The 66,210-nt window shown below is 35.3% G+C and overlaps 2 protein-coding genes across 2 annotated transcripts in view; both read left to right on the top strand.

Annotated features, from left to right (window-relative positions):
* Nucleotides 1–24,847: 24,847 nt before the first annotated feature.
* LOC145668149 (uncharacterized) lies at nt 24,848–39,730 on the top strand. The gene is made up of 3 exons (XM_081735736.1): nt 24,848–25,139; nt 28,141–28,468; nt 39,361–39,730. Exons 1-2 carry the CDS (start codon nt 24,857–24,859, stop codon nt 28,407–28,409), a joined length of 552 nt encoding a protein of 183 aa, XP_081591862.1. The 5' UTR covers nt 24,848–24,856; the 3' UTR covers nt 28,410–28,468; nt 39,361–39,730.
* Nucleotides 39,731–63,564: 23,834 nt separating this feature from the next.
* The window catches only part of LOC145681750 (uncharacterized), a 25,270-nt gene continuing 22,624 nt past the window's right edge, over nt 63,565–66,210 (top strand). The window contains exon 1 of the mRNA XM_081753362.1: nt 63,565–63,886. Coding sequence (XP_081609488.1) covers nt 63,565–63,886 — 322 coding nt within the window. The remainder of the gene's footprint in view (nt 63,887–66,210) is intronic.

Here is a 66,210-nt window from a genome sequence, read left to right as displayed (position 1 = left end):
CTTTTTCTCTCTTCTTCTCCTTCTTTTTCTTTCCTTCTTCATTTTCTTTTCTTTCTATTTTGCACTGAGAGAAAGCGAGAGAGTGAGAGACAGAGAGAGAGAGAGAGAGAGAGAGAGAGAGAGAAGAAATAAAAGAAAAAGTAAAGAATAATCACTACAGAGTAAAAACGGTAACAGACAGCGAGAAGCGGTTTTCCTTAATCTATTAAGCGTCGCAAAAATACATTCCATCTCTATGTTTTACTCTCTACTGAAACCGGAATTGATAGAGATCCTGTACAACTTCCGGTTTCAATTTTGATATAGTGGAAAAATGATAATAGATAGCGAGAAGTAGTGATAATTGAATAGATTTAGTGTTCCAAGATGAGGTGGTGGCCTACTAGCTTCTTTCTTAGCCCTTTTATTCAAACTGAAAAAAAAAAAAATGCAGAAATCAACCACTTTTCGGTTTTAACGTTGATCCTGTTAGGGTAAAGACAGTAATAAATAGAGAAAGCAAATTTCTGACATCAAATAAGTGTCCCAAGAATATATTTAATCTCCACTCTAACCTCTCAATTAAAATCGGAGGTGGTACAATCTATAAACACTTTCAGTTTATGTAAATTAAAAACACATCACGCCATACAAACCAAACTTCTTCATGTGATGAACACATGGTATTTCTTCTTGTTTATCTGTGTATGTGTGTCTAGCAGTTTGATTTATGATTTTATCCAGCTGTCAACGTCGATTCCTATAATACAACTCTAGTATATATACTCTATAATTAATAAAAATATTTTATAGCAAATACATAATTTATACGGTTTACCAAACATTATTAGGGTCGTCAAGTCTAGGAGGCTTAGGTGGGCAGGTCATGTAGCTAGGATGGAAGAAAGTAGAAACGCTTTCAAAGTCTTGACTGGTAGACCAATCTGAAAACGACCATTAGGAAGACCTAGGCGCAGATGGGAGGACAATATTAAGATGGATCTCGCAGAGATAGGAATACAAAGTAGAAACTGGATCCAATTGGCTAAGGACAGAAGTCAGTGGAGAGCTTTCGTGAACGCGGCATTGAACCTTCGGGTTCCATAGGCCATAGAATTAGTTAGTTATTTTATAGCGAAGCTGGCGTGGCATAGTATATACGGCATATATGTAGCAGCTAGACAGGCCTGGTTTGATTCTGGTGGAGTTGAATTTATGCTCTGCTGCTCAGGGGGTTTACCCTGCCTCTATCACATATGTAGGCCCTACTTGGGATAACGAGGATTTAAAGACGACAGAGCCTAGCGCTGTCTATATCTGTTATAAGTCGTCATGGAAACGCGCAACACATTACCTTTGCATCATTTTTGAGTCAAATGGGCTACTATAGCAAAATATTTAACTACACTGAGAAAATTAAATCAGCATTTGGACAATTTTTAGAATCGACTATTGCCTATTGGTTTACATGTCCAAAAGTGGCCTGAAATGTTAGATTGGAAAAATTGTCAGTAATGGATTCTAACAATGGTTAATGGAAATTGCCCTAATAGTGCGCAAAATGTACCTGCACTTCTGATATGTCCAGTGAGTATACGACAAGAAACAACTTGTAAATATGTAAAGAGTCCTAAAACTGTTAAAAATCGTTTCTGTACCCTTATACTCATTGGGCACATCATAAGTTCATTACAGTATATTTTGATTACTCTTAGGGAGTGACTTTATCACTATTAGGAGACATTCTAGACTTTTTTTGACTGGTAGAACAATTCAGGACATTATTGAACCTGTTAAACTATGACAAAGTAAAGTGGGTTCTGAAATTGTCTCAACATTGATCTATTTTCTCATAGTGTGTCAACCACATCAAGTTTGCTATTTTCACTTTCGAAATGCTTTGGTAGCTAAACGTCTTTTGTTTGGAGTATAACTAATTTGGGCGTTGATTTGCCCATTTGCTATTCAGATTTTTACTTAAATTTATTCTCTCATAAATATTAGTTGTTTTGGATTAAGTTATAGAAGAGTTACAGGAAGTTATTCCAGTGAACAGAAAAAAGCATTAATACTACATTGTGCAATACAATTGTTTAAAAAAATAGTATTATTCACAATACTAATAAGAAGGGAATATTGTTATTTGATAACGGAATGAGTAAGTTGAAAAACACAATATTGCCATCTAATTTCCGGAAGATGTAAGATCTTGCACAAATAAAAAGAAATAACCGAGCATATTTTAGTGGGGTATCAAGGAAGAAATTGTGAGTGAGGTAGGATGATTTGATCATAAAAAAAATGGTTTAGCTGCTGTTTCGCTTTCTGCCATGCTCTAAAAATAAAACAATGCTTAAAAACATTTTAAGAATAGATTTCGAGGAGAAAATGGGTCAAACAGTGTTCAAAATGTCATCTGTGAACACTCTGAAAATAGAAGTTGTGTTAATTTTTGGAGACATATCTGAGAAATAGAAAATACAGAATGATAACTACATTGAGGACTCTAGCTATATAGCAATACGCAAATGAGTTTGCCGTTGGTAATGTACTGTTCCGGAGATGTACAGTCAGAAACAATTATTAAGTATAGGTTGGAGCTATCATTTCTTATACCTCCAACCAGTAGCGGCGATTCGACGTTAAAAGTGGGGGGGGGGGGCAAGACATGATCGGAATATTTGTATATCAATGTTAATATACAAATTTTCCTGGTTGAAACTATATACATTAATAGGTCATTTCAGAAAAGTGGGGGGCAACTGCCCCCCTTTGCCCCCCTAATCGCCGCCCATGCCTCCAACCTATACTTAATATTGTGTCTGACTGTACAAGCACGCGACACAGGCTCTCGGGCGTAATTATTGAGCTTGAGCATGTATGTGAGCATCAGTGCTAGAAGTCGATAAGGAGCCAAAAAAGTCCGAGCAAACTTTAGCCCCAATAAGAATAGTGAGTAGTCCCGGGTTCGATTCCCGGCGGGAGCTCATGTGGTTCGGATTCCACGTTAATCAGTAGGTCCACGTCTCATATAGCTACGCTGCTGAACGGGACGTTCAACAAATCAACTCAAGAATAGTGAGCGCCAATGCGATCCTCGTTAATAGCGTGCCCGAGCTCTTGGCGAACGCGGGAGCCATGAGGTGAGTGGGTGATATACCGGGCTGTTGTAAGCTTTATTGAGGATACTGAGCCCGAGCTCAGGCGAGTATGAACTATCTTGAGCCTCATTCAGGTTAGAATACAAAACTGTAAGGTCGACGTATCAGTGAGCAAAAACTTGAAGAGGCTTTAGTCAGTGATCGCAATTGATATTTCTTTGAACCAACTTTCTATTTTAGTAGTCAACGGTGTGCTGACTTTTGTTCTTGTTTGATAGTGTCAGTTGTTGACCCATATATCGCCTAATTCGATGAAATACTAATCAAACTCACCTTTGACAAGTCTATATAATTTTGATTCGTCCCATTGCTCTACACAGAGAAAAATCCGTTCTCCGGACACCGGTATAATGTGCAAATATACGGTATCCTCTTGCTTTCTATAGAAATCAGTACGGAGCACACGTTATCCGTATGCTACATGGGCACTGCCCTTATATGTTACATCATGCCGTTGCAGGATGTCTGACATTTAACAGTTTTCCGTATATCACACGTATATACTTATGTTACCTTCGTCAACTACATGTTATATACGTCCATTTGTATGTGAGATCTTGACCGCCTACATTGTTTCATACGGAAAGTACGTATAGATGGAACACTTATACAGAAAGTATTATAAAACATGCGTTTTCAGTTATACGTCTGCTGTACGTTAAGTCCAAATCTACAGAAATTACGCATGCAACCTATCTTTTTAAGTACGTCACCTACAATTTTTTTTTTTTTATCAATGTACAGACTCAGAAATGACTCAAGAACAAGTTACACCTTCACATAAATCAACCTCCTGGGACTCAAGTAAGTACTGAAGACTATTGTAAATATCTGAAATTTTCTAGCGCTTGTGTTTTTGATAAATTTCTACTTGATACGCCTCACGAAATCCCCTTTATTCATAGTGACGACAAAGAAAATTTTATGAGATTACAAAATGCCAATCACAATATCACTCGTATATGTGTAATTGATATTCCCATCGAGCTGTCTTAATTAAGTATGATGCAGTGAAAAGCATAGACAATGAAATAAGTTTCGAGTTTCATTAGGAAACGATATTCATGTAATACATATCAAAGAGAAAAAATTATTTTACACATTACTGAAAAGCACATAGTTTCAGAGTTGCAGGAAATTCAACTATGATAACGCCAGATTTCGAACGCTGTAATCATTAACAAACAAATTGAGTGAAAACGTTCTTTACATAGAAACACGAGGAAATCTTATTTTGCACTTTGCTGTTAGAAATACACAAATTTTTCTTGTTTCGATTTAAGAGACACATTTATTGTGGTTGTTTGCACAGTCACAGTATAGTCAGTTTGTCGTTATTATCACAAAATGCCCTAAAACTGCGTGTACCTACTACACTAGGCATTTTTCAGCAAAATGTAAAATAAGATTTCTCTTGCTTTGACGATAGAAACATGTGTGCGACGTTTGTCGGTTTCTTTCCGGACCGGATGTTCAAGAATTATTGTCCCTTACATAGAAGATGGGTTATTTTTCCAAATAGTCCCTCTCACTATAATTCACTTCTCCCACATATGTTCTAGAGCACGAATACTAATTTTAAAAAAATCACGGCTGTGCTAGAAACCATTGTTTCACAGCCTTCATAATGTGCTCACCGTTGGTAAAGTTTGTCCGTCGCATGTGCTGCTTAAGCTTGATAAACAAGTGGAAGACACTTAGAGCGAGATGCGGAGAGTAGGGAGAGTGTTCAAGTTTTTCAAACCCGACTTCAGCAATAGCGGCAGCAATAACGTGACTTTTGTGAGTAAGAGCATTGTTCTGCAGCAGCAGCACTTTCCTGTGTAGCATCTCTCTGCGTTTTTCCTTGATTGCCTCCCTAACTTTTACGATCAATTCTGGATAATTGTCACCTGTAATTTTCTTTTGGTCTTGGAAATAATCAAGAAATAGTACATCCTTACTATTCCAAAAGCTTGTCAGCTGAATTTCGTGGGGCCGGGGAATCATGTTGCCACTGCATACTCTGTTGCTTGGACTCTGGATCATAATATTGTACTAAGTTTCATCTAAGGTCACACATCTAGCAAGGTAGTTACCCTGTTATTTCTTTATAAAGACCATATTTGTCTCTGAACAACGGAGTCGTTCAACCGTTATCAAATCTTGGACCACGTTAATACTTTCTGGTGTGCAATCTATTATGGGCGAACCTGCATCTGATGCATGTTACAAATCTCCCTACCACACTGGAAGAAGTTTTTGATGATTTGATATACATGGGTGCCATCACCTAATACATTCACCATGTCTATATGAATCTCCTTGGGTGTTAATCCCTTCTTCTGGAGGTATGAAGAATAACTTTTCTTTGTTCAGCTTTGTCCATTTTTCTCAATCGTCGCTGACCTTGACCTGAAAAACAAAGCAGAACATTAACATTATACACCCGAGATGCCTAAAACTTTGTCCCTTAATTTCAGGATACATTATGTTGCATATACAACTTCTTACATATCTACGTTTTGTCTTATCTTGGTGCCAGGATTCACCTCCCAAACGTTGTCGGTGTTGTTTTGAAACACCCTATATATATATATATATATATATATATATATATATATATATATATATATATATATATATATATATATATATAAGTATAAGGGGAACATAACGAGCCCTCCGGGGCTTCTAACCCGTTCTTAGTACTGCTACTACTTATCTGCACAAAAGCAAGTAAATAACTTTTTTGAGTATTATTTTCATATTATTTTAATTTAAAGTGTTATAAAAATGTAAAAAAAAAAATATATATATAAAAACTTTCCTCTGGCGGGTTTGAACTCACGCCAAAAGAGATTATTGTTACCAGCATATAGCGCTAGTCCACTCGGTCAGGAAGATCGACAGCAACAATCATTTGATTTCTGGTATTTGATGGCAACGTGGCAACAAATGGATAACGCCAGCCAATCAGAACTGTATTTTTCGTTCCTACTTCCGGAATCATTACTCTCCTGAGCTAGTCCTTGAATTTGTGCTGTGCACACTGGGAGCCCAGGCTGCGACTTTTGAAAACGCAGTAGACTTTCCTTTTGGTGATTAAGTTTAGCCAATCAGGATATGGAATGGAAATATCATCAAGCTAGTATGAGAAATTTAGGCAGCAGAAAGTCTCGCGGCTACTAACATTGAATGTCTATAAAATAAAATTGTAGATGGTAGTTTTAGAGTTGTTGTGTATTCATAGAAGTTATTTCAGAAAATAACCAGACTTCTTTCATTTAACACTCGCCTATCATTTTCCAAGAATTTGATTTTCTGAGCTTTTTACATTATAAACATTTGATTATTGCTCCATCATGAATTAACATTAAACAGGGTAATAGTACTTGCTGATCTTGAAGTGTTTATTTTGTTACTGCTACAAGCCAGTTCCTACATAGTTCGTATTGATAGCACTGTTGTTTATATTCATTTCGTCTTCAACTGGTAGCTGTAGTGTAGGTTCAGCAATATTGGTTATGATGAAGAGAATGGGGGTTGAAAATGAATTGTTTGTGTATGACCATGTGGGTTTGGCATGATAGACTCGGATTCGATTCCTGGCGGGAGCTCATATGATCCGGATTTCACGCTAATCAGTAGGTCCCGTCTCATATAGCCTCGCTGCTGAAAGGGACGTTACACTCATCGACTCAACTCAACTCGAAGTCATTTTAAAAGGTGTTTAAATTAGGTTTGTTCATGATAAAAAATTTAGGATAATTTAACAATTAAAAGGAAACATAAAATATCAATAATACAGAAAACTTGTTTAAGCAAGTTTTTAAAGCAAAAATATTTCTTCAATTGTAAATTAAATCTTTCAATTTTAATCCACGATTATATACCCTGTAAGTTAAAGGGAATGGGTGATTAATGAAGTATATGATAATGAAAGATATTTATGGAATGAGAATGCGGGCGAAAATATGCAAACTCAGATTAAAACTACGAGCACGATGTTGTACACCACAAACTCATATGGTTTGGAATTGGACCAGGGACACCTGGCATCATAAATAATTGTTTTAACCCTAAGCCCCCGAGCACCCATTCTACCATTATAATTAATATCTTCTTGCATGGTAAGCCGATACTCGACTTAACTTATGCAATACTTCCAGCCAGAGTACTTCATGGGCTTTTGTGATACGAAGTTTAGTATTTTATTTTGTACATAGAATTGAGGCGAATTGCAGGTGAGATATAAAAAATAAATGAAGTTCTTTTTCAACTTTCTTTAGTTACACAGTATTATGAAATACTGATATAATTTATTAGGAGGTAATAAATTAAACCTTCTGATGCTACATCCATGAAAGACTCTGTCCAACCAGATGGCTCACATCCAATTGGGAGATGAGTTTCAGTGCATCGGTTCCCAAGTGCCATTAGTTCTGGTTTTCTGGACCGGAGTTTGCTACTTCTTAATTCAAGTAGCTCCCAAACGGCCTCATGACGTTGGTTCAATACGATAAAAATTTAATGCTCCTGCCAAGAATATAACCAGAAACCATACACACTGAGGTCACGCACGCTAACAATTCGCTTAAACCGGAGCTAAATAACAATAGTAATAAAATTTAAACGTCTACTTTCTTCTGTTAATGCTTTCTATTTGCACCCGGCCGCAGATGATAAATTATGATGGCTATGGTAACGAAAGAGTTGAAAAAGATTAAGAATACATAACTATAAGAATATAGTATGTAAAGCTAAAATCTTTTGTACGTTTAGGAATAGAAGTTAGAGGTTATAGGAAGTAAGATTCTCTTTAAACATGTCTGTGTAACGATTGTTTTCCGTGACTAATTAGAGTGGTAACATGCATATATTAAATAGACCATAGTGTACACAAGCAGAGTTCATTTCGGGATCACTGTAGTAAAGAGGGGAGAACTTGGGCAGAGTCAGCCCTGCCTACGCCATTGATGCTGGTTAATCATCAATTTCATTCTCATTTATCTAATTGTGAATGTACACATTAACTATTTATTAGCCTACTATATTATTGCGCAACCGTCTGAGAATGATTTTAATTTTTCTTTGATTTTTTCCATTTTACTTTCATGTGACGATAGGAGAGAAGAAAGTGTGTGACAGTGAAAAAAAATTGAATTCAAGAACTCAGTTGATTCACACATTTCGTGGCCACTACATGTAAAAAAAAAAAAAAAAAAAAAAAAAAAAAAAAAAACCCTGATTATTATATGTCTGTTCGTTCGCCTAGATGTCACAACGTTTAACGTATCAAGAGAAAATTTAGAACTTAAAAGTTCTTATAAGATTGTCTATGGGCATTACTACAAAAAAATCTTTCTATACTTAAAAATAAGGGTAGTTTGTTAGAGGACGAAAATTAAAATTTGTTATTTTCTCCAAAACGGCTCTAACAATCCCGTTCATATTTAATAAACCAAATTTCCAGTCTTTTTCTAGGAAAAATCCAGAAGGGGATCATTTATTTTTAGGGGTGAGTTTTCGGCATTATTTCCTTAAAAACGACACAAGTGATTTTGCTTATATTTCATAAATAAATGTTAATAGCATGACAATATGACATAACTCATTTGTCACGAAACAATTTACAAGGGGCAATTATTGCAAAGGTTGAATTATTCCTGAGGCGATATTTGGGGCACTCGCCCTATTGTCTACGGCACTAAGTTTTATTATTTTTTTTTTTTTTACTTAATTTTATCTCGGATATTGCCGGCATGGTGGTTTCCGATTGCCTTCCATAGGATAATGACGTCCTAAGAACGGGACCTACAATTTAACGTGGGACTAATTGTGTCCACACTGAGAATCGAAGCCAGGATACCTTAAGTACAGTAAAATATAATGTATATTGCAGTAATGACTACCTCCCAATAAAGTATGTTATTAGCTTTGCCTTCAATGTTTTACTAAGTTCATCAAATGTGAATCTCGAATTGTAAGGATATCTATAAAGAAACTTACAAAATAACTACCTTGTTTATTATATAATATGGTAAACCATGTTTACAAGTCTTCCAGAAATTGGTCTACCTGGTATAATATTTCCAACTACCTTTAAAAATTGTTACTTGACATTGTACTAACGTACATTACTACTGTTTCACAATATGTGAAATATACCATACACATTTAAACAATGAATATAATCTTAATCCTGATGATGACCGTAATTGAATTTAAAACTATTTCTGAATGTATAAAGACTAGGTGGACCTAGTGACTGTTCTTTTTTTTATTTGCTAAGTGAGCAAATTGGACGAAAATGTAAACAGCAAGAGCTGACTTGTTCCTTACTAGTGGTTGCGAAGCCGGAGAAAGGGCTTTTTCTGGATTCCAAAAATATGGGTGCATTCTCATGGTAAAGAGATTGTTAAGAGAGGGGCGATTATAGGATCTGCAAAGCGAGTGGTACCCACTAAAGTCAGGTAGTATGGAAACCCCGCTCTGATAATTTGTTTGCTCACCCTGTATGCTCAAAAATTTTGTCTATTGTAAAGCAGTGTGTAAACTAAAGGACAATTTATAGAGAGAATAAAATATACATCCGAGAAAATTAACATGGGGAAAACTGTATGGGAGGCATCCAGTTCTACGGAGGAAAATTTTCCCAATTGCACACCGTTCTAAATCATTGTTAGTATTCAGCCTTTAATAAATGGGGTTACCTAGTTTCCACGATTGATTACAAGGTCTATATATATTACTTATGCACCGCTGTATTTTAATATTAAGCCTAAACATCCATTTGACATCTACATCATATGAACTGGGGACCATTTACCAAGTAGATGTGTCTTGTACTTATTGTAGAAATTCGAGAGTTCCGTAGGAGATAGAGAAAGTTTGCTTCCGACCCTGCTTAAGATAATTAATCTCATTTTTTATTTTAGCACATATCCCTTTACGTCACAGTATCATTGTAGACGGCAAAAGAATCAATATATGGAACAACTATTGCTGTATATAAGTACATGCAACATTTTCAGAAAATTATTGTCTTATTTGATAATAAAGATAAAACAAAGTAATAACACGAAATGTTGAAGACATAAATTAAGTTTTGCAACAAAGTCTTCAAAACAGACAATACATGTCACAGGGGCATTTGTACAATGTACCGATAAACTTCTTATCAAGGTCGACAATTAAAGCTTGTTCAGTTATAAAATTGGAAGACGTTGGTAAGTTTTTATTTTATGCCGAGCAATAATAGCTACACAGCTACCTCAACATATATGTCTTAAGTACAAGGGACATAATGTTACTAAATATCATTTCTCGTATCATAAATTTAATTTACTATTTTTGCTCCTTGTACATAAGAAAAATAGGTTGAGGTATGTCTACCTGTTACTATTCATTACAAAGTAAAATCTTGTCAACCCTTGTGCTTCCATCTTGTTTTAATGGAAGAATGTGCTTCCATCTTCTCTTAGCCCTTCTACGGGTAAAAGGGACAGGTTTATTTGTTTTCAAAGTGGCAACACACATAAATAATGTTGAAAATAAATTAAGATTTTAAGTCGAAAATCTTCAAGACATAGAAGTCATAAGTCCATTTGTATTATATATCTGGTGAACAAAAAATCAACACATATTGACAAGGAAATACTGTAATTAGCACAAATAGTACAAGAGAGTATTAACAGAAACGTTCCGATTATAATTCACTCGTGTACTATATATATATATATATATATATATATATATATATATATATATATATATATATGCTTTTTCACTCTCTTTTCGGCCAGAATGCACGTTTACATTTTCTGCGCAGAACTAGTACTTGATTTTTATCAGCTTTTATCAATGATTACCATATCATTCTAACTTTTACAACACTCATTTCTGCCTCAAAACAATACGTGTCAAAAGGATATTTTTAATTGTTTTATCATTCTCGAAGCTAAATTTTGTTGGTTTGGGTTAAGAATTCCCACCCCGCACTTTATTTACGGTCTAGAGTAAATGACAATTTTTGATGCATAAATTTCTCATACTAGCTTGATGATATCTCTATACCAGATTCTGATTGCCTAAACTCAGTCCTCATAAGGAAAGTCTACTACGTTTTCAAAACTCGCGCCTAGGCGCTCACACCATTATTAAGCGCTTAATTTTCTACATTTTTGAACACAATTTATTATTCGAATTCAAATAATTTACATGCTACTGTTCATGTTCCATATAGTAAATAATTGACTGAAGTCAACGTAGTGGGCAGAAAGTACTCTGGAAATCCGATACAAACCAACTCTGTAAAAGAAAAGAAAAATAATATATAATATAATGGTGTTTGTTTCCAAAAAAAGAAACTAATTAAGTTTGATGTTTTGCACATATCATAATTAAGGATAAATTGTAATTGCTGGGAGCCAGGATTTTCCCCTACAAATTCCCACTATTGTTGGCAACTATAGCCTAATTTTGGTTAGATTAGTCATTTTAGATTACGTTCGACTTACCTTGATGGCTTATAGAGATCGGCAATGTAAACTGCATTCTCTTGTTTCACTGTTGATCTGAAAATGAATTCAGCTAAATACTCTTCCATGTGTTGTATCCTTTTTCCGAATACAGGTATAAAGTAACAACAACTTATTTCTCCTGTAAACTTTCTTTCTTTTTTTTTAAACCTATTTCTAGCCCTAATTAACCCTAAAGTAAATTTGTTGATTTTGAGTTTAACATCCCGTTCAGCAGCAAGGCTATTATGAGACGTGGACCTACGGATTAATGTCGAATCCGAACCACATGAGCTACCGCCGGGAACCGAATCCGGGTCTCCCACGCCAAAGGCGCGTACGCAACCTTCTATCACACGTATGGAAGGCGCTGTACTCCATCAGCAGTTTCTTCTCTGGTGATGTTTCGCAGCAACCGCACTACGGCGTTGACAATGGCTTGTCTGGTGTTGAATCGTTGTCCTCGAAGTGATTTTTCATCTTGGCAATAAGATTGTAATAGCAGGGAGACGTATCCGACATCGTACGGATACTGATGATCCAGAATTTCCCATTGCCAGGCACGTAAAAGATTCGTCACAACGTTGGCTGTGTGACTACATGCATTGTCATGCAATATGATGGGTGTCCGTACCAAAAGATAAGGGCGCTTTTTCCGAAGTGCGGGACGCAGATGGGGTTGCAAGAAACTGCAGTAATATGGAGCATACACAGTCTGCCCTTCTGGTACAGCATAGTGTAGCATGGCATCCAGAACGTTGGCGGCCTTCCACGCTCTCCCTGCCTTCACGAAACACTTTAACCCATCGCGCTACGGTGCGGTATGGCAACACTGCATCACCACAGATTTCGCAACAGTCCCTGATAACATTCTCGTGCACTACGACTACGTGCCACTTCAATTTCGATCCACGAGCGCTGTTCCTGTTCAGTGAACATCGTTTAGAGCGCGTCCACTCGCGATACCAACTTGACGCCAGTGCCCACGTTGACTGACTTGACACTACAGCATTCCCACTCATCTCAGTTCCACTGACATTCCCTTCGCAGGCGTTGCCATCTTGCGGTTCTCAGTCACTTAGATGGCGCGTGCCGGCAGGGTTGCCAGTACTTTTTATTAATCCTATTTAAGGAAATCTAGATATTAGTAAGAGAAGAAACTATCAGTTATATTCAGGAAAAAACAGATTTTTGGTATCATTTTGTAATGCAATGGAATATGATGGAGCTTCACTGAGGTTTAAATATCATAGGTTGCTTCTGTTTGAAGTTTTGGATGTCTTGGTGAATATAGTTGGTACTGGGAATGTAATGAAAGCGATTTAATTGTTAAAGTGTCATAATATGATGAACTACGACTTTATATTACATAATTTATTATGATTAGTCCACTTCTGTACCAAAGTTTAATATTTAATTCACATACCATTGCTAACCTAGCGTTAGCGAGTGAAGGTGAGTTAGAGCCCCGCAGGGCACGTTGTTTTCTGTCTTTATTACAACTAAATGAGAAGGGGGATCTGTGTTCTAGAACTTTGCCGCCATGTTGGTTATGTTACCGTTACATTGAAAAGTATAACTTTCTCCACGTTTCTTTACAGTTATTTGCTTAGCATATTTTTTACACTTTATTTTCAGATTTGTTAACTGTATGTGATATGGGCTATAGATAGCCATTATTCAAGTCACCGTTTGCTTCTAATAGTTAACAGATTGATTCTATTACAGCCGAGATAATTGCTCTAGCTATCTATTGCAAGAAAGCAGAATTTAAAAAAATGCATCCGTTCAAAAGTTATCGTGTGAATAATGGACTAGCAATTGGACATACTATTAAGATAATTTTATAAGGATCGCTGCGAGATTATAATAAACTGTGCTAAAGACAGCAAAAACGATCGCATGAGACTTAAATGTATCGGATATAGGATGTTACAAAAATGTGTCACAAGATTTTGACAACTCACTCCTCACACTAAACTAAGAAATAAAGTTTTTATGCACATGTGCTCAAAAGTGGATAGTTTCGGAGTTATAGGGTGCCGAAAACATGAAATAAGTGAACTTTAAAACTATGGGACTTACAGTAGTCTGGTCAAGACATCACTGGGGAACTGGTATGTGAACTATCCAAATATCCATATTTAAGAATGCTCCAGTAGTTGCACATCAATTTTTAGAGAGATGGGGAGTGATCAAGTACTACCAAGTAACCTTTCTAAAAATGGTTGTGCAAGTACGGGAGGTTCTGAAACATGGATATTTGGATATTTCAATATAAGCTCCTGAACGACATCTTGACCGGACTACGATCAGTCCTATAATAGTGGAACTAGGGACCTTTAAAGTGCATTTTTTTTCACGTTTTCGGTACTCTATAACCACGAAGCTATGTACTTCCGATCACAGGTCTATATGAAGTTTTATTTTGATGTTAGTAATCTATTCCCAAATTATTGTGAGCAAGTTTTGTAAGGCTCTGTAGATAGCCACCGTTAGCCGTTAAGTTCTTAACGGATTGACATCTTTAAAGAACTCTGGAAGCGGTGGCTCAGTGGTAGAGCATTCACCTATGATGCATGGTGTCCCGGGTTCAACCCTTGCTACCACCAACTGAACTTTGTGGTGGACGAACACCGTGTCGGTGGATTTCCTCGGGGTTCTTCCGTTTCCTCCCACTTTCTTCACTCCACCATTTCATTCATTTCTCATAATCACCGTCACGTTTAGCCTAGCCGGCATAACCATGGAACGTAAAACTCAAAGACTTAATTTGATTTCATTAAAAAAAAAAAAAAAAAAAAAAAAAAGCTCGCCCAAGATAATCACTCTAGTAATAGGGTACAGCGGGGTAATTCGAATAATTTTAGACTTTTCCTCATATATCTCAAAAACTGTAATTGGTATTCAGACGAAAAATTGCAAACAAAAACTTTGAACCTTACTATTACTTCATAATTTTTCTTAACATAGTATATTGGATACATCATTGTGAAATTTGGGTATTCAATTTCCCCTTCGACATGTCCAAAATCGTAAATGCGAGGGGCAATTTGAATAACGAGTGGGGAAATATGAATAACCAACAAAATAAGCAAATGTTAAAGAAGGAAAATTAACAGTTAGATTGCAAATTCTATGGTAGTTGAGATATGTTAATTTTAAATGAAAAGAAGTACATTGTAAATTGTAAATTTGCTTCAACTGAAGCTATCTTTTTGAATGTACACTAAAAAATTGTTGTTAGAAACACTAAAGCAAAGAGCGGGCCGTAATATGTTAATTCATTTTCCATCGTTCGTGCTTAACAACAATGACCACAAATAAATTTGTTTTCGATCTTCTGCACCGACACATACCTCGTGGAACCATGTATTACAACGCTGGCAATGAATCCAGTCTCCCTTTCTAGCAGAATGTTCTGAATAGTGATTAAGAAGGAAAAAACCGCAATTTCATGTTTGATCTTTAGTGCCTGCAGCCATCTTTAGACTTAGGCCTACGTCTTCGTCACTGGAAGAGATAGAGGATATCAGTTTCCTTCGATCTTTCATTTGATTTTTCTTGGTAGGTTTTATACTAGCACTCTTCTTTCTTGTAGTATTCTTGGATTTTGTTGCACCCGATGCTTGCGTCTTTCCTTGGAGTTGTCTCATTGCCTGAATATTTACAAGTAAAGTTGAGCGGCATGATTTTCCTGTGACACGACGTCTGTTCTGCACACAACTTTTCTGGGCTGGGAAGCACTTGTATTGGTTCATCTATAGGCTGCGCTTTGACAACATTTTGACAGGCGTGACCGTAAGAAGAAGGCGCGTTGTTAAGATCCTCTTCCCGTGAAGACTGCTCCTCAGAATGTGTAAGAAGACCATAGGTTTCCGAAGGGGTGAATCCAAACTCCTCAATAGTTTGTAGTCTAAAGGGTTAAATATCGGTTCATGAAAACTCATTAATTGCCAGTCCAACAGAAGCTGTCCACTTCCAAGCTTCAGTGAACAAAATACAGAACTGAGATTTACTAATCATTTAGCTCTGGTTTTGGTGAATCCAGCTAGTTGCCTCTTGGTGGTAATTGGCGTTAAGGGCATTGAAAGCAGAACGATCGAGTGGTTGTAATACGTGTGTAGTGTGTAGAGGTAGGCAAAGCATTTCAATGTCATAACTGGCAGAACTCTAAGGACGAAAGTTGTGAGTGAGATTTATGGAAATCCAAAATCAACAGAACCCGGCCCGGAATTCAATGTTCGTTAAAGGGATTGACAAACCATAAAAAAAATCTTCACTAGTGTATCCATTATCACTCATGTAGACAAGTGATCCATGCGGGAGATGGGTTTGAAAGTCTGGATTTTGGCGGACACATTTGAATATTACTACAGGAGGTATAAAAGACCCTTCAGCATTTCAGCTTGCTGTCACCGTTACATTTTCCCCTTGCTCTACAGGTGTTAAGCTGATCACCTCTTTTTTTCCTACCCTTTTCTGCTAGAATTTTAGGGGGTCTGTTATTTAGAGGAAGTTAACTTTTGTTTATATTGTAAATACGGGTAGGGTGGTTATTCTATGGAGATCATACTTGTTCATTAATTTTCCCAGTAAATCAAAATAAGAATTCACAGTTTCCTTGTTACCACCAAAAGTTCTCGCTTTTGACAAATCTTCACATTTCCTCAAACTAAGATAATTTCGTTTACAAATCGTTTGGCACGAATCCTTCTCTGCTATTTTAGTTTCAGTCCAGGATTGAGGAATGTCAAGTTTACATGTAGACACATATAAATATGCCGCTACACGCATTTCCTTCGGAATAATTCCAACCCCATGGATTCTAGATATTTTACCCTATCCGCTAGTTTTTTTCTCTAGATTACTTCAAAACACGCTTGGCCTCCCAATATCACCGAACGATATTGTAGACGTGTTGCCTACAACAGGAACAACAATTAGTACCCTTTTTTGACATTTAACTCGTCTGTATAAGCTTGTGAAATGGACATTAAATAACTCTGATTCTCTCAGTATCGACAGATCACCATTTACAACTGAAATGAAATGAAATCTTTGAGTTTTACGTCCCACGGTTATGCCGGCTAGGCTAAAGGAGACGGTCATTTACAACTGGTCTAACTGCTTATTAAATACAATCTTTGTTCCATTTTAATCGTTTATATTTCTTATAATTTCTGATCATCTGAAACGAGAAGACACTAGGAATGCTTGATCATAACCAAGCCATAAACATATATAAAATAGTAGGCATGTAGTTATAATTGCACTGGTATTCAAATTGCCCCGTTTTGAATTATCCAAATTGCCCCGCAGTCGACGAATATTCCATTCAGGACATTTTATGAAAACTGATGCCAGCGTACAGAATATCAACGCACAACATGCTACTTATACGAATATAATCCAGGGCGGTTTCATTTTATCTAGTTAGTGATAAGGAGAGCTTAAGGAAACAACGTTGAAAATTATAACGACCTAAAAATAGACATATTCGCATTTACGTTGTAGCAAGCTAAAAATCGTTTACGCCTTCAGATCCGCAGGAATGGTTTATATTTCTGAGAGCGACTTATGCAAACCACCACCTACAAATCCACCGCTGGTTCACTAACGTGGCGAGCCGCGTTTCCACTCCAGTTAGCAAAATGCTTAACATTATTCAAATTTTCCGCCTATTCGAATTACCCCGCTGTACCCTATATTGGCAAAAATAAAATAAAAAAAATCGCTTTCCCTTAAGAGTTACCATATAGAGTAAATTATGCATGGACCTACGTATTTACATTACAATATTATAAGACCCAATTTTATAAGCAAAAAATTGAAGAAGCGAAGAGAGCTGATCATTCAGCAAGAAAAAATGAAACATTTCTGTTGACGCAGTAGATTTTGTAATTCCAAAGAATTGCTCGTAGAGCTATTACAGTTGTGGTCAACAACAAAACTGTTGAAACTTTAATATTACAAGCGACAACTTTTGAAAATGTTATACATTTCAGTGATCAAAATTACCATTTACATTTTATGCATTAACTAAGACTTCAGTTACTAATACGTTTCATGAGTTTAAGACGCATATTTTATACAAACATTCATAGAACAAGCGCGTAATGAAATATTACTATAATGTTAAATAAACGTTACGGCAAATTGGCCATTTCTAGCTTTAAAACTGAAATATCTGAAGCTCACAATAAAATACAAGTATTTTCCAAACCAACAACGATACGGTGGTGAAATTTTATAACCAAATCAAGAATAATTTTTAAATTCAGTAGTACTTTTTTTCTTGCCTCTCAGCTCAGTACTAGAGCGTTCACCTCTGGTGCATGGGGTACTTGGTTCGATTCCAAGTCGTGCCAAGTGAAGTTTGTGGTGGACAAACACCGTGTGCGTGAGTTTCCTTGAGATTCTCCCGTTTCCTCCCACTTTCTTCATCCCATCATTTCATTCATTTCTCATAATCACCATCTTCTTTAGAATAGCTGGCATAAAGGCTGGCCGTGGGACGTAAAACTTACAGAGCATAAAACTTATTGAATTTAGGCAACCCTTAAAACACATAAGAAATGTAGTATAACTTTCTAACACTTGAAAAGGTGCTTATGTGACCATAACGGCAACTATGATATATAGGGTTGCATAAATTTTACTTGCTGGTAACCAATACAATACCAGTCTAGAAACCTAGGATTAGGATTAGGAATTAGATTTCTGGGTTTTCGGCTTCTATGGTCATGTTACCCCATCACGTATGAAGGATCACGTCCCTCGGCGGTCACACTATTCGAGAAAAGGGAAGGAAATAAGTTTCCAGTGACTTGTATGTTAGATACCATCCCGGCATTTGCCTGGTGTGAACTAGAAACATACCAAGATAGCCAATATAAGACTGAACGTAAGACTCACAAGTATTGAATGTTGCAAAGGTCACTCTTAATCTTAGAGATCACTACAGAAAAGCAAATCTGGTAAGGAAATCATATACAGGCAAGAAGCAAAAATTTCTATCAAAATCCTCAAAAGAAAATTCCGTAAGGTCTTACTGCACCTTTATTTTTGTCCTTGTTTCGATTATTTTGTGTTCTTACTGATTTTGTTTCTAGTGAACTCTTGCTTGTCAGGTTCATCGCATGCTCTCGGAAAATTAAAGTGCTCTACGGCAAATTAACTCTTCAATCTGATTATATCCTCTGCCTTTTTTTTTTTTCAAACGACAATTACTTATTTCGAAAAAAATGGTATTTTATTGTTCTTTGGCCGAACCACTAATTGACACTTAACAAATCGTAATATCAAGAACAGTAATATATAGAGCAAAGAACAAATAATGACTCCTTATACAAACTAATATGGATACCATACAAACATGAGATAAATCCTAATCAAAGGGAACAAAAATAGGTAATAATCTCCAAATGTTGAGTATGAGGCAATTTTATATCCATGAAAGGGAACGACACCAGCCAAATTTACTGGTACATATTAAAGCCATAAGGACCATTTACGACTTTTTTTTTTTTGTTTTAGAATTTCTAAATTTAAGGGAAGGTTCTATGCACTCCATTATAAATTTTGATAGAAAACATTATTTTACTCATGTCTTATAAAAGAAAATCGACACCTATACTCACCCACATAATTATATAACGCAGCGGTGTATACTGGTTTGACGGCATGGGCCACCACTGACCTTGTATATTTTTTGCAGTAATAATAATAATAATAATAATAATAATAATAATAATAATAATAATAATAATAATAATAATAATAATAATAATAAAATACAAAATAACCATACGAATGCACAATAGTGGTTGGTGTGTTTTGGTTGAAGTTTTCTTTTCAGACCATTAATACTTGCTACCAGTCTTCGCAATATATATATATATATATATATATATATATATATATATATATATATATATATATATATATATATCTGAGTACAACAACACAGCACAAACATACACTGTGTTTATAATTGTTATGTCGATTGTCGCAACCTAAGGTAAATAATGCAATAAGTATTTATAACTACAATAACAACAATCGCAAAGTAAAACACAAATTTTGCATTCTGTTGAAGCAAAGCGCTGCAAAATGATACCCCAAAATTCTCAGATAGCCCGAAAATGGCTGCTATATCATTGCTCTAAGTTCCATTTAATTGCTCCGATACACAGAAAGGCAACCTGCCTGGTTGCAAGCCCGTAGCTAGCTAGCTCATTGTTACGGCGGAAGCTAGGTGGGCACGCAAGCATTTACACGTCTCTTTCTGTTGGCAGTAGAGACTGGTATATCCAATCAGTCTCTAAGACATCAGCAGTCTCTAAGAAAGCGAGAGGCATTGTGTTCTAAGCTTTAACGGGTGTCTGAGTACGTATTCATGTTTACGTAAAACATAGAGAAACTAGTACCATGAAAAGAAGATAATAAACTGTAAACGTATTATTTAATTTTACAGTATTATATTAACTTTCTTTATGAATATTGCATAGGTAATACAGGTAGCCTCGGTTGCCCATAAAATACGCCACTGATAAAACGTAATAAATCCTCACGAAGAGGATAAATTCTTGCAAAACCCGCCAAATTTTCACTTCTTGGCAATTTTGTACCTTTGAAAGTGAACAAGACTGATCACCCAAACTTGCAGTGGTATACGAGTATATTAGAGTTCTAGAGATGTTCTTCTTCTTCTTCTTCTTCTTATTATTATTATTTGTCAATTCCCGAATTTAAGGGCCAACAATGTACCCATGTTTTATGAAAGGGAATGGTAGCTTTTTTTACACTCATATAATCATATAAGGTAATAAAGTCTTATCAAAGAGGACAGTATAGGTCAAAACCCGTTCAAATTTACATTTTCGGAAATTTGTTACTCATGAAAGGGAACAAGATAAAACTCCAAAACTTACATAGGTATATATCCCACACAGAGAAAAGTCCGTCCTCCGTACAGTGGTATAATGTACAAATATACGGTATCCTCTTGCTTACTATAGAAATCAGTACGGAGCATACGTTATCCGTATGCTACATAGGCACTGCCCTTAGATGTTACATCATGCCGTTGCAGGATGTCTGACATCTAACAGTTTTCCGTATATCACATGCATATACTTATGTTATATACGTCCATTTGTATGTGAGATCCTGACCACCTACATTGTTTCATATGGAAAGTACGTACAGATGGAACACTTATACAGAATGTATTATAAAACATACGTTTTCAGTTAAACGTCTTCTGTACGTTGTCCAAAAACGACAGGAATTACTCATGTCACTTATCTTTTTAAGTATGCCACCTACATTTTTTTTTCACAGTGCAGTCCTATGCTATCATACCTATTTTTAAATTTGGCAATTTCCAAAATATAATGAGGTTAGTCCTAAGTATCCTTCAGAAAATTTAGGAGATGGGCCAAGGTATACTTGCTAAAATCAAGAGGGAGTGGTTCTAGGTACCCATAGATCATTCACCCAGGGCCATACCTCTAAGTTACTGACCCTGGTCCAGCCAAAAAATTTTGTTGACTCGACTAGATATACGCCTCTCAGTACTATTCCAGTTCATAAAAAGAGTTTCCATGCATCTTGTCACATTAAATACTGTATTAGCATCTTTCCGACCTTTTCGTTCGAATCAACATAGACTCACTTAAACAACTTCGCTCACACGCCACATAATGAAAACCTGTACCATTATCGCCTGTACCGTAATGCCTGTACTGTATAGCCTGTACCGTAGGCTTTATCGCCTGATCGTGATTACATAAGTACCTGTATTTATGATGTAATTAGTATCAGGAATATTTTGATTGACTTTGAATCGTCAAAAGCAAATTCTATCAATGGTATCTTGCATACCTTCTGTTCTAGGCATGTGTTATACCGGATAGCACAGTTGCTGTCAGTTTCTTTCACTAGCAAACGTTATTATCTGTGTTGCTCTCCGTTGCCTGTCATCAGTTACCTGTTGGTATGTATGAATACAACAAAAAAAGGGAAAGATGGCTTTAGATTTAACACGAATAAAACTCCCCTCACACACAGGTACGTTTATTCGTTGTACGTATTTCAGTCTTTAAGCAATAGAAGTAAAAATAACGTACTTTTTTGTTTCAGCATCAATGACCAGGCCAGCCCAAGTAGAGGGAAAGAGTGGGTAAAGGAGTCGAGAGGAATTAATAAGAAGGTACTACCCTGGTATGCAGTTGATGTGCTAAAGAAAGATCTAGAAAAATTCTGGCGAGGCGGCCGGCCGCGAGGTTTATTAAGCAATCGTCATAATACAAAGTCAAGGTTCTACTACTCACTATATCGTCGCTCTGTCACGGTGATATATAATTTATTTCACATCTTAAAGTTCGATCATTTTGAATGAAAATTATGCAACCACACACAACACGACAGACAATCATAAATATGGCGGATTGTAATTCAAAATATCGAGTTAGTTCAAACAAATTGATGCTTGTTGCGTTGTTGTGATCTTCTTTAATACAATCTAATTTCGATCTACCTCTAGCTGAGAAAATAACCGGGAATTTTTCTTTCCTTTGGAGAATCCCTTTATTTCACATTGCTTAATTTTGTAATGCCCATTTTTAGAAAGAGCAGTTATGATTTCTTTTTAAATTTAATTGATCGCCAGCAGTGTGCTTGTTGACATTCGAATTAAATGGCTCTAAATTTCATTTTTTTCATATTTTCAGAATCAAGTAGATCCGAAACTACGCCGACACGAGAAAAGTTGCCGAGAGGACTTGTTTTGACCTCAGGTTCATTTTTGTACACATTAATCGTTTACACTGTATATGGCGATTTACACGACATCGTGTAAGTTTAGTATCGCTATAGAATTTTCGAAAGCGAAAGAAAGCAAAAGTAATTATTTTATTACTTATTTATTTACTGCCGCCAATTACCTGCTTCTCTGGGTTAAAATAAAAACAATTAGTAATATGTTTCGTTAGTCAGTCACTTTTTGCTACTACTGATGCTCTCTCTGGCAGACGAAGTTTTTTGTCTTGCTGGTAATTTTCGATCATTTTTTATATATATACCCCTCCCTCTCCCCAAATTGCTGGGGCCAATTTGGATTTAAATGGCATCGAAGGGGCATTGCACAGGATACTGCATATGTACATCAAATTATAATTTTTAAAATGTCACGTAAGGAGACAATTTGTATAGGTATTGCATAGCATGAATGAAAGTGTGGAAGGTGAGGGAACATATTTTTGGGGGAATATTTAAACATACAGGATCAATGCAGTGACAGTTTCTAAAGGTTAAACAAAGTTTATCTTGTTGATATATTAACGTTTTTAAAAGACATACATACTATACTTTGAAAAGTATTTACGACTGTTTCATTTATCCAGTTGTTCCTCCATGGGAGATAAACAATTAGCACTACACATATGCTTGTACTTAGCGACAATGACCACAGAATGTATATACCATCGTAAACACTTTTCGAAATACGGTATTTTGTTCTTTCAAACGATAAAATATCAAATAGGAATAAAGAACAACAAATCGTGTATAATTTATTTCTCATTCAAATTTCTTTCACTGCATTGGTATGCTTTGTCCACATCTTTCAGAAAAGTAATATTTTGCCTCATCTTCTAGATTTTTCTTTACACTATGGAATATCTGTAGAAAATTGCCTTCTTAGTTTTTATTTTAAGAATTACAAGACATATTTATCCTCAATATGTCTCAAATTTCGATTCAACTGTCGCTAGATAAACTTTATTTATTTATTTATTTTTTAGATAGGAGTACGTTTGAAACACGGGCCCAAAGTTCTTATGCTAAAATAATAGGTTCAAAGTTGATGCTCACCTAAATCTGAAGTGTTCGAAAACTTTCGATCGAGAGTGTAAGGCGCGCACCCATAAACTTTTGTTGGGAGGGGGGGGGGTCCAGGTTTGGACAGTCCAATAATACAAGACGCTATGTTTATGTAGTATCAAATAGATGTTATTCTACAGCCGTAAAAAAAAAAAAAAAAGAAAAGAAAATGAAAAAAGAAAAGAAAAGAAATTATAAGTAATTTTTAAGTACTGACATCTATATTCTCAAGACAAATGGTAAAATTAGATTGTTTCTATCAGAAAAGAAGTATTACATATGATGAGTAAGCTGAAATCTTCAGTTTACATCTGTGTTTCTCTGTTAGACAATTATAGCTTTATTAAGAAAGTGTGCAAATGTATATCGGGTTAAAAAGTTTTTTTTTTTGGGGGGGGGAAGTCCCAACCCGGTGGATCTCCCCCTTGTATGCGTCCCTGGACAGTATATATATATATTAAATAATGTTGGCGATCCTGCAGGGGCGAATCCAGGATCGACTTCTAGGGGGGGCGGTGGGTTGTCATACTGCTACTTAGACCTCCTTTTAACAGCTTCAAAGTCTGGGATGGGTTTTATTTATATACATAAAATAAGAAAGTTTCCTCTTCTGAGGGGAGCGATCGCCCCGATCGCCCAGCTGGATCCGCCACTGGTTGGCGAGAGACAACTCTATCCAACTTCTTTTGCAATTACACTCCCCTTTATCATTTCTTCATACAACAGAAAATCTTCAAAGAAAAAAGTACACGTGCAGGTACATATTTTGGTTTCTTGCATATCGGTGTTATTATATATCTTGATGAAATAATAAAAGAAGGAACTTTCTCGTGAGCTAAGTATATAAATCATATAAGAAAAAATTTCAACAAGTTTTAATGCAGCTTGTACGTTTATGGAACGACGAGCACATGTCTGAAAAAATGCATAATTATATCTGATAAAAAAATATATTCATAAATTTGTTATTTACTGCTTGGAAACTTAAGCTTTAATAAGATTAAAAAGATACAAGGCACGTGTTTGGCTTTCAACAAATTTCAGCTAAATTAATGTCAAGTTAATTAATATTGAAATTTAGTTTTAAGGATATAAAAACCGTTGACAAACTATAATCTTCAGTATTTCTTCAGACCTCATCAAGTTGTCATCTATTTCAAAACTCCAAACATGTCAGTTCTTAAGTTTTTCGTCTCATTTCTTCTTTTGTCGTGTTTGTGTTCGGCAACCGTTACTGAAGTAACGGAAGAATCTTCTCCGAAATCTATGATACAGTGTTTGACAGAACTCGATTTCCAGTGCGTGAAACTCCAAACACTTGCTAACATGTATACGTTAGTCAATAAGAGATCTTTGGACTTACTGGACGGATTTATGAAGCTGGAATATACTGGTGACCAAACAATGGATCAAGATACTAAGCGCGCTTTTGAGGATAAGGATTGGTTCAGCTTCTTCTTACTTTCTGTGCCTAAGTTGATTCAAGATATGAGCCTTAAAGTGAACGCATTTCCTGGAAGTGTTCTAGCGATATCAAGAAGTGATGACGAGAATAAACTTATCAATATGTCTGTTGAGCCCGAAGAAGAAACAGCTGTGGAAGAAGGACGTAAGTAATGTATTATTATTATTATTATTATTATTCTAGTTCAGTGGTTCTCAACCTTTTCTCTCTGACGTCACACTTTACCGAACGTTCAGGACATCACGACATATTTGTTTGATATATTTATTATTATAAATAACAATAATAATACCAGTATTTAGTATTATAATAGTGAAACCAATTAGTTTTTATAATGATTCTATATAGCACTGAGTATTATTGCTATCGCTGGAGGTCTTGACTGGTACAGTCTGTCTCGATTTTAACTAATAATTGTTAATTTCTTCATGTTTTTTTTTTTTTTAAATTCTAAGATTTCGCGATGTACCTTAGGGAGTGCGTGACATACAAGTGTGTCGCGATACATCGCTCGAGAAACACTGTGTTAGTTTGTGATCAAAAGATGAATCGTCAGTGGGATCGGATATGTACGTACGTGTATCAAATGTACATTTGAAAGGAACAATAAAAGCAGACTTATGTGAAAGAATATATTAGCCTGAAGCAATTGGGATATAGTTCAGCTCGTTGGGGGTAGTCTCTAGCGTTCACCCTTTGGTGTACGAAATTCCGGGCTAAATTCTTAAAATTTAAATGTATTAATGGTTGTTCAGATTTCACCTGAAACTGTACGTCGACGTGGGGCAGCGGTGGCTCAGTAGTACAGCGTTTACCTCTGGTGCTTGGGGTCCCGAGTTCGATCCCAGCCCCCGCCAAGTGAACTTTGTAGTGGACAAACACCGTGTGCATGGGTTTTGTCGGGTTTCTCCCGTTTCCTCCCACTTTCTTCATTCCACCATTTCATTCATTATTCATCATCACCGTCTCCTTTAGCTTAACCGGCTTAACCGGCTTCGTGGGACGTAAAACTCAAAGATTTCATTTCATTTTTGTACGTCGACGTCTGATATTGTTTCGGTGTTTGGAAAGAGACGCTAAACTGCATTGAACTAAGCTTAGGGTTAACCACGAAAACGAGATGAGATAAAATATATTTTACGCGATACGCGATCAGAACATATCTTCAACAAAACCAGATACGTTTTCCGAAACAATAGATCACTCTCGTGGTTTCGGTACACATCTAGTCTCGTTGTAAACCCTACATATGGTTAACATTCATTTTCAAGATATTCACATTTCTTGAAAAGATTTTTCAACTTCTCCGAATAAAAATTAGTGTGTTTTTAGAAAGTTATGCCTTCTCTCTCGTATTATATTAGCGTCACTCACTCTCTTTGCTGTGTTAAAATAATAATAAAAATAGTAATATGTTCCATTAGTCAGTCACTTTTTGCCTATTTCTGAAGCGTCCTCTAATATCGGTCATTTTAAATGTTCCTCCTTACTCCTCAAGTTGAGGGTCTGAATTTGGATTTAAACAGCATCGGAAGTGTTACCGTGCATTTCAGCAACCCCGAAAACTAACTAATATCGGTTGAGGGTTCGACACTAATATAGGTTATTTTCCGACATTTTTCTCGGAAATCTCATTTACAAAAATAAATAAATTTTATTAATTCAAGCGAAGGAAATAAAGCTCCATTCCGCTTCTGAGATCTATACACACACACACACACACACACACAAAATATTACATTAGATAACATAGAAAGAAATATTCGATGGGATTGGTATATTATTATCAAAATCTCCTTTTTATTCTGTTTCGTAAAATACATGTTCACTTCTTTCTCCGACACTGTCCCTCTCCACATAAACATACCTCCCTAATGTTTTCATGATTTCATTCCAAATATAAAATTCGGAATTCCGTCTCCCTTTGTTTGTAAGTTTCACTGGAATGAGTTTGTTTTATTGAACCCTTTACGTACAAGTAAGAAAATATTTAGATTTTTAACCATTCTGTTTAAAAGATCTTGTGATACAGTGTATGTGACAGAATACCTCCCTCTGGGTAATCCTGGAAATGTATGTGTTTCAATCGTGAGGATATCCCGTTGAATGCAATTATGGAGTTGTGCATCAAACTATCATCTGTAGGTATACGGTTCGACGAATACTCAAATTGCTAGAATTGACATTGGACTACCTTTTAACTTTTATAAAAAAATCATTTGGTCTCTTCGACTTCTTGCACCAGTATATTCGTAAGATTTTATTCCTTAGCATGTAGAGATACAATTTAACTTATTTTTGGGGGCGAATGACTATCCTTTAGAGCCACCACTGGTGTCAACACATGGTATCTTCTTCGGGGAAAAAGAACTCTTCTGTAAAAAGAAAATATAGCTTATAGTAAATAAAACCTTATCAGTGGTTATTCGATATCAGAACATTCTGAAATCGTTACATTTATAGTATATATAGCCCTATATTTAGGGCCGGATTCAGAATTTTCTGACGGATGGTGACCAATATATAAAACTATCAGTACATTTAAATTAAATTTGAACTTTTAATGCCTTTAGGCATCTGTGGTGTGAATGAGAAATTGTCCTAGAAATGCTCAGTGTCTGGTCTCGGCGACCCACGATTTTCCGAATGCAAAGTCAATGATTTAGCAACTGAGCCATGGTCACCATCTATTGGTGTAATTTTCAGTATATAATTAGCTTGCTGCTTTAGATCAAGAATATAATGGATACTTGAATCGTACAGAGTCCTTATGAAAATGTTTCCATTTTCACTGCTAGCTTTTCATTTTAGATAGCGTATATTTACAACTAAAAGAGGTGCACATCCAACGGTGCACCTCCCCTAAATCAGGCCCTGAATATATTAGTATATTTCTAGATTCGTTCCTCATATTATTTAAGAGTGAGCAGTACTTTCAAGAAATTTAAAAGAAAAAAAAAAAAAAGAGGGTTTCAACGTGCAGTGAAAGTGATTTTATGAACAACAGAACAAAGAATACGCTGCAATGGGAACATATATTTTATTTTCAATGTAGACCTATCTATTAGATAATAGAACAATTTCCTGTGTTATTGTTTCTAGACTATGTTTTTAGTGAAGCTAATTTTGTCCTTTATTATTACAGGTAATCGTAAAGAAAGACGTCATGCTAGCCTAATGATGATGATGTTTGGAGGCATTTTCGCTATCATCTTCACTTTGGCATTGATTGCTACTAAACTAATTGCTTTCAAAGGAGTACTAGTGGGTAAACTTGCTTTAATACTGGCTGCAATCAATAGCATCTCACGGCTTATGAATTCAGCAAACAAAAATCCTTATGCCAACGGATTTGGATATGCGGACAACAATTTTGGAAACCAGCAATGGGCCTACAATTCTAATACGATGTAGTCTGTTCTAAATGGTATTGAAGCTCGAACATTTATTAAGCAGCAGATCTAGATTCACAGGTAAGATATTATTCAATACGTACTTTTATATTTAGTACAACTATACAATAATATTAGGATCCAAAGAAATGCTAATATTTCTACAGATCGATTACAGTTTCTTTTCTTTTTCATTTCTTCAAGATTATGACCGTTTCTATGAAGATTCTAGCAGTCTTCATAGAAACTTAAGACTGTCAAAGAAATCTCAATAGTCATCATCAGTGGCGTATTTAGGGGGGCCTTCCGGGCTTAAGCCCCCCGAAATTTTACTTACTATAGTAAAGTATATGAAATATCTTGCACAATTTTCAGCTTTTCAGGCAAAGCCCGCCCGAAAGTTAGCAAAGACCTCCCCGAAACAAAATTGTAAATACGCCACTAGTCATCATACATTCTCAAGATTAGCACACAAACTGTATATAAAAATCTTCATATATCGTTAAGACAATCAGAGTAAACTCTAAGACTCTTCATAGAGTATCAAGACTATCACAGATAAATCTTTGTAAGAATGTCAGAGAACACTTTATTAGTCTCAATACTATCACAAAAACTCTAATAGTGTTCATCACAAAAGTTCTAATAATGTTCAAAATTATCACAGAAGACTCCAATAATCTTCATATGTTATCAAGATTATCACAGAATACTCTAATAATCTTCAAACGTTTTCAAGATTATCACACAAGACTCTAATTAGTATAATTTTCACAGAACATCAAGACTATCTCAGAAGACTCGAAATAACCCTTAAACAATATGATGGCTAAATTTGACTATAATATACAGTGTATATATATATATATTAATTTTACAGAAAATGTTTCTCTACGCGTAGAAGGAGTACTGTATATTAAGTAATTTTAGTTTAAGTCTCCCCCTGGATTGATTGATTGATTGGATTGCTGGTTATATGTGGACTTTAGCGTATACCCTTTGAACACTGAAGTTGTACAAGGCGTCCGCTTTATTTAGTAGGCTATACGAACTTTATGTTCTTCAACCGAAAATCAAATCCACAACTTGCACAACAAAAGCTACAATGCTAAACATTTAAAGTTACTACAAAGTTGACAGTTTCATTTTGACAGAGAACTATACAAAATGCAAACTTTGAATTTTACGTAAAACAGGAAGCAGACGCAATCACAAGGCGAATCAAATATGAATAATAAAATAAAATTCTTCCTAAGAGTGGTAATTAATGCATTATTAATTAGAATAAACGTATTCCACAGAATTAGAGGAATGAAGATGTGGGAGGATAGGGGAACCCAAAGAAAAGCAACAGACAAAAGTTGTCCATTACAAACTCAGATGGTATTGGATCGAACCAGAGGTTAAACTCTACCACTGAACCATTGTATCTCCAAAGAATCAGCTCAGAGGAGATACTAGATCTATATCTTATTAAGAACCGGTTCGAATTATAATTTGTTGATCTAGGATACTTAGACAAAGCACCTAGTTTGTGAAGATAAAAGTTTCGTTTGAGGAAAATATTTTCTGCACAAATAGATGGCACAACATACAAAAGTAAAATTACAGAACATGTTGCTTCATAAAAGGTGTTTCAGCTGTATGTTCATATAAGGAAATTAAAACGTCAAAAATGGACGAATATATACCACTTAATAAAAGATATGCATGGTATGTGTATAGCAGTTTACTTGGGAAATCTTTGGTTAGGTCCAAAGAAAGATTAAAGAATTACTCATACATTAAATAGATGTATTGCAAAGTCCGTTGAAAAAACAGTTTCCTATTTGCACCAATTTTTATGTGTTCTTTTCTGCACTCATATTTAATATTTGCACTAATCTTGTGTTTAGATTTTTTATTGATCTTTGATAATTTCACATAGACCATCATCAATTTCTTTAAACAACAGTGTAGTAAAATCTGTGCCAAAGAGAGGGCGTAACCCTCTAATGCCTAAGGTTAGAAATATTCTTTGAAATTAAATGATAATTAAAGAATTTCCTAAATCCCTAACTCTTTACTACTACTACAATAAAGGAAGTTACTGAATTAAATTTTTGTTATTGGTTGTTTTCGTTTGTGTGTTGATGGACCATTGGGTTTTATGATCTACGTTAAGTTCAAGATGTTAGTTAATGGGAAAGATCTAGAATATCAAAAAATGTTGTATGTGAACCAGGAAAATGAATAGCAAACATTATAATAATTGGAATTGAAAGCTACATTTGACAGGAAAGTTTTAATTTTACCAGTTGTATTCAATATATATTTAGAAGAGAAATTACATAAGACAATCTAAAATTAACATCTTTTTATTTATTTAATTATTTCTAGACACAACAGGCTACATAACCCAATTACAGTGTCCGTTACATGTATTAAGCAACTATAACACATTAATTCATTCATATTATAATACACTTATAGTTATAATGTAGTTGCAATATCATTAATGTTCTTTCATCTACAATTATTTCTTTTTACATTACAAAGAACTGCCTTGAACTGACTTATGCTATTAATATTAATATCAAAATGTATTCTGTATTTTGTTAACCTATTGTACGTTGAACTCAATCTCCACACTGTTGATCTCTTCTTTGCAATCTGTCACAGTAAAAGAAATTGAAAATTTCAAGGCGAGTCACATTTGTATAAGTACGTATTTTAAATTCTTGAAGTAAATTGGTGCAGTCGACTTTATTATTAAAAAAACTTATATAGAAACAACATATCTTGCATTATACGTCGCTGTTCTAGACTTAATGTATTAAAGTTTAAATTGAAAGATTGACTATTGTATGTCTTCGGATATACTTGTGTCTCCCTATATGTCAAATACTTTAGATATTTATTCTGATTTTTTTTCTATATTATTTACATTATTTTTTGTGTGTGAAAGTTCCATATAGTGGCTGCGTATTCGAGTTTTGTACGAACATAGTGCTCATATACAGGGTGCAATGCAACCCGGATTTTGGGATAGTAGAACTTTTAAACCTGAACTGATACACAAATAATGGTTATACCAAAATGAAGCTTTGTTCATGTATATGTTTTTAAACTAGGAAGCAACGATTGAAGTACACTAGGAACCACCCAGTGTTGCCAGATGTAACCGAAAATGTATTTTTTCTTTTTGCAAAGCATGTGAATTGATTCGTAACTCATACGTATGGATGTTATGTCGTTAATTTTCAGCTTGTTTAGTTGGAGTAGGTTGGAAACTATGGAGCAAAAATAAGAATTTTTCATTTCCACCAATAACTAATCGGATGAGGTCTCTCTAAGGGGGAACTAGGGAAATAGTAGTTTTCATAAATTAACACTCTGAATTGGCAACCCTGCTGATGTTTCAGTGCATCAAAAGGTGCGTTACGGATCTGTCTACATCATGTAATTTCTGAAAACAATGAAAAACAAATTTTGAAATTATCATGATAAAACTTTTACTTACATGCACCCGGCAACCCGGTTGGTATAGTGATGCCATTCATCTTATACGGAATTTTCTGAGGGGTTTTGCGATTTGTAAATGATATTACATTGCGTTTGTTAGTGTTCACGTTTATGATGTTCTCTTTGGACCATTCCATTATTTCATTCGTCATTTTCAAGCATTTTACAGTCATTTAATGTTTCTATTGCCATGTATATTTTAACATCATCTGCAAATATCAGCCTGTGAGAGTTTTGTATAGTTCGCGGTAGATTATTGATAAGCAATAGAAACAACAATGACCCTAAATTTGACCCCTGTGGCGCCCCTGATAGTTTTACATACTCCTGAGATTTACAACCCTTGTGCACGACGATTTTTCTTTCTGTTTTCCAAGTGAGATTTAAATAGATCAGTAAGTTCGCTTAGTAGTGCTTAAGCTTGCTACGCAATCTATTATGATTTAAGCTGTCGAACGCTTTGGCGAAATCTATGTATATTACATCTACTTGTCGCCCAAATCTAGTGTTTTACTTATAAAGGTAGCTATTAGACTAAGATTTGTGACCGTTGAACTACCTGTAAGAAAGCCATGTTGTGATTCTGATATACATGACCGCACGTGTGCTATTATCCGCTGGTATAAGACTGTTTCATAAACCTTACTCCCATTGTTTTTACACTCATTAGGGTATTTTCCAGAGTTGATTGACAGGTTAAATATGATTTTCAACGGTGTTAGGAAGTGATCTATACCACCCTTTACAATATAGCTTGGGATTCCATGGGGGCTACCTCTCTTTTCGATTACGTCTTTTTTATTATATTAGCAATTTCCTGCATTTCTATTGATGGTATACGCAGTATATTAAGACCGTTATCTAACCACACTGACTGTTCTGTGATATTGTCTTCACTTTTAGTGTATACAGACTGAAAGTAGTCCGCAAACTCCTTAGCGATTTTATCATAGTTGTTTAATTCTTTAGTATTATTAGATAAGATTCCAGCATTTAAATACCGTGTCTTACTTTTTACAAAATTCTATAATTTGTATGGATTTTGTTTTAAGAATGCGTCGGACATTAATACAAAATTCTTATAAGCATTCCGTACCTCATTTTTAATTTCGCTGTTGAACTCTTGTTGATGGAAACTTTTATTCCAATCCCTCTCTTTTATTTTCATGTGATGATATGCTTTTTATTTAATTTTCTTATTAAATATCCAGAGTAAACCACATTGGATAGTTTTGCGGAGGTTTTATTTTCTTTGAAAGACAAAGGTCAATAATATGCTATATGTAGTGTCGTAAAAGCATTTAAGAGCTACCTGTACATCACTGTATCCTGTAAGATAGTCCCAGTTTACCTGCCCAAGTTCAGTGTAAAGTTTTATGAAGTCTGCCTTTCTAAAATTATATCCCGTTACATTACGGTAGAAACACTGTGAAATGAAACCAAATAATAATAAAAAAAAAAAAAGATAGCAATCCTGATTGAAACAAAAGAAATGTGTATTTAGTAGAAGTTGAAAGAGAGAAAGTACAATACGCAACTTTGTTACTTAATGTTTTAAGTGTAATGCAGAGATAAAATGAATAATAGGAATCATGTAACAAAGTTTTAGCAAGAGAAAAACGATATTCTGTTGATCGGTGAATAAAGTATCTTGAAAAGGACACACAAAAATTGTCTTCTGTGGAATATTGTATTGTAGTATATAGGGAAAAAAGTGGATATTACGGAGAAGCGAATAGAGTGAGAAGATTCTGAGAATAGAAAGAGATAGAGTAAAGTAGCAATGTCCAACAGACGAGAAAGTGTTTAAAGTAATAGAGGAAAAAGTAATAAAATTTAAAAAAAAATCAATCTTTGATAAAAGATATTGTTTGGGAAGAAATTATCTTTTAAAGGTTTTTTTTTTTTTTTTTTTAATATACCTTTACCAGGCTTTTCATTATGATGAAAGTGTCAGGACCACAGAACATAGTATGGTTAGTGATATATGATAGGACTAGTGTTGTAAATAGAAAAAAAACCGTTCGTATTTTTTCAGAAATGTACGTTTTTTTTAGAAAAAAAAACATTGCCTCTCGTTTTTTTTCTAAATTTCGTTTTTTTTTCAAATAGTCATTTGTAGTGTATCTCACGTCATTTAAGTCTGAAGTATTTTTATGTAGGTGTAATTACCATAAAATGCAACATAAATTAAATACTAGATACTGATACGGTACAAATATTTTACAATTTATATGAGTAGCGTACCTACTAGTAATCCGGATTTCTGTAGTGTTTCACGAATATCAACCAAAAAATAAAAGTATAAATGAACATTTGTTTTTTCGTGAAAATAGGCCTTTAATAAGTACGAAAATAATATCACTAACAGTATAAAATGCAAATAACTTGTCTAAAGGTAAAACCTAATACTAATTTGCCTACTAATATTTTTCTGAATATCATATATAAATAATTTGTCGACTAGGTATATGATATGCATTGCCGGCTCTACCATATGTGCAACACGCGCATTTGCACGGGGCTGCAATATCTATCATAAGTATTTTATTTAAAATAAATATTTCTTGTTGGAAATAGACTTCGTGATCATAGTAGTTAAAGTTACTAAGCTGGCCTTCTATTTGAATACTAGATTCATAAATTTTGTTTAGGTCGCATTAGTTTGTCACATGGTCAGTGCTGTTGTCAAATACAAGAACTCAATTCTCGAACGCCTCTCCCCTTTGGCTAGTTATCAGAGTTCTGATATGAAAGCTTCTCTTGTCTTTGTCGCAAATAAGATCATTATCATTGAAGGTGGAAACACTTAGAAAAAACAGATGTAGAAGGAAAATCAAGAAATAAAGATAAAAGAGCTAGTTGCACTATAATTGCAAACTGATATATTGAGATTGAAACTCGATATTGAACTCTATAAAAAGGATTACCATCTTTCAAATGTGTTTGCTTTATCTTTCACTAACATAATAGATTAATATTTAAAGAAAGAAACAGACACAACAAGATTGTACTTGTAGTAAGTATTTAAGCCTTTCTGAGTGCGAGTGTAGTTTCCCTCCCTTTCGTTATTCATGCTGGAGTAGCATACTTAAAATCGTGACTTTTAAGATTTGTTCTTTCTGGAGAAAGAGGGATGCGGCAAATTACGTCATTGCACGGGCGACAAATTGCCTAGGGACGGCCCTAATGATATGTACACTCATGTTCAAAATGATTGTCGCATATCTATAACTGTCTTCTTGTATGAATATAATTTGATAATGATTTTGCAGGGTACTTTTAATACTGATACCATGTGTATGATCAGGAAATGTATATTTGTGCCAAATTTCAAAGGAAAAGAATTATAAATATGAAAATGAGAAAGAGTAAAAGAAAATGTTGCTAAATGGACAAGAAAGTTTTATTTTCGTTTTATTGTTCTTATTTACTGCTGTTTTGACATGAAATTTGCCACATACATGTCTTTGCCGATTACACACATACTAACATTATAAGAAATACCAGGCGGATTCGTTATCAAATTATATTCCTACAACAACATATTTATAGACATGCGACAATAATTTTTGACATGAGTGTGAACATGAGTGCAAGGCATGAATATAGAATGACATAATTTGAAGTAATGCACGGTGTTTCAAAATGAATATTAGGGTTTTGAAACTTTGTAGTATCTATTACAATTAACTTACAATTATAAGTATTATCAAATGAAAGAGCAACCCAAAAAGTTTTGTACACACGCATGCCATGCATTGTTTCCTCTGTCTGCCGTTAGAAAGAGCAAGTAGCAAAGATGGAGACTAGAAAGCAGAAAGCTTTTTGTGTTTTAATTTGGCAAAGATTGAATCTGTAGTTAGAGTGCAACCGTCTGTGTGAATTGGATGTTTTGTGCCATATGGCGAAAGTTTATGGGCCTTTCTCACCTATCGACTCCATGTGTACCATGTGACGAATGAAGCCCACATCGAACACTTGAAGCAAAAACTAATTGAGGTGTTCTTTTATTTGATGAATTGTTTATAATTGTATGTAAAATGTAATAAGTACTACGAAGACTTAAATCCCCGATATTCATTTTGAAACACCCTGCATTTCTCAACAACAGTATTGGAACTAAGATGTAAAAAGGAGAGAACATTTTCCTTATAAAGTGATTGTTTACAACAACGATATTATTATTAGTCAAGACTATAATTACTACAACAACGCGAGTTACTAGTCAAAAAAATGTAATCAAATGTACAATAACCCTTTCGAACCCAGGTGGCCAAAGTGACACATACGAGTGTGTCACTTTTTTTAATCCGCTCCTGTATGGACACTAATTAAGATATCGGGATTTTTTTTTTTTTTTTTGCCAAATATGGTTGGAGCATAGTTTATCATTTTAGTTTCTTTTTCTTCTGTGTGTCGAATTTCCTTCTCAGATTTCACCCCAGTCAAAAATTCAAGCATTTTCGAATTTCGAATTTGCTTTATTACTTTTCCCCTGTAGCTTCATTCGTTGTAAAGAGACCTCCTTAAGACTTGTCAGGTAGATACGTCGGATGGATATCTAATTGTTGACATCAATTGGATTGGCCTGTGCGAAGTGTTGCCAACTACGGAAATTAAAATCTTAAATTTGGACAAAACATTCGAAATTTTTGTTATAAATTCGTACCTATACGTCCGAGTGCAAGTCAGCTTACGCCAGTCGAACATTTGTCCTTGCTGAACGAACTCGGGTACATACCGTTTTAGTGGGGTAATTAGGGATGCACGTAAAATTCGGATTAAGTTCTAACTCTTGATCTTCCCCTACTTTTTGTTTATCGAAATATATTTTTCGTAATTAGAATCTGTTTCTTAAACATCACCATGATACTTGTAGAATATATTAGTAATGTACCAGTATTTATTTTAAGATACTTTTCGTCTGTCTGGTAGCAGTGTTGCCAGCTACGGAAAATTAATTCCAGATTTTAGGGGGAAATTTTGGGAAAATTACGTGTTTTGTCTATTATAACCATCTTGTTGGCTCCATCGGAACAAACGTACCAGTATCTTAAAGTCTTGTCTTTGCCCTTCACAACGCACTATAGAAAATTTCAATAGGATAATTAGGGGAAGTACAGTTGAGGTTTACAGAAGAGCTTGTTCTCTAAGTGGAAAGATAACTGTGATTTTTTTAGGTAGAATGAAATATTTTTAATGACCTGCTTTCTTTATTAGATATCGTCACAATACTTGTAGGATATATTATAGGGATACCGAAGCTTATTTTAAAATAGTTTATGTGTGTCTGCTAGCACTGTTGCCAGCTACAGAAAATTTTAATTTCCGATTTTAGAGGGGAAGTTTTGAAAAAAATCCCTTTTTGTCTCTATTATTTCCCTCTTGTTGGCTACATTCGAACAAACGTACCACTGTCTGAAAGCCTGGTCCTAAGCCTACACAGCGCACCAAAAAAAGTTTCGATAAAATAATTAGGGGAAATACAGTTGAGATTTATAATAAACCATGTTCTGTAAATGGTAAGAAAATGGTGAATTTCTGGAGTAGAATGCGATTTGTTTTTTAAATTTCATGTTTACTTTGTTAGATATCGCCATGATACTTGTAGGATATATTCTTGGGGTACCAAGGTTTACTTTCAGATAGTTTACGTCTGTTTGATAGCAGTGTTTCCAGCCAAAATAATTAATTCCCGATTTTAGGTGAAAAATTCGGCAAATTTCCTTTTTCCCCTCTATTATTTCCCTGTTGCTCGCTACGTTAGAACAAGTGTACCACTACCTGAAAGCCTTCTCTTTGTCCTACAGAACGCACCATAAGAAGTTTCAATAGGATAATTAGAGAAGCTGTAGCCCCGGCATATCTGTTGATTTTTGCTTCTGAGGCGTAAAATGTGTCAAAATTTCATATGTATGGAAACAGAGAATTTTTTCTTTCTCTCTTTGAATGGGAGCCAGCGACTTCAAGTTTTCACTGTAGCTTGTCAATTTACCAAAGAATTTTTTTAGGTGACTTGGGCCCATATGGTAACAGTGGTGCTAGTTACAAAAAAATATTGAAATTCGTTAGGGATTTTTTTTTTTGTAAATTTTCACCTCTACATTTCCCTCAGTAATTTCCCACCCGCTGGCAACACTGCAATGTAACTTACACCAAAAAATAGCCACATTCCTTTTCTAAAAAGCAAGGTCTTAACCATATCAATCGGGTAAATGGTTTTTGAGCAATAAGTCACTAACTGACAATGTAGGAAAACGACAAAAATGACCTAGGTCCGAAAGGAATAATCACACGATTTTGCTCGTATAGGTACAAGGAAACAAACGATTTTTAAGTTACGAGGGCTTCGACTCAAGTTCTATTGATTATTTCAATAATCTTCAACATAAATCAATAAATAAGAGTTGCCAGAAAAAAAACAGAGATTTGAAAAAAAACATGAAAAAGAACGATGTTTTTTATTGAAAAAAAACTTCACAGAAAAAAAACCGTTTTTTTACAACACTAGATAGGACGTCAAGTTAGGACTAGCTCTTAAATTTTAATTTATGTTTCACTATGATACTGACCAAAGATGAAGTTGGTATGAAACAATTAGTGTGATATTGTGGTGGCCATAGTTGAGGGTGACTTTTCGAGTGTATTTTCCAAGAAAATCAAGAAAACTTAATTTTTATGGTAGTAGAAAGTACGCGGTTCGTTGTCATATCTCTTAATTTCTATTCTGTTGTTACATATTTACTGTTAAGTACCAGTTTGTACAGTCTTGTTCAAAAGAAACAAGCCATCCACCTGTCTGAAAATTCCTGTATTCTTAGTTACAATTAGAATTAAGTAAAACAAATGTGTTTTTTTTTATTTTGAGACAATCTTTATATTCAGAGCCATATATTTAGCATTTCCCAGATAAAGTTGCCAAAATATTGCCTTCTAAGGATCTTCACTAGAGCGAAAGTAAACTTCTTCCTCAAATTTTAGAGTTTTTCTGTAATATCTTCAAAACAAATAAAAATAATCGAAAAGCAAACACGTAGTGCACTAGACAATATTTTTTTTGCATGTGATATCGTTATCATAACTCATCTATCTGCTTTCGATTTGCAACTGTCGATAGATTTATTATTTTTTTTCGGCTTTTGTAAATGGCGGCACACCAAAAGCAGATAGGTGAGTTGTGCTAAAGGTATCACATGCAAAATCATATTGTCTAGTGCACCACGTCTTTGTTCTTCGATTATTTTTATTAGTTTTGAAGATATTGTAAAAAAAACTCTAAAATTTGCGGAAGTTTAATTTTGCTGTGGTAAAGACTCTTCAACCAAGGTAGGTTGCCAGTATTTTCTTTTTTACCAAGACGGTACATATTATTGTTTGTCATCTCTTAACAATGACAAACATATTCTTAACAGTAATAAATATATTACCTGTAATATTGTTTAATTTTATATTTTGTTTTCTTTCAGTGAAATGAAGAAATTCAACAAATCTCTGAACTTCAGTATAACTGTGTTTCTAGAAAATAGTAAAACTTACTTAGAATTGTGTAGCCTACCTCGGCATATACTATCAAAATACGGATACAAATCTAGCGTAATTGTAACTTCATTGGCACTGTCATGTTGCACTTGTTATTTATTGCATAAGCATAGCCCATTACGTAATATGACTGATTTATAATACCACGCAATGCTTATATGAATACACATAAGAAATGTTGATTTATTTTCAGTGATTAAGTATACCTGATCAATACTCATGAATCATGTTTTGTTGGTATAGGAAACATAATAACCAGGAACATTTTTGTATCGAGTGACAGAATTTATTAATCTTAAGAGATATCCAAATTCGTTTTTTAAAAAATATAAATGTTAAAAATATAAAAAAGTACAGTACTTATAACATTTGTTTTATGTACAAAGCATAATTTATTCTAACATTATTTATTATATAATGATTAGCCTCTATTGATCTAGTTGATGTAAATATTAACTAGGTTGTAGTACTGTATTCATAATTTTAAATAAAATGTCTTATTATAAAATGATGAGGAGTTCATTAAGTTCTTCCTGAACTTCAAGGAACATTGTCTTTACAAAACATTATCAAATCCTATCCTCCTGTATTCCAGTATGACAAGATTCATAAGCATATTATATGTAAAATAACCAACGATATCGTGTCCTAACCGATTTTCAGATTGTAATCAATTTCTCACTCCCAAGCAGAAAATGTAAGCATGTGGACGATATGACTGGATCTGTGGTCCCAAGTCAATACCTTACTTAAAATATTTCTTTTGAGTTGTACGCTAACGAAATACTGGTGTATGCTAAAGTTGAAGGAGTGAAAATTTCAGAAAGTGTCTAATATTTGGTAGGCAGGAATGACTATATCCATTTACGCCAGATATCTCAAACAACAAATATCTTATTTCTCAGTATTTGGATCAATGATACAGCGTTTATAAGCAGGTTTCTAGAGAACTAAGACACTTGGTCTGAAATAATTGGAAAGGATGCTAACTTCAATTCACCTTATATTCTTGACAATTACATTTTAATATATATAGCTATCTAAAACTAACTAACTCTATGGCCTATGAAACCCGGAGGCTCAGTGCCACGTTCACAAAAGCTCTCCACTGACTTCTATCCTTAGCCAACTGGATCCAGTTTCTACTTTGTATTCCAATCTCTGCGAGATCCATCTTAATATTGCCCTCCCATCTGCGCCTAGGTCTTCCTAATAGTCGTTTTCCGATTGGTTTTCCAGTCAAGACTTTGAAAGTGTTTCTACTTTCTTCCATTCTAGCTACATGACCTGTCCACCTAAGCTTCCTAGACTTGACGACCCTAACAATGTTGGGTAAACTGTATAAATTATGTAGTTCCTCGTTATGAAGTTTCCGCCATTCCACATACCCGTTCCTCATGGGTCCAATATATTCGTCTCAAGATCTTGTTCTCAGATACTTTCAGTCTATGTTCTTCCCTCAGAGTAAGCGAACATGTGTCGCAACCATACAGAACAACAGGCATGATTTATCGTTTTATATATTTTAAGCTTCAAATTCCTCGAAAGAATTCAAACGACAAGAGATTTTGAACCGAATAGTAACACGAATTCCCTGTTTTTAGTTGACATTAGTTTCTTCATGAATATGATTTTCGTCTGTTAATATTGATCCTAGATATTTGAAAGTATCCACTTTATCAAAAGTATCATTTAATATTTTAACGCATCCATAATTTGCCATATTCCGGTCCCGACGCACTTCCATGTATTTAGTTTTCTCTGCATTTACTTCTAAACCCATGTCCCTGCAAGCGTTTAATAAGACTTCTGCATTTCTTTCTATTATTCTCCTATCATTCTCTATTAAACTTACATTATCAGCATATTCCATAACCTGGTGAATACCGTTCAACTCTAGGCCCTAGTTGCTATCTTTGATTTTCCTTATAGCGAATTCCAGCACAAAGTTAAATAATAATGGCGACAACGCATCTTCTTGTTTCAGGCCATTTTCGACGTAAAAGCTCCTGGGCAAAATTTTCCTAGCCGGACTTTACTTTGGGATTCATTTAAACATATCTTAATTAATCTAATCTAATTAGCTTTCTCGGTATTCCAAGTTCTGTATGAAAGTTGTAGAATGTTTCTCTCCTAACAGAGTTGTACGCCTTTCTAAAATCAATAAATAGTTGATGTACCGGAGTATTGTATCCCCACTTTTTTTCGAGTATTTCTCGAATTGTAAATATTTGGTCGATAGTTGATCGATTTCTACTAAATCTGCACTGATAATCTCCAATAATTTCATCTGCGTATGTGGTCAGTCTTGCTAATAGAATATTTGAAACGATTTTATAGGATGTTGACAGAAGAGAGATACCTCGATAATTATTAGTCAGTTTTGTCGCCTTTCTTGTGAATTGGAACAATGATTGATTTTTTCCACTCTTGTGGTAATTTTTCCTTCTTCCAGATAAGGAGAATGAGTTTGTGTATCTTGTTCCAAAATTTTCCGCCTCCAACTAAAATTAATTTAGCCGGAATTTCATCTATACCCAGAGATTTGTGTTTCTTTAATTTCGTTATGGCGGTTTCTACTTCTATTCAGTTGGGTTCCGGAATGTACGGTTCTGTAGTGTGTATTTCCTTTTCTCATCTCACATTAGTTTTTGGCTGCGTGTTCAGCAAATCCCCAAAGAAATCTTTCCATCTATTTAAGATGCTATCCGTATCAGTGAGAACTGTTCCGTCAGCTTTCTTTAATATATAAGCACGTGGTTGATAGCCTTTCTTAAATTCGTTGATCCCCTCATACGTGTCCCGAATATTTTTATTTTTATTATTATTTTCAAGTTCCTTAATTCTAGCTTTCAAAAAATCGCGTTTCTTTCTTCTAAAAGTTTTGAAAGTTTCCCGCCTGATATCTGAGAAATTTTGTGTAGTTATTTCATTCGGCTTTTGTAGCCAGCGTAATTTTGCCTGTTTTCTGTTCTCTACTAGTTTAATGCATTCCTGGTCGAACCATGATTTGTTCCTACGCATATCCGCGTGTCTCAATTTTTCTTTTGCTGAAATTTTAATGCTATCTCTAATTTCAATTCAAGTATCCTCAACACTAGTGCACTCCGAATCTTCTAAGACCGAGAATCTGTTCGAAACTTCAATCTGGTATTTCTCTCTTACCTGGCTCTCTTCTAATTTCTTTAAGTTAAATCTCTCCGATTTCGGACATTGAATATTACCTTTACTCAACGATAATCTCTCTCGTATTGTCGCCGCTACCAGGTAGTGATCAGTGTCACAATCAGCCCCTCTAAACGACCAGACATCAATTATGCTAGATTGTCTTCTTCTGTCTACTACAACGTGATCAATTTGATTATGTGTTTTTCTGTCTGGTGATGTCCAAGTGTATTTATGAAAGTTGCGATGTGAGAATTTTGTACTTTGCATGGTTAGGTTTTTGGATGTTGCAAAGTTCACGAGTCTAACACCGTGTCATTACTTTTCTTATTCAGACTTTCGTTCCCTATAATCGGTTTGAAAATATCCTCTCGTTCTACCTTCGCATTGAAATCCCCTAGTAGAATTTTCATATAGTATCGCGGGGGTTGGTCAAATATCCGTTCCACTTCTTCGTAAAAACTGTCTTTTATATCATCATCCTTATCTTCACTTGGGGCATGTACATTTAAAACAATAAAAATAAAGTCTGTCAGTAACAAATTCAACCCGTTTAATTTTGGTAATATTCGTTTGTGAACGAAAAACGCTGTTCCTAACTGGTGAATTTTATTTCCTTCCCCGTAAAAGAGTGTAAAATGTCCGGAATTCACAGATCCATTTCCTTCCCACCTAACTTCCTGAACTCCTACTGGGTCCATCCTTTATTTCTCTAACTCACTCGTTACGGATCTTAACGCGCCTGCCCTATAAAGACTTCTAATATCCCATGTTCCAAATCTCATGTCAATTTTCTTTTGCTGAGGTCATGCCAAGTTATCAGTCCTTTTGTGAATGTTTCTGAACAAGTTCCTTTTTTTTTTTTTTTTTTACAGAATGAGATTGTTAACCTTACCCAAACTCCCAAGGTGGAGGACCACATCTAGTCGTCTGTCCGCGACTGTTTATTCAGTATATTCGCAGGTAACCTCAATATCTAGAGGCCTTCTCCTCGATCCGCAACCTGAGGACGCGCCATGCCGTGGTGACAATTAACATAAACTATTAACATAAATAATACTCATCTCGTGTCTCATCTCTAAAACACAGGGATGGACAAAAATATGGAAACACCTGGTATAAAAAAGGTATAAAAGACATATAGCCATTTCAAGCACGATTTGCGTCTGAATGGTAGATGTCGCTGTGGTCACCGGTACATCCTTTGAGGTATACAAGCTAGCAAATCGAAGAGATGGACCAGTTACAGTTCAACGACTGGTCCACGCAGGTTATCATGAATAATGTCTGAGCTGACAGAGTTTAATAGAGGGCAAATTTTGGGCGTGGGTGAGGTGGGAGCTTCCGTGATGAAGTAGCGGAAATGTTTGGTGTATCAAGGATCACAATCTCGAAGATCATGACTACCTATGAGTTTTTCGAAAAACAAAATGCATCAGCGAAGCAACAGCGTAGATGCAAATGTATATTGTGTGACAGAAAGGCGCACATTGGGTAAGATTGTGACCAAGCAGAATATCACAAAAAGTCACAGCTGAGCTGAATACAGTGCTTACAAACTCTGTTAGCGTCAAAACATTTAGAAGAGAACTTCACAAGCAGGGTAATCTTATTTATGGCAGATCTACTATTCCCAAACCACTCGTGACTGTTGACCATGCTCCTATGTGGAGACAATGGTGCAACGCCCATAAAAACTGGACAATGGAACAGTGGAAAACTGTCATCTGGTCGGATGATGAGTATTCCTTTACATTGTTTCCAACTGCTGGGCGATTTTACGTGTGGAGAAAACCAGCACAAGCGTCCGATACAGACTGTCTTTTTCCACGAGTGAAGCATAGCGGTGGTTCAGTGTTGATTTGAGCAACTATATCCTGGTATTCTGCGTGATTCATTATTACCCTGCATGGCCGTGTCACTGCCAAGGACTACCTAACAATTTTGAGTGACTTGCTGTATTCCATAGTGTAAATTGTGTTCCCAGATAGTAACGATGTGTTTCAATATGACATATCCCCTTTTCAGATAGCTCACAACGTCCAAGACTGGTTGGATGAGCACGAAGATAAAGTGTGAACTCTGCCATGGCCTCCACAACCACCAGCCCTCAATATCATTGAGCCCTTGTAGTCAGTTTTTGAGACCAAGGTGCGACTCCGCTACCCATCACCGGCATCTATAACAACTTGCAGCTGCTTTGGCGGAAGAATGGTACAACATCCCTTTGACAACCAAACGTGACCTGTATTTCTCCATTTCCCGTCGACTTGAGGACATTTTGTGTGCCAAAGATGGTCTTACTAGTTATCAATAAAGGTAATGTGCAATTCTTCAGGTGTTTCAATATTTTTGTTCATCCCTCATAGGTTCGGCATCGTCCTATTGAGTGAAACACTTTCTGCCTACATAAACTGATTCTAGAACTACTTATACTATAACAGTGAACCTCAAAAGTTATGATAGGTACAACTGACAATGTTGGACAGGAAAAGGACGATAGATGGACAGTTGACAAGGAAATATTTTTCTGCCTTTTTGGGGCTATTAGACTTTGATGTCAACATTTTTATGGCTTGTGAAATTTTGATGTTTCAGTGCTCATCAGTTGCGCCCTTTCTCTTCCGCATTTTTTAAATTATTGTGAAATTTTAAAAAATGCTAAACTTTCTTTGCGTAACTATTTAATACTTAACAAATAGCACTTAGAGGAAAAGGTTGTGTTGTCGATATGTTCCCCATTCTGAAAGAATAAGTCTTCAATTCAATGACGATTTGATTGGATTAGATTCATTGTGGAAATATTTTTTTACTAATTAAAATTGGAGACTAAAAATAGCTGATTATATTGAAAACTAACGACAGAGTTGAGTAACAGTTACAACTAAAATTAACATAAAAAATCAAATGATTACAATATTTCTTAAAAATAACACAGAACGGTTTTCGAATTTATAAATAGAAAAAATCGCACATAAAGTTCATGCATGGAAAAATTAATTGATTATTACAAAAAATTCTAAAACTCGAACTATTAAGAGATAAGTAATAAAATATCCACGAAATTGTGTGAATGGAAGGTCATTGAACTTTCCCTGTATGTGCTCTACTCACGTTAGTCATACAGTTCTGGATAATATATATTGTTACAGGGGGGGGCTTCTTCTGTGTGGTGGGGTTTTGACACATGGCGTAGCTTGAATAATACCTGTGTCAAGACACTCGATTTCAGCCGAAAGCTTGGTTAAACTCAAGTGATCGGTATGGGATTCTTTACTAGAGCCGGTACTCATCATGTATCATCGACACCGAGATATGGTAGACCATAGCAGTTAATCACTAAACTTGGCACTTATGAGGGATGGACGATCAAAACACTGGTATTTGAGGATTGCACTTTCATACAGCATGTCTTCCAACATAGGAAAGTAGCTGACATCCTTTCTACATGTCATTCCTTAAAGGTTTCTCTAGAATTTAAATTCAACCCTTCGATTAAACAGATTTATTAAAGAAAAGAATAAAAAAGTTAATCAGAAATGGTTTAACGACATACCACTCGGCTACGGCCGAGAATGATACCCTCAATTTCAAATTCCCGCTCTAATTATGGCTAATTTTTTCATATAACCTTCGTGCTGGTCATGCGTTCCAATGTAACACTAGAACGAATCATAGAACCAGTTGTTTAGTACTTTACATTGAACTTGGAGCAGGATCTGTGGAAAATCGAGAGAGTTTTCCAAAATTTTGAATATACTATTATCGTGGAACATTCATTTTGTTTAGAACTACCATGAATTCATCTTAGTTGATCACGATTCACTGTAATCCTCCATGGGAGGCTTGGTAACCATGCAAAATAATCAACAAAACTAATCCAATTTAATCTAATCTACCTTATGCTTTCTAACTCCGCCAGTAAAGCGGCCGGGGTTGATAAAACTAAAACTACGATCTCCGAAGCCTGTCATGAACGAGCAACAACTAAAAAAGTTTGAAATGTAAAATCCATATCTTGGTGAAAGAAAAGTTGCCCTAAAATGCTCGTTTTTGAATATAAGAAAAGGTTACGTTTTTCAGGTTTTGCTCCTCGACTGTTAGACATGGCTGTATGTCGGCCGTTTGACTGCCCTTTTTTTCGCCACTCACGAACCGAGTACTTTTACATGATGTCGCATATCATACTCACCCGATGAAATTTCTCGCGGAGGGACTTCTCCACATCACGAACAATGACACACACAACACACCTCCGATGGGGCGAACAGACACTCACAGGGTTCTGAACTTTGCTTATTCACTCCGGAACAAGATAGATTTCCCCTTAAACCCACCTCGATAGGAAGGAAGGTGGGCCTTCTCTATCCTTGATCATTCCTTTTTGGAGTGAGTAGGAGAGAAAACCACAAAGCGCGACAGAGAAAATGTGTATTTTCGTATTGTCTTATTACTGGAAATTGCATCTTTTTATAAAATCCTGGTCTTCCACCAACACACAGTTTTATGTTCGAAAACAATAATTCAAGCTTTTAAAAAAAACGACTCGATGCAGCAAAGCAAATTTTGTGGAGACAAACAATTTCCATGTAGAGTAATTAGCGTTCTATATTTATCTTTCTATCTATGTTACATATTAAAAATGGTCACTAATCCTGCTTGCCAATATTTAATTATTAGCCTCACCTAGCACATCCATGACGTCTTGCATTTCGTCACATTCGTAACGCAAAATTGAAGAACGCAGTTCCGGCCGGTAAAAGTAAGACTACAGCTTCTTAGGGCTTCGCCAGTGACTTACTTAGAACCTGGAGTAGATCTTTCACAAACCAAAATGTAAGAGTGGTTACGCATACAGTCGACCAAAGTTTCTGTTGCATTCAGCCAACCAAGTACAACTCACTCTATGTCATATCCCAGCCTTCCATTATATTTTTAGATAACTTTTCCGGTTTGTACCTAACTCGCTGGAGTTCGAACCCGGACACTTTTGATTCCATATTCCGACATAGCAGAAATAGTTGGTTTTCTATCATGGCGTCGCTGATATATTGTTTTGGATGTAAAATGTGCCCTTATTATCGACTCATTATCCTGTTTTAATTTTTATTTTCAATTATTCTTTCTCTTTTCCTACAAACACTGTTTAAACGCAAAAACAAGGGATTTTCTTAACTGTCTGCGCTTCCGGTGCTTACAATTTTAAAACATTCTATGATAATGTTCATCGTTTGTGCCTCTCTCAACTTCACTAATCCGAAGTGTGTTTGATTCCCGATCGTGTGAGATCTGGACAGGGTGCATCCTGAAGGCATAGGGCTCCAATATCTGTTTCGTAACAATATATATATATATATATATATATATATATATATATATATATATATATATATATATATATATATATATATATATAGGGTGTTTGAAAAAGAACTCCCTAGTTGTAAGTATAAATTTAATTGGAAAATGAATGAAAACTTACATCAACGAGTACATATCATGAAAGAGAATTCCTTCAAGTTTTGTTTAATGTTGGTAGACTTTAACGTAGGATACATTTGTGGCCCTGCACACGTCGAGACGATATTCCACTTCTACCGGTTTCCTTGAAAGACTTTAGCCTTTGACGGATAGTTTTTGCTTAGGTGGTTCACCACCATGCTGACGTCTAAAATTACGTTGCACTGTTATAACTGACACAGTTTTCACAGCCCAAATAACACACTGCGCTTTCTGTTGCGGAGTACACATTGTTGCTGAGTTGCTCTGCACTTCGCGCCTGTATGGACTGAACTGAGGAAACAGAGGAAAAAACAGCACTGGTGAAGTCTCAAGGTCAAGACCTGCCAACTGCAGGGGGGCCTAACTTGGAGAGTTGATGAATCAAACACCACAAACTAGAATAGTGTATGTCACTTTGTACAGATTCTAGGACACATTAAAACTAGGGAGTTCTTTTTCAAACACATTATATAAATATATATACAAACAAATAATGCATATTATTAAAGAAATAATGCAGATAACGAATTAAACTAAAGTAACAGTAATAAGCATTTTTGTGTATTATATTATAGGGTAGCATGTAATAATCAATATTGGGACTTAATGTTGGTTCCATTACTACCTATTTCCACTTAATTAACGTACAAACTTTGAAAGAAATCCTCGAATTACTCTATTTTTCTTTGACCTACTGCAACAAGTTCATCCTTCATTTAATATGAAGCGAAAACTTTTCCAAACCGGACAGTAGCATAACAATTATTTTTTTTCGTTCAGTACAGAATAGAAATAGATAAATATTTACTAAGGAAAGTTTAGTGAGAAATCATGTGTTTTACCTACTGTATACATTTGAAAAACAAAATCCACATAAGCAAGAAAACCTCTTTAGAAAGTATATTATTTGCTCCCCTATATCGCATCGACAATTTTTGGTTTCTTATGTTCTACACCATTTCAATTTTACTTTAATTTCATCACTTCATACTGACATCAAGGAAGAAACATCAACATTATGAAGAAACAAAAATACACGTATATAATCAATTTCATTAGGAATACGATAGAGCGAACGTATTTACAAATTACGTCTTTCTGAGATTACACGCTGTCAGAATATGGGATCGCATCTGATATTTTCATTTAAGAATTTTGATCTAAATTAAAGGTGATTCTCTATGTCGTTATCTCATCTTGTTGGTTGGAATGAAAGTATAAATGTCAATTACATGTTGGACAGACGTATAAATCTCTATTACATCATCAACAGACATGTAACATAATATGCTGCATTCATTAATAAAATAAAACGTACGTTAGTTTTGATTCAAACAAAAGTTTTTCCAACATTCTTTGCTACTTATTTCCTTTTAATAACCTTCGCAACACTTCTCACCCATATAGTTTGTCTTGTTTTTGCTGGCATTAATAATTAACATCACAATATGATAATTTTGGAAAAATTTCAATATAATGAAATACTGCTAAATAAACTTCAGAAGTTATTTTCAAGACCTTTCTTAAGTGTAGAAACGTGGACGTCTCCAGACTAGGATTAGCACCTAGGCTGAATAGACTCGAGTCTGGGTCGACATTGTTTTTCTTTGCCCCACTGAATGCATTACGGAACAAATTAATTTATTATACTAAAAATTCATCGTGTAGGCGTTCCTGTGTTGCATATTACAATAATTTTTTCACTTTTGGAGGTAAAAGTATAACGCGAACACAATATAAAAATTTTGTTCATGTATTGTACTAGAATAGATAACAGCAAAATATGCATCTTCAAATTAGGTAAGTAGGAATATTTTTAAAATTATATTACACTACTTTTTTTTTTCTTAATGGAACGGAAGGGATCCTAGAGAGCAAGAGTGAGTTAATCTTGCACTGGATGTCCCACAGTAAGCGAAATAAACTAAGCTCATAGATGTTGGGTCTGCAAAAACATGGAACAATTTATGGATTTACTTAATAATATTTTTGAAGTAGGCTTACTAAATAGTATACCTTCAAGATTTTAACTATTACATTTGTAAATTACAAAAAAAAAAAAAAAAAAAAAAAAAAAAAAAAACTAAGCAGCTAAAACTTTGACAAGAGATTAGCAGTTTAAAATTATTTTCCAATTTTTTTCAATTTACCCTTACCTATTTTACAATTAGCAGTTTAAAACTATTTTCCAATTTACCTCTTTTTTTCAATTTTCACTTACCTATTTTAAAATAGAAAATTACATATGTCAGCCATTGAACTACTAAAAAGGTATGTTCTCCCAGTAACGTCCACAAAATTTCATCTGCCATGAGACACGAAATCTGGTCCCACATACACATCTTGTGTAGGCCACGAGACCTGTTTTCAGGTTTCACTAAAACAACTGCTTCAGGCCTTGAGGTTTTTATCAATACCTCACATCGTACGTGATAATGTGGATTGAAATATTCGTTTGGCCTCAGAAAGTTGCAAAGTGATCGTGGATTTTTTATAGTATGTGTTTACAATATAGAAGTAAACAAAAATCACAGAAATAATGGTAAATTTAAAATTTCGCGGCGTGGCCCCAAGCTAAGGCAATACCCCTGTGGCAGTCAACCTGTTCTCGGAAGATCATATTATTTCATAGGTTTGTATGCATAACTAAGTACCCGTATGATATTTTTTGACCTGTATACATAAAATGAAAGTGACTATGTTTGTGTCTTAGCACTGCTTGATCCACACAATCCATCTCGATCACGTTTTGAACATAAATGTGGTTCGGGCCTTGAAGTGTTTTTATAATTTGACGTTGCTGATACAATGTGCAAGGAGGATATATATATATATATATATATATATATATATATATATATATATATATATATATATATATATAAAATAAATAAAACTTTATAACTCTTGAACCGATCGACTGATTTCGATCAAATTTCCCACATAGATGAGGTTTGGGTTTGGGATGGTTTCTCTCATTTCACTTTGACGCTGCAACTTGGAAGAGAAGAAAGGAGGAGATACTTAAAAATGATAAAAAATGACCGATATTATTGTCAAATCCATAGTTTTCGGGGTCTTTGAGATGAATAATGACATTTCCGATGCCGTTTAAATCAACATTGAGCCCCTCAACTTGCAGAGAGGAGGGATATATATATATATATATATATATATATATATATATATATATATATATATATATATATATATAGAGAGAGAGAGAGAGAGAGAACTTCCCTGCGTCGTGCCTTAGTTATGGGGATGGAAGCGTTATGACGCAAGAAAGCACCTTCCGTCCATCATGTGAAATGGATGGGAATTTACATCTAATTGTAATATTGTTCTGCGAGAGGTTAAACTGTTAAATCAATAACTCCAATTTCACTAGGATATTCATGTATTTCCATTCTTTAAATCAGGTGTAGTGTAATGTTTGTATAGACTAATAAGTATGTCATGCGCAGTCGTTTCACAGTACCGGCATATCTGATGATTTAATCACAGGCAACAATACAGACTGGGAACACATACCTGTTGATGTTCGCTGCTCCTGCTGACTATGACTGGAATGTCTCATCTTCTGGCTCTATCCTGGAACTCAAGTGCCCACAGATTTCAATGATGAGTTCTCTGTAGGTTGTAATTGACCATCTGAACGTTATAATTCTCCTTGGCTTTAATTACTGAAGTGAGACGAAGAGACAGGCCATAACTGTGCTGTTTATGCGGTAAGTTACTGTAGCTTCTGTTAGATCTACTCATTGCATTCAAGACTTTAGATGCAATAAACTGTCTCTCAACTAAGACTAATTTCGACTGCTCGACTCTTCTCCACTGATCCACCAACTGATCTTGACTGATCTCGACTGCTCTTGGTTACATCCTTCACAAGGTTTTTATTTCGCGTTCCAGACGGTGGAATCTGCATCCTCATGTTTGGAAATCTCTTTGTTGTCCCATCTGTCTGAAGAAACTTCAATTTCTTCATTGTCACTCGATGACTGAAATCCTCGGACAGCCTGTATCTGCAAATCTGACTGTTATACCATACCCGAAATTGTGTCTGTGTTTACAAGATGTTACAATCTCTTGTTACGACGAATTTTCTTAATTAAAGTTTACATTTCTTTTCTCAATACATCAGTTACTTAATTTTGCAGAATCTTGTCTCGTGTATGTTATCCAATTATTACATAAATGTAAACAAACCATCGCGTAATGAGTTTTTGAAATGTTTTTCTGTCTACACAATTTTTTCATGTTGTTTCATCCAGTTAACAGATGTAAGGTTTGAATTTTAATACAATACAATTTTGATAGAATTTAAACAAGAATAAACTTAATTCCCTATGTGTGACAATATATATATATATATATATATATATATATATATATATATATATATATATATATATATATATATATATATATATATATATATATATATATATATATATAAGGTAGGTGCAGGTAAATACGCCATTACGCCATGTTAAGGGTGTTGACTTTTTACGGCCTTAATTTTCATGATACACAAAGAACAACACATGTGTCTAGCAGAGTAGCCTTTTCCCTGTGTAGAAAAAAATGTAGCAAGATGCGACTCACTTCTATTTTGTAACCAAGGTAAAAGAAAAACTGGTACAAAGTGACATATTTACCAACACGTGTAAGTAATTACGCCAAATCTAGGATACTATAGACACCTGTGTTAAATCTTGCAAATGCTTACATTGTTTGTATTATACGAACTCAAATATTACTACACAACATGGCTGAATGAAAAAAAAAAATAGAATAACCAAGGTTCAAGATGAAGATAAAGCGAAAAATGTGAAAACGAAAATCTCCAAAGTTGAAATAAAGTTCCTAATTGAAAAGTTTTAACCCATAAGAAATTAAACAAACAGTGTCACTGTACTGTGACTTTAAAAAAAACTACATCGATATTACATGGAACATATGGGACAAATGAAACATCTTTGTCCTCTGTAGTCAGTCCTGCACAAGCCCTGGCGTATTTCGCTGCACCATGCTTAGTATTGATTTAGTAGCAATGGAATCAAATACTGAAATTACACTTACAAAACAAAGTGTTCCTAGACGGACACGAAATAAGGCGTACATTACTGTAAACAATCGTCAATGTTCTGAGTTAGCACGGTACTAATAACTGATTCTCACCTCTATTGAAATAATAACGTCTTTCCACGTAACCTTCCTGAAGCAAACAACACTGCACGGAATGGCAGTCTCAGCTCTGTCTTCAGGAGTATTCGTCAAATTGGACTTGTCCAAGACCGTGGCACAGGCGCATTTCAGCGGATTTCGTAGGAAACGTCTCAGCATTGAACACTTGCCCTTCCTGCCCCCCTAAATGACGCCCCTGATTCTTCCATCATCATTCACTTGCCATAATCATCGCCTCCCTTAACCTAACGGGCCTAGCCGTGGGACGTCAAACTGAAAGATTATTTTATTTCATTTCAAAAGAAGATGAGTCAGGATAGTAATCAGAATTGACATAAACACTTTGAAAACATACTCTCAGGCAATTAAAAAAAAAAAAAATCAGAAATGTCTCTTTTATAAGTCTGAACTCTTAAACGTTCTTAACTTCACTGTTCTTACTGGTACACATGACTGAGAACTGCATATATTCCACCAAAACTGCATATAAGTTTGTGCATTTAAATGTATTGCTGACATGGATTTCTAACTTGTACTTCTTTTAATCCTATTAGTTGGAAGGCTTTATGTGAAAACGGATTAACCAACTTACAGAAGTAAGAGAAGTAATACGTTTTCTTATCACGGAAACAAACAAACAAACTTTATTGATTTTAGCAAACCTTTACTATGAGTACACAAACCTAGCTAAAATCCAGCTCATCATATATTTTCTTAACCTCAAATTCACCTTTGGTACTTTTAAGGGTGGATCCACGACGTGTAAGTCGGGGTGGAAGAGTAGTGAGATTTCTCCTATCTCGAGGAGAACGACGCTTCATCCCCCTGAATCTGCCTATGAATAATTTTGTTCCATGTTTGCTTGTTCTGAAGAGCAATTAGAGATTTTCTTAATCAAAATGGCCTCACCCTCAATTAACTAACAATCATACCAGTACTAAAAATGGTCCATGATTGGATGAATTTCTAACTACGCTTTCAGTACTAGTTTGAGGACTTTGAATCCAATGGATCTGTATTTTCGAACGTATATGTTCATGCTGTTACGAGAAAAGGACCTCAAAGTTAGGACGTTTATATTCATTTATATCCCAAATTTGAGATCATTTGTCTAGGTATCACATTAAAATAGTTTCACTGAACGCAGTGCTCTCAAATTAGAATTACAATTTCAATTAGAAATATATCCAAGTGTGGATATTTTCCCATTGGCATAAGCAGTGTTTCAATAATACTTCAATGATCCCATATTTAACCGTTTGACTATCACTAAGTATATACATCACATACATAGTCAAGCCTGCATTCTTCCCTACCACTACGTAAGGTCCGTACATAATCGAGCCTGCATTCTTCCCTACCATTACGTATGACCCGTACGTAGTCAAGCCTGCATTATTCTCTACCACTACATACGGCCCGCTATTACTAGATACTCTACTACTACGTACGTAGCTTGTTCCTACGGTTGAAGAAGAAATATTCTTGCATGGTAAGGCCACGAAAACGTACGAATGATTCTGGTCGGGGAGAACCGAAATCTACGTGTTGCTGTCATTCTATGCCTTCTGTTGCTGCGAGTACGAACCCTTGCTATTTATAAGACTCGTGTTTTTGTTTTTGTGTACTTTTTATCACAAAAGCAGTAGAATATAGAGGAAAAGGAGGGCTATAGTTCGTCAGATTATGTTCCAATGAGTCCAATATTAACCACTAGATTACAGGAGACTCAAATGCTAATTGCAGTAATTTTAAAACTATTATGGTATTAGCAACCAATGTGGTTGATAATTTGTTTACACTATTTGTTGCCTAATGCTCTCCGCTTAGCATGGTCATGAGTTTTTTTTACTCTATCTACAGAGTTGGAATTCAAGGGGTTAATGTCACGTTTTCCTGACCACAAGGCCAGATGTGTTTAAAAATAGTTTAATTGGATTTAGCAGCCTCAAATTAATATAAAAAGAAAATCAGAAATTCATCCAAATTTGGGTACATTATACTAGTCGTATGATGGGCCATAATTCGAGGACAAATTTTGTGGGTTCTTCAATAAAGAATTTAGAAAAAGACTCACAAAATTATTAGTTTGGAGTATTATAATGTGTGAGACAAGAACGTGGAAATTAAGCAAAATCAATTAAAAAAGACTGGATACATTCGATATGTGGGTGTAGAAAAGAATAGAGAGAAATTAGCTTTGTCGAGTATAAACGAATGAGAGAGTGTTCTAAATGGAGGAGAGAAGAAAAGAACAATTTTAGATGTTATATAAAAGAGGGAGATATAGGCTAAGAAGGAATTGTATCATGAAGAACATGCTAGAGGGTATGATGGTAGGAAAGAGGAGGCTACAGATAATGGGCGGTAACTAGATAGGAAAATCGTACGTGGAGACCAAGATGTTAGCTGAAAACCATGAAGGATGGAAGCTTTTCAGCTGCGGCAAGAGATTTTCCAATAACGAAAGAATACCAATGACGATGATGATTGTTATATACGTGCAAAAATTAGGCATATAGCTATTAATCAATATAATAAAAATCAATTTGATATACTTTATAGACTTATATTTTACATATCGTTTCCACTTAAAGCGACTGTTGTGGGAAGCCAGAAAGGTAAAAATAAATAAATTTTATCAATTCAAGCTAAGAAAATAAAGCTTCATACAGCCTCAGAGATTTCAACATACAAATTTTTTGCATTAGATAACATAGGCATAGTCAGAAATATTCAATTGGACGCGTACGATAATTTTATTGTTATTATTTCCTTCTTATCCTGTTTCATATTATACAGGTTAACTTCGTTCACTAAGAGGGCCCGCAATAGCACAATGGTACAGCGTTCACCTCTGGTGCATTTGGTCCTTGGTTCGATCCCAGCTCGCGCCAAGTGGACTTTGTGATGGACACACACCGTGTGCATGGGTTTTCGGAGTTCTCCCGTTTCCTTTCACTTTCTTCATTCCATCATTTCATTCATTTCTCACTATCACAGTCTCTTTTAACCTTGCCGGCATAACCGTGGAGTGTGAAACTTGAAGATTTCATTTCTTTCTCTGGCACTGCCCACCTAAACATGTCTCCATACATTTTCATGCTCTGATTTCAAGTACAAAATTCCGAATTTTACCGTCCTTTTTGTGTAAATTTTATTGGAATGGGTTAGTTTGATTGCACTCTTTACGTACACGTAATAAAATATTTAGGTTTTTAACCCTTCCATTTTAAAGGTCTTGAAGCGCAATGTTTGACAATACCTCCCTCTGTTTAACCTTGGAAGTGTGTATGTTACAATCGAGAAACTTCCGTTGAATGTAATTTTGGTGCACTGCTTCAAGCTATCAGCTCCTGTTAGCTTTGTACGGTTCGATTAATACTCAAATCACTAGATTTGACGTTGGACTATTTTTAACTTCTATAAAAAATATCCCTTCGTCTCCTCGACTTCTTGGATAAGTAACGTTATATACTCTACCCATTTACGCCTTCTAGACATTTGGAAGTGATGTACCATCGTACATATAAATCTAATCTTCCTTCGGACACAGATATTGTTACAGTTCCAAGATTTAATAGTATATGAAGAATTCAATTGGAAAGGTTAACCCAATTCCATATGCCACCGTTAAGTAAGCTTTTATTATTATTATTATTATTATTATTATTATTATTATTATTATTATTATTATTATTATTATTATTATTATTATTATTATTATTTAGCGAATGACTAACCTCTAGATCCACCAGTGGTTTCAACACATTGTATCTTTTTCGGGGGTGGGGTCAAAGAGTTGCATTGCTCCTGTAAAGAGAAAATTTATAGCAAATGAAATCTTAGTTATTCTATATCAGAACCTTCCGAAATCGTTAAATTTATAATGAATATATTCTAGATTCTAGATTCTAGACAGCATTTCTAGAGTGGTTATTCATATTATTTAAGGGTCAGCAATATTTACAAGAAAATTTAAAAAACAAAGAGTTTCTAGTGTGGAGTGGAAGTATTTTTATGATCAACAACATAAATAATACGCAATGCACAACGCTGCAATAGGAACATATACTTTACTTTCAAGTAACTATCAGATACAGAAACAATTTCCTGTTTTATGTTTTGTAAGACTACATTTTTAATCAAACCAATTTTGTCCTTTATTATTACAGGTAATCGTAAAGAAAGACGTCATGCTAGCCTAATGATGATGATGTTCGGAGGCATTTTCGCTATCATCTTCACTTTGGCATTGATTGCTACAAAAGTAATTGCTTTAAAAGGAATACTGGTGGGTAAACTTGCTTTAATACTGGCTGCAATCAATAGCATCTCACGGCTTATGAATTCAGCAAACAAAATTCCTTATTCTAATGGCTTTGGATACGCGGACAATTTTGGAAACCAGCAATGGGCGTACAATTCTAATACTATGTAATCTATTACAAATAGTATTGAACCTCGAACATTTACTAAGCAACAGATCTAGATTCACAGGTAAGATATTATTCAATATGTACTTTTATATTTAGTACAACTATACAATAATATTTGGATTCAAAAGAAATGCTGATCTTTCTACAGATTGATTTCAATTTCCTTTCTGTGTTATTTCTCTAAGATTTCACAGATTTTATGATGACTCTAGCAATCTTCTCAGAAGCTTAAGACTGTTAGAGTAATCTCAATAATCATCATACATTCTCACAATTATCACCAAAAAACGATAATCATAGTCTTCACATATTTTTAAGACGATCAGAGCAAACTCTAAACTTTTTCATACAACCTCAAGACTATCAGAGATAAATCTTTATAAAGTCTAAGACTATCAGAGAATATTAGAATAATCTCTAATAATCTTCATATGTTATCAAGATTATCACAGAATACTATAATAATCTTCATATGTTATCAAGATTATCACAAAAGACTCTAATAATCTTCATATGTTATCAAGATTGTCACAAACGACTCTAATAATCTTAATATGTTATCATGACTATCACAGAAGACTACAAAAATTCTTCATATTTTGTCAAAGTTACACAAAGGACTAACACTAATAATCTTCATATGTAATCAAAATTATCACAAAAGACTAATAATCTTCATATGATAAAGGATTATTACAGAGGACTCTGATAACCTTCAAATGTCATCAAGAGTATCACAAAAGACTCTAATTGTATAATTTTTGCATAAAATCATAGAACTTAGATACTCCAGCATATCTGGGAAATTCGCATAATGTCCCAGTAACTCCAAATAGCCCTCAAACAATATGAAGGCTATCATCGACTCTAATATTTTTTAAACAATTTAACATGAAATGTTTCTCTATGTGCAGAAGGAATATTGTATATTAAGTAATTTTTATTTAAATGTCTCCCTGGATTGATTGGGTTATGTATGAACTTGAGCGTACCTTTTGAACCTGTTATATAAGGTGTTGACCTACAGCTTAACTTACAAGGGAGCCTTCCGAAAATGATAGTTGCAGTGAAAGATGTGACCTATGCCAATTGAAAGAGCTGTAACAGAGACGAACATTCCCAAAAAATTAGCTGCCCATAGCAATAGGTTCAAGAAATATAAGGGGTGGAAGTTCGGGAAACAGCAAGGTTGGACAAGGGGAGAAAAGTGCAAATTTCGCAAAAAAAGGGGGCCACGGCAAAATACAATGCTGACAAGTGATGTATAAAAAGAGACTTGCCACAATAGGAAGAAATAAAGGCCACCAGTGGGGATAACAGTGTTGCTAACTGCAATGAAAAGTACATGTTTTGTAAAGAGCACTATATGAAGTGAGTGCAATATTCAGTGTCAACCTGTCATGTAGAACATAAGATATGATGTGTATAATCAGTGGTACAATCTAACAAAAGAAAATAGAAAAAATAGAAGTACGAAAAATACGGAAAAGACGCAGTTGACCATAATGCGCCACATTTGATCACGAGCTGTGCATATTAGAATGAACAAAACATGAAAGCACCAACTATGCAGAAAACCGACGTACCTAGAGTCGAAAAGAAAAACGAGTTCCAAAGTTGGAAGCACTGGCCACGAACATCCAGACAAGTCTAATATAGTTAGGCCACTCGGAATACATCAATCCTGGAGTGATTGAGGCAATGTCAAGTAGGGGGACATGAAATGGTTGGGTTGAGCCAACAACCGATAGTAGAAGTAGTAAACATTATGTCATGGTTGGGTCATATGTGGGAATATACAAGGTGTCCCACCAAACTTTGTGACATGAAAGATTTGCGAAACGAACAAAAATGTGACGGATCCAGTTGTGCAGGAATATACCATTTGTCAGGGGGTGATAAAAGTCTGCGAGAAGCAAGTGCTCCCAGGATCCCCATCATAGGGCCCCAGGAGTCAACCTCACACTTTCAAATGGCAACAGGGACCGAGTGGTACTTCTGTCGATAGATCATGGAATGTGCAACAACACCCGTAGGAAACATTTGCTATATGAAGCATGGTTCTCAAAATGGTCGCCACAAATATATGTTGTCTTAACATGGTATCGAACATTGTGATCTCAAATTGCTGCGAAGCGAAGAGATGTTGCAAATCCAATTACACAGGAATGTACTCATGTCGAGGGCCAAGAAATCTTTGTAAGAAACAAGTCCCCCAGGGCCCCCATCATAAGGCTCGAGTGGTCAACCGCAACATTTCAAATGGGAACAGAGGGCGGATGATATTTCTTTGGATAGATGCAACACCGCCTATAAGAAACATTTGCTATATGAAACACGGGTTTCAAAATGGCCGCCAAAATGCACGTTGTTCTTGTCACCGAGCAGATATTTTTGGGGGCCATTCTGAAATCCCATATAGCAAATATTTCTGACATGCGTTGTTGCATATTCCAAGGTTTATCGAAAGAAATATAACTCGACGGATGGTGTCATTTGAAATTTTTAAGTTGGCCCCTGGGACCCTATCATTTGGGACTTGGGAACACTTGCGTCTCACAGAAGTTTGTCGCCCGCTGACATGGGTACATTCCTGCACAACTGGATGTGTCACATTTTTTCGCTTTGAAACTACTTCAGTCGCAGAGTTAGGTGGGACACTATATATATCATGTAGGCGGTGATAGTACTGCAGACAGCAGCACAAAGCAGATCAAGCCTTTGATTATGTTTGCTTTCTACAGGTGTGGATATGTGATATAAAGACCACCAAAGGTTCCGACACCTCTAGAGTACTGTTTCGAGGCATTCACAGGCGATCATTTTACCATGTATGACGGATTGGCAGTATCCCGCTGTGCTCACTGCAAATGTATCTTCTATTTGGACCATTGTCTCATCGGATAACTGCACGAACAATGTTGACGAGCATGTACAAATAATGCGAAGGTTAATGCCTGTTGCCGGAATTTTCTTTTTTGTGAAGCGAGTGGCCTAACTATATTAGACTTGTCTGGATTTTGATGGTCAGTGCTGCCAACTTTGGAACTCGTTTTTCTTTTCGACTCTAGGTACGTCGGTTTTCTGCATAGTTGGTGCTTTCTTGTTTTGTTCATTCTAATATGCACAGCTCGTGATCAAATGTGGCGCATTATGGCCAACTCCGCCTTTTCGTATTTTTCGTATTTCTGTTTTTTCCCTTTTGTTTTGTTAGATTGTACCACTGATTATACACGTCATATCTTATGTTCTACATGACAGGTTGATACTGAATATTGCACTCACTTCATATAGTGCTCTTTACAAAACATGTACTTTTCATTGCAGTTAGCAACACTGTTATCCCCACTGGTGGCCTTTATTTCTTCCCTATTGTGGCAAGTCTCTTTCTATACATCACTTGTCAGCATTGTATTATGCCGTGCCCTCTTTTTTGCGGAATTTGCACTTTTCTCCCCTTGTCCAACTTTGCTGTTTCCCGAACTTCCACCCCTTATATTTCTTGAACCTATTGCTATGGGCAGCTAATTTTTTGGGAATATTCATCTCTGTTACAGCTCTTTCAATTGACATAGGTCACATATTTCACTGCAACTATCATTTTTGGAAGGTTCCCTTGTGAGAAAATCTAACCCAAAGTCCACGAGCTAGGATCGAAACATGAACCACACGCACCAGAAGTGAACGCTCTACCACATTCTTGAAAAAGTTAACTGATATACTGCGTAACTCAATTTTCCTAATTATCACTATTTTTGCTTCATTTTGTTGTTTTTCCTTAATCTTTAAGAACAGGACCTTGAACACAAAGACATCAAGGGCAATCAAAATTTCAAACTCTCCCACTGGGAATCGAACACAGGACCATGCAAGAGCTAGCTGCTAAACCAACGAGAAGGATACTGCTGAGCCACTGCAGCCTTCATTATGCTTGGGGTAAACTTGTTAGATTATGAGAAATCTAGAAAATAAGCCCTCAGCTTTGCAATTTGTAACTGAATATGGTACGCGGCATTGTCAGTAAAATTGTGCATGAGGTGAGACAGAAGGTCTGTGACGAGACACGAGAAACGTCTTGTAATAAGAACAGAATACACTTTCCGAACCACCGATTACACTATCTTTAATCTGTAACTGTTCCAATAAATTCATTAAGAGGCAGTACCTTCAAACTGTAACTTTCGACAAAACCGATACAGTTGTTAGTAAAGCAGTACTCAATTTACTTTACCGAAACTGTGAACAATAACAGATGGTAACCAAGACAACCTCAATCGTGTAGACAACACTGGGTAGAAGTTTATGAACTGACTAATGACTCGTCAGCACGTCACAGAATGGTGTCGAAAGTTAGCGGCTGGAACAGAAACTCACTGATGAGAAGCACAGTGACCGATCCAGCACGTTGTTGAAGTAGTTTCGCTGGGACATAATAAACTACCCTCCCTACAGCCTGGACCTTATCCCAAACGAATTTTACCTGTTCCCGTATCGGAATGAGTACTTGTAGGAATCCGTCTCTTCGCTTCAGACGAGGAAGTGAAACACTTCATGACAACGTGGCTGAACACACAGAGACAGGATTTTTACCAGGAGGGAATCTTCCAACTCATCCCATGATGCGACAAGTGCCTCTACCAACATGGAGAGTATATCGAAAAATAATCTAATGTATGTACTGTGTTGCTTCTTGAAATAATATATACACGTTTTACTGCAGGCTGTGTAACTTTAATTTCTGATGGGGTCGCGGTGGCTCAGTGGTAGAGCGTTCATCTCCGGTGCATGGGGTCCTAGGTTAAAACCCTGCTCCCGACAAGTGAACTTTGTGGTGGACAAACACCGTGTGCGAGCGTTTCCTCGGGGTTCTCCCGTTTCCGCCCACTTTCTTCATTTCACCATTTCATTCATCCATCATCATCACCGTCTCCTTTAACCTAGCCGGCATAAACGTGGGACGAAAATCTCAAAAATTTCATTTCATTTCATTTTACTTTCTGATCACGTTTCGTATAACGTTATTATATTATAACATTAAGAAATATTAAGAAACAAATGCATTATTTTGTGACTGCTTTTCATTTTTAGACGAGAATTAGTGTCTTTGTGAGACCAAGAAAAACTATTTAACTGTGCCTCTTCATCAGAGATTTCATACATGTATTTCCAAGATCAACTGAACATTGCTCAGTTCGCTCTCATGCAAGGACGGAAATATGAATTGAGAACACATAATTTTACTATTTTGTCCATGTTTCTTGAGTTCCGTGACAGGCGATGTTTGTTTGTGAAAAAAAAAAAAAAAAAAAGACACGGATTCATTCAATCATATTAAAATACCTCTTACTCAATGTTGAAAAAAAAATCTTTTTCATGAACAGATCAGCATAAAATGGAGAACAAAAGTGTCAAGAAGTATTTTAAGAAACACGTATGTTTATGGAACGACGGACAAGAATGTAAAGAGTCACGTAATTATATCAGATAATAAAACTATGAATATACTATGCACCACGAAGAAAGATAAAGCTAAGACTAAATTGCTTGACGAGAGCTTCCAACACATTTCAGCAAAGAAAATGACAGGTCTGTTATTTTCTGAAGCTTAGATTCGAAGATATAAAAACCATTAACAAACTGCAACTGCATATAGAAACCATTAACAAACTGCAACTGCATATAAAAGCCATTAACACACTGTAACTGCAGTTTAGTATTTCCTCCAGTTCGTTGCCACTTCGAAGGAACTCAAAAGATGTCAGCTGCAAAGTTCTTCTCTTTATTTCTTTTCTTCCCTTGTTGTGTTTGTGTTTAACAACTGTTACTGCAATAATGGAAGAATCTTCTGAAATAAGCGTGATCAATTGTTTAACCAAACTTGATTTCCAGTGCTTGAAACTCCAAGTACTTCGCAACACGTACACATTACTCGATAAAAAATCTTTGGATTTACTGGATGGATTCATGAAGTTGAAATACGCTGGGAACGAGACTATTGCACAAGATACAAAGCGCGCTCTTAAGAAGAAGGATTGGTTGTTGCTGCTCTTTTTGCCTAAGTTGATACAAGATACGAGCCTTGAAGTGCGTGCATTTCGTCGAAGACCAGTAGATATCACTGTTGCACCAGAAACAGAAACAGTGGTGGAAGACGGTAAGTACTTATTAATAGTATGCTTAGTTCGGGCAGTAAGTTGAGTCAGAAGTAAATTACTATCAATATATATATGACTGACTTAAATGTACTTGTAAAGAAGTTATCAAGGAAGTTTCGTTTTTCACTGCCGCTTTTTAAATAAAAATTAACGTGCCAATTTAATCAATTATCGCTCGCACAAACAGTGCTGTTCATGCCCGTAGCCAGCCCAAAGACTTAGGAGGGTGCGGCTGAAGTTAAGGGGGCCCGATCCAAGGATATGATAGTTCATCATCATATTATAGTTCTTTTGCAAGCCTACTGTAAAACTTTTAGGGGGCCAGCAAAAATTAACATATTCCCGGCCCCCCTAGACCCCCCTGGATACGGGCCTGGTGCTGTTTAGTGATGGGTAAATTCCCGGGAAGATATTTTTCGGGAATATTCCCTGGGAATATTCCCGGGAAGATTCCCAAAATGGGAATTTATCCGGGATTTATGTACAATTAGAAAAAAAATTGTATTCTATTACTATATTATGATTTCAAAGTTGAATTAATTTTTATATCACAGCATATTATTACTGTTGTCCACAGAGGATTCTTTAAAATGTATATTCTGAATGGTACTATGTTACTTTATTAACACTTTATTATATTTAGAGAGTACGCATAGATGTATATTTATTTACCATATGTTCTATCAATTAAATATGTTTGAAAAAATATATAGTAAGACCTAACACTTTTAAACCACTAAACAGTTTAAATTTGTATGTAAGTGGATTTTCTCAACTTGACTCTATTAGTGATATTATAAACACATTAAATTTATAAATGTTATAAACCAATTAGATTGGGTAAATGCTAGAAGATACATGTCTCACCAATTTATCAACATTTGCGCATACAGATTTGTGTTCACAAAATTTTCAAGATACTTATCTTTATATTTTAGCAGGTAACATTGCCATACACGACCTTTCATTCTACCTATTTCTCGAAATACCATACGTTAATTCCCATGTAAAAGAAGTCCGAGTACCTCTTCAGAAATTCGAGTCAGAGAGAGGAGACAGACCGACGTCTATTACTAATGGTGGTTCAGGGTTTATTAATAGTACATCATCTCTATTTCTACATAATACTAAATTACTTTGCAAAATGGTTCTTTTTCATCATTTGTAAATTAGTACTTTGCTAATTTTCGCTGTTCTTTAGCATACGGGGCCAACTTTTGCACCTACTTTTTTGTGATATTCTATTCCGATGCGGTTGTTTTATGTTTTCATACCGGTACGTTAAATTACGTTACCAACATTAAATTTAAACAGCATTGCAGAGCGAGCGTTAGCGAATGAAGGCGGGTTTAGCCCCGAATGGCAAGTTGTTTTCTATCTTCGCTACCAACAATTCACTTTCTTTTCTCATATAAATCACTTTCACTTACCTGTCCATTTTCTATAAATCTCCTACTGCCCCCCACTCAAAAAAATCGTTCGATACTTTCTTAACTACTTGAACATCACTATCAACTCATTTCTTCCGTAAATCAACCTACTTTTTGCTAGTTTTGGCCTCCCAATACTAAACAATTACCTTACTTTTTAGTGCAAATAGAAATGGAACTTAAAAACTCATATTATTAGTTATATAATGTACCGTCAAATAATTTTAAATTTTTTTAACCTCCAAATTCTTTGAAACCAAAAGTAAATCATAATATATTAAAATAATGTAAATAGTCATATGGTTCTTATAATTTGGAACATAAAGTAGAGAAATGGAAATAAATTCCTTCCCGGGAATTTATAGGTCAGGGAAAAAACCCGGGAATATTCCTATTTTTAAATTCCTTCCCACCGGGAATATTCCCACTGCCCATCACTAGTGCTGTTGTATCATCGCGCGCGACTGCATAAATTTCTACACATAGCAGGTGCATAGCTTTAATAGCGTATCGCAGATAACATTCTTACAACCGAAAAACCAGCAGTGGTTCATCTTGAAGGAAATCATATCAGTAAAAGAACATATTGCTACAAGGGGCTTAAGGGGCAAAGCTTACTTAATATTTTAATTCTTCAAGAGGCGCCACTGAGAATAGTAAGTAAATACACTTAATTTAGTAAAACTGGTTTAAATAATGCAATTCGAACAAGCACGCTAGAAATAAGAGGTTAACTGCCTCAGATGGCAGCAACGAAATACAAAATTTACGGACAAATAAACAGAATAATACTAAATGTGATAATGAGAGTAACAAACGTTACAAAGATCATCGCTGTAGGGTGATTAACAAGGGAGAAAACGTAAGTTAAATTGTGAAATATTGTGTTCGCG

This window comes from Thermobia domestica, chromosome 1 (genome assembly GCF_964235325.1).
Source record: "Thermobia domestica chromosome 1, izTheDome1.hap1.1, whole genome shotgun sequence".
Lineage (NCBI taxonomy): Eukaryota > Metazoa > Arthropoda > Insecta > Zygentoma > Lepismatidae > Thermobia > Thermobia domestica.
Note: the sequence above shows the minus strand (reverse complement) of the source record. Positions and strands in the feature narration are given on the sequence as shown.

Excerpts from the sequence above, each read along its gene's own strand:
- LOC145668149 (XM_081735736.1), top strand. The coding sequence starts at position 24,857 with ATGTATACGTTAGTCAATAAGAGATCTTTGGACTTACTGGACGGATTT. Across the intron at positions 25,140-28,140 it reads AACAGCTGTGGAAGAAGGAC|GTAATCGTAAAGAAAGACGT; the intron begins GTAAGTAATGTA and ends TTATTATTACAG.